This window comes from Cynocephalus volans, chromosome 4 (assembly GCF_027409185.1).
Source record: "Cynocephalus volans isolate mCynVol1 chromosome 4, mCynVol1.pri, whole genome shotgun sequence".
Classification (NCBI taxonomy): Eukaryota; Metazoa; Chordata; class Mammalia; order Dermoptera; family Cynocephalidae; genus Cynocephalus; species Cynocephalus volans.
This window is the reverse complement of record NC_084463.1, coordinates 367209-439297: the sequence shown is the minus strand read 5'-3', so window position 1 is coordinate 439297 and position 72089 is coordinate 367209.

Genomic DNA, 72089 nt, shown 5'->3' with positions numbered 1-72089 from the left:
TCATTGAAATTTCCATGAATGTTCAAGGAAATGGGATAGAACATTTTTTCTTTCTTTCTTTTATCCCCCACCACCCCCCACCTTCCACATCATTGTTGACAACATTAATATTCAATCTTCTGCATTCTTACACTTTTACTTTATGCAGATTAACAATCTTTTTATTATTTTATTGAAATTACCATGAATGTTCAAGGAAATGGGATAGAACAGTTTTTCTTTCTTTCTTTTATCCCCCACCGCCCCCAACTTCCAAATCATTGTTGACAACATTAATATTCTATCTTCTGCATTCTTACACCTATTCTTTATGCAGATTAACAATCTTTTTATTATTTTATTGAAATTTCCATGAATGTTCAAGGAAATGGGATACAACAGTTTTTCTTTCTTCTTTTATCGCCCATGCCGCCCAGATTCCAAATCATGGTTGACAACATTAATATTCTATCTTCTGCATTCTTACTCTTTTTCTGTATACAGATGAACTATCTTTTTATTATTTTATTGAAATTTCCATGAATGTTCAAGGAAATGGGATACAACACTTTTATGTCTTTCCATTATTCCCCACCCAGGCCGAGCTTCCAAATCATGGTTGACAACATTAATATTCTATCTTCTGCATTCTTACACCTTTCCTTTATGCAGATTAACAATCTTTTTATTATTTTATTGAAATTGCCATGAATGTTGAAGGAAATGGGATACAACAGTTTTTCATACTTTCTTTTATCCCTCACACCCTAGCTTCCAAATCATGGTTGACAAAATTAATATTCTATCTTCTGCATTCTTACACTTTTTCTTTATGCAAATAACAATCTTTTTATTATTTTATTGAAATTTCCTTGAATGTTCAAGGAAATGGGATACAACACTTTTTCTTTCTTTCTTTTATCCCCCACCTCCCCAGCTTCCAAATCATGGTTGACAACATTAATATTCTAACTTTTGGATTCGTACTCTTTTTCTTTATGCAGATTAACAATCTTTTTATTATTTTATTGAAATTCCCATGAATGTTCAAGGAAATGGGATACAACAGTTTTTCTTTCTTTCTTTTATCCCCCAGCCCCCCAGCTTCCAAATCATGGTTGACAACATTAATATTCAATCTTCTGCATTCTTACACTTTTACTTTATGCAGATTAACAATCTTGTTATTATTTTATTGAAATTTCCATGAATGTTCAAGGAAGTGGGATACATATGCAGATTAACAATCTTTTTATTATTTTATTGAAATTTCCATGAATGTTCAAGAAAATGGGATACAACAGTTTTTCTTTCTTTCTTTTGTCCCCCACCACCCCCCTGCTTCGAAATCATGGTTGAAAACATTAATATTCTATCTTCTGCATTCTTACTATTTTTCTTTATGCAGATTAACAATCTTTTTATTACTTTATTGAAATTTCCATGAATGTTCAAGGAAATGGGATACAACAGTTTTTCATTCTTTCTTTTATCCCCCACCCCACCTGCTTCCAAATCATGGTTGACAACATTAACATTCTATCTTCTGCATTCTTACACTTTTTCTTTATGCAGATTAACAATCTTTTTATTATTTTATTTAAATTTCCATGAATGTTCAAGGAAATGGGATACAACATTTTTTCTTTCTTTCTTTTATCCCAAACCACCCCAGCTTCCAAATCATGGTTGACAACGTAAATATTCTATCTTCTGCATTCTTACTCTTTCTTTATGCAGATTAACAATCTTTTTATTATTTTATTGAAATTTCCATGAATGTTCAAGGAAATGGGATACAACTCTTTTTCTTTCTTTCTATCGTCCCCCAACACCCCCAGCTTCCAAATCATGGTTGACAACATTAATATTCTATCTTCTGCATTCTTACTCTTTTTCTTTATGCAGATTACCATTCTTTGTATTATTTTCTTGAAATTTCCATGAATGTTCAAGGAAATGGGATACAACATTTTTTCTTTCTTTCTTTTATCCCCCACCACGCCCCACCTTCCACATCATTGTTGACAACATTAATATTCAATCTTCTGCATTCTTACACTTTTACTTTATGCAGATTAACAATCTTTTTATTATTTTATTGAAATTACCATGAATGTTCAAGGAAATGGGATACAACAGTTTTTCTTTCTTTCTTTTATCCCCCACCGCCCCCAACTTCCAAATCATTGTTGACAACATTAATATTCTATCTTCTGCATTCTTACACCTTTTCTTTATGCAGATTAACAATCTTTTTATTATTTTATTGAAATTTCCATGAATATTCAAGGAAATGGGATACAACAGTTTTTCTTTCTTCTTTTATCGCCCATTCCGCCCAGATTCCAAATCATGGTTGACAACATTAATATTCTATCTTCTGCATTCTTACTCTTTTTCTTTATGCAGATTAACAATCTTTTTATTATTTTATTGAACTTTCCATGAATGTTCAAGGAAATGGGATACAACAGTTTTTATTTCTTTCTTTTATCCCACAACACCCCCCAGCTTCAAATCATAGTTGACAACATTAATATTCTATCTTCTGCATTCTTACTGTTTTTCTTAATGCAGATTACCAATCTTTTATTATTTCATTGAAATTTCCATGAATGTTCAAGGAAATGGGATACAACATTTTTTCTTTCTTTCTTTTATCCCCCACCACCCCCCACCTTCCACATCATTGTTGACAACATTAATATTCAATCTTCTGCATTCTTACACTTTTACTTTATGCAGATTAACAATCTTTTTATTATTTTATTGAAATTACCATGAATGTTCAAGGAAATGGTATACAACAGTTTTTCTTTCTTTCTTTTATCCCCCACCGCCCCCAACTTCCAAATCATTGTTGACAACATTAATATTCTATCTTCTGCATTCTTACACCTATTCTTTATGCAGATTAACAATCTTTTTATTATTTTATTGAAATTTCCATGAATGTTCAAGGAAATGGGATAGAACAGTTTTTCTTTCTTCTTTTATCGCCCATGCCGCCCAGATTCCAAATCATGGTTGACAACATTAATATTCTATCTTCTGCATTCTTACTCTTTTTCTGTATACAGATGAACTATCTTTTTATTATTTTATTGAAATTTCCATGAATGTTCAAGGAAATGGGATACAACACTTTTATGTCTTTCCATTATCCCCCACCCAGGCCGAGCTTCCAAATCATGGTTGACAACATTAATATTCTATCTTCTGCATTCTTACTCCTTTCCTTTATGCAGATTAACAATCTTTTTATTATTTTATTGAAATTGCCATGAATGTTGAAGGAAATGGGATACAACAGTTTTTCATACTTTCTTTTATCCCTCACACCCCAGCTTCCAAATCATGGTTGACAACATTAATATTCTATCTTCTGCATTCTTACACTTTTTCTTTATGCAAATAACAATCTTTTTATTATTTTATTGAAATTTCCTTGAATGTTCAAGGAAATGGGATACAACACTTTTTCTTTCTTTCTTTTATCCCCCACCTCCCCAGCTTCCAAATCATGGTTGACAACATTAACATTCTAACTTTTGGATTCGTACTCTTTTTCTTTATGCAGATTAACATTCTTTTTATTATTTTATTGAAATTCCCATGAATGTTCAAGGAAATGGGATACAACAGTTTTTCTTTCTTTCTTTTATCCCCCAGCCCCCTAGCTTCCAAATCATGGTTGACAACATTAATATTCAATCTTCTGCATTCTTACACTTTTACTTCATGCAGATTAACAATCTTTTTATTATTTTATTGAAATTTCCATGAATGTTCAAGGAAGTGGGATACAACTGTTTTTCTTTCTTTCTTTTATCCCCCACTTCCCCCGAGCTTCTAAATCATGGTTGACAACATTAATATTCTATCTTCTGCATTCTTACACTTTTTCTTTATGCAGATTAACAATCTTTTTATTATTTTATTGAAATTTCCATGAATGTTCAAGGAAATGGGATACAACAGTTTTTCTTTCTTTCTTTTGTCCCCCACCACCCCCCTGCTTCGAAATCATGGTTGAAAACATTAATATTCTATCTTCTGCATTCTTACTATTTTTCTTTATGCAGATTAACAATCTTTTTATTACTTTATTGAAATTTCCATGAATGTTCAAGGAAATGGGATACAACAGTTTTTCATTCTTTCTTTTATCCCCCACCCCACCTGCTTCCAAATCATGGTTGACAACATTAACATTCTATCTTCTGCATTCTTACACTTTTTCTTTATGCAGATTAACAATCTTTTTATTATTTTATTGAAATTTCCATGAATGTTCAAGGAAATGGGATACAACATTTTTTCTTTCTTTCTTTTATCCCAAACCGCCCCAGCTTCCAAATCATGGTTGACAACATTAATATTCTATCTTCTGCATTCTTACTCTTTCTTTATGCAGATTAACAATCTTTTTATTATTTTATTGAAATTTCCATGAATGTTCAAGGAAATGGGATACAACACTTTTTCTTTCTTTCTATCGTCCCCCAACACCCCCAGCTTCCAAATCATGGTTGACAACATTAATATTCTATCTTCTGCATTCTTACTCTTTTTCTTTATGCAGGTTACCATTCTTTGTATTATTTTCTTGAAATTTCCATGAATGTTCAAGGAAATGGGATACAACATTTTTTCTTTCTTTCTTTTATCCCCCACCACGCCCCACCTTCCACATCATTGTTGACAACATTAATATTCAATCTTCTGCATTCTTACACTTTTACTTTATGCAGATTAACAATCTTTTTATTATTTTATTGAAATTACCATGAATGTTCAAGGAAATGGGATACAACAGTTTTTCTTTCTTTCTTTTATCCCCCACCGCCCCCAACTTCCAAATCATTGTTGACAACATTAATATTCTATCTTCTGCATTCTTACACCTTTTCTTTATGCAGATTAACAATCTTTTTATTATTTTATTGAAATTTCCATGAATGTTCAAGGAAATGGGATACAACAGTTTTTCTTTCTTCTTTTATCGCCCATTCCGCCCAGATTCCAAATCATGGTTGACAACATTAATATTCTATCTTCTGCATTCTTACTCTTTTTCTTTATGCAGATTAACAATCTTTTTATTATTTTATTGAACTTTCCATGAATGTTCAAGGAAATGGGATACAACAGTTTTTATTTCTTTCTTTTATCCCACAATACCCCCCAGCTTCCAAATCATAGTTGACAACATTAATATTCTATCTTCTGCATTCTTACTGTTTTTCTTAATGCAGATTACCAATCTTTTATTATTTCATTGAAATTTCCATGATTGTTCAAGGAAATGGGATACAACATTTTTTCTTTCTTTCTTTTATCCCCCACCACCCCCCACCTTCCACATCATTGTTGACAACATTAATATTCAATCTTCTGCATTCTTACACTTTTACTTTATGCAGATTAACAATCTTTTTATTATTTTATTGAAATTACCATGAATGTTCAAGGAAATGGGATACAACAGTTTTTCTTTCTTTCTTTTATCCCCCACCGCCCCCAACTTCCAAATCATTGTTGACAACATTAATATTCTATCTTCTGCATTCTTACACCTATTCTTTATGCAGATTAACAATCTTTTTATTATTTTATTGAAATTTCCATGAATGTTCAAGGAAATGGGATACAACAGTTTTTCTTTCTTCTTTTATCGCCCATGCCGCCCAGATTCCAAATCATGGTTGACAACATTAATATTCTATCTTCTGCATTCTTACTCTTTTTCTGTATACAGATGAACTATCTTTTTATTATTTTATTGAAATTTCCATGAATGTTCAAGGAAATGGGATACAACACTTTTATGTCTTTCCATTATCCCCCACCCAGGCCGAGCTTCCAAATCATGGTTGACAACATTAATATTCTATCTTCTGCATTCTTACAACTTTCCTTTATGCAGATTAACAATCTTTTTATTATTTTATTGAAATTGCCATGAATGTTGAAGGAAATGGGATACAACAGTTTTTCATACTTTCTTTTATCCCTCACACCCCAGCTTCCAAATCATGGTTGACAACATTAATATTCTATCTTCTGCATTCTTACACTTTTTCTTTATGCAAATAACAATCTTTTTATTACTTTATTGAAATTTCCTTGAATGTTCAAGGAAATGGGATACAACACTTTTTCTTTCTTTGTTTTATCCCCCACCTCCCCAGCTTCCAAATCATGGTTGACAACATTAATATTCTAACTTTTGGATTCGTACTCTTTTTCTTTATGCAGATTAACAATCTTTTTATTATTTTATTGAAATTCCCATGAATGTTCAAGGAAATGGGATACAACAGTTTTTCTTTCTTTCTTTTATCCCCCAGCCCCCCAGCTTCCAAATCATGGTTGACAACATTAATATTCAATCTTCTGCATTCTTACACTTTTACTTTATGCAGATTAACAATCTTTTTATTATTTTATTGAAATTTCCATGAATGTTCAAGGAAGTGGGATACAACTGTTTTTCTTTCTTTCTTTTATCCCCCACTTCCCCCGAGCTTCTAAATCATGGTTGACAACATTAATATTCTATCTTCTGCATTCTTACACTTTTTCTTTATGCAGATTAACAATCTTTTTATTATTTTATTGAAATTTCCATGAATGTTCAAGGAAATGGGATACAACAGTTTTTCTTTCTTTCTTTTGTCCCCCACCACCCCCCTGCTTCGAAATCATGGTTGAAAACATTAATATTCTATCTTCTGCATTCTTACTATTTTTCTTTATGCAGATTAACAATCTTTTTATTACTTTATTGAAATTTCCATGAATGTTCAAGGAAATGGGATACAACAGTTTTTCATTCTTTCTTTTATCCCCCACCCCACCTGCTTCCAAATCATGGTTGACAACATTAACATTCTATCTTCTGCATTCTTACACTTTTTCTTTATGCAGATTAACAATCTTTTTATTATTTTATTGAAATTTCCATGAATGTTCAAGGAAATGGGATACAACATTTTTTCTTTCTTTCTTTTATCCCAAACCGCCCCAGCTTCCAAATCATGGTTGACAACATTAATATTCTATCTTCTGCATTCTTACTCTTTCTTTATGCAGATTAACAATCTTTTTATTATTTTATTGAAATTTCCATGAATGTTCAAGGAAATGGGATACAACACTTTTTCTTTCTTTCTATCGTCCCCCAACACCCCCAGCTTCCAAATCATGGTTGACAACATTAATATTCTATCTTCTGCATTCTTACTCTTTTTCTTTATGCAGATTACCATTCTTTGTATTATTTTCTTGAAATTTCCATGAATGTTCCAGGAAATGGGATACAACATTTTTTCTTTCTTTCTTTTATCCCCCACCGCCCCCAACTTCCAAATCATTGTTGACAACATTAATATTCTATCTTCTGCATTCTTACACTTTTACTTTATGCAGATTAACAATCTTTTTATTATTTTATTGAAATTACCATGAATGTTCAAGGAAATGGGATACAACAGTTTTTCTTTTTTCTTTTATCCCCCACCGCCCCCAACTTCCAAATCATTGTTGACAACATTAATATTCTATCTTCTGCATTCTTACACCTTTTCTTTATGCAGATTAACAATCTTTTTATTATTTTAATGAAATTTCCATGAATGTTCAAGGAAATGGGATACAACAGTTTTTCTTTCTTCTTTTATCGCCCATGCCGCCCAGATTCCAAATCATGGTTGACAACATTAATATTCTATCTTCTGCATTCTTACTCTTTTTCTGTATACAGATGAACTATCTTTTTATTATTTTATTGAAATTTCCATGAATGTTCAAGGAAATGGGATACAACACTTTTATGTCTTTCCTTTATCCCCCACCCAGGCCAAGCTTCCAAATCATGGTTGACAACATTAATATTCTATCTACTGCATTCTTACACCTTTCCTTTATGCAGATTAACAATCTTTTTATTTTTTTATTGAAATTGCCATGAATGTTGAAGGAAATGGGATACAACAGTTTTTCATACTTTCTTTTATCCCTCACACCCCAGCTTCCAAATCATGGTTGACAACATTAATATTCTATCTTCTGCATTCTTACACTTTTTCTTTATGCAAATAACAATCTTTTTATTATTTTATTGAAATTTCCTTGAATGTTCAAGGAAATGGGATACAACACTTTTTCTTTCTTTCTTTTATCCCCCACCTCCCCAGCTTCCAAATCATGGTTGACAACATTAATATTCTAACTTTTGGATTCGTACGCTTTTTCTTTATGCAGATTAACAATCTTTTTATTATTTTATTGAAATTCCCATGAATGTTCAAGGAAATGGGATACAACAGTTTTTCTTTCTTTCTTTTATCCCCCAACCCCCCAGCTTCCAAATCATGGTTGACAACATTAATATTCTATCTTCTGCATTCTTACTCTTTTTCTTTATGCAGATTAACAATCTTTTTATTATTTTATTGAAATTTCCATGAATGTTCAAGGAAATGGGATACAACCGTTTTTCTTTCTTTCTTTTATCCCCCACCACCCCCCTGCTTCCAAATCATGGTTGACACCATTAATATTCTATCTTCTGCATTCTTACTATTATTCTTTATGCAGATTACCAATCTTTTATTATTTTATTGAAATTTCCATGAATGTTCAAGGAACTGGGATACAACAGTTTTTCTTTCTCTCTTTTATCCCCCACCACCCCCAACTTCCAAATCATGGTTGACAACATTAATATTCAATCTTCTGCATTCTTACACTTTTACTTTATGCAGATTAACAATCTTTTTATTATTTTATTGAAATTTCCATGAATGTTCAAGGAAATGGGATACAACTGTTTTTCTTTCTTTCTTTTATCCCCCACTCCCCCCGAGCTTCTAAATCATGGTTGGCAACATTACTATTCTATCTTCTGCATTCTTACACTTTTTCTTTATGCAGATTAACAATCTTTTTATTATTGTATTGAAATTTCCATGAGTGTTCAAGGTAATAGGATACAACATTTTTTCTTTCTTTCTTTTATCCTCCAGTGCCCCCAGCTTCCAAATCATGGTTGACAACGTAAATATTCTATCTTCTGCATTCTTACTCTTTTTCTTTATGCAGATTAACAATCTTTTTATTATTTTATTGAAATTGCCATGAATGTTAAAGGAAATGGGATACAACAGTTTCTCTTTCTTTCCTTTTCCCCCGAACACCCAGCTTCCAAATCATCGTTGACAACATTAATATTCTATCTTCTGCATTCTTACTCTTTTTCTTTATGCAGATTAACAGTCTTTTTATTATTTTATTGAACTTTCTATGAATGTTCAAGGAAATGGGATACAACAGTTTTTATTTCTTTCTTTTATCCCCCAACAACCCCAGCTTCCAAACCCTGGTTGACAACATTAATATTCTATCTTCTGCATTCTTAATCTTTCTTTATGCAGATTAACAATCTTTTTATTATTTTATTGAAATTTCCATGAATGTTCAAGGAAATGGGCTACAACACTTTTTCTTTCTTTCTATCATCCCCCAACACCCCCAGCTTCCAAATCATGGTTGACAACATTAATATACTATCTCCTGCATTCTTACTATTATTCTATATGCAGATTACCAATCTTTTTATTATTTTATTGAAATTTCCATGAATGTTCAAGGAAGTGGGATACAACAGTTTTTCTTTCATTCTTTTATCCCCCACCACCCCCAGCTTCCAAATCGTGGTTGACAACATTAACATTCTATCTCCTGCATTCTTACACTTTTTCTTTATGCAGATTAACAATCTTTTTATTATTTTATTGAAATTTCCATGAATGTTCAAGGAAATGGGATACAACTGTTTTTCTTTCTTTCTTTTATCCCCCACTCCCCCCGAGCTTCTAAATCATGGTTGACAACATTAATATTCTATCTTCTGCATTCTTACACTTTTTCTTTATGCAAATAACAATCTTTTTATTATTTTATTGAAATTTCCTTGAATGTTCAAGGAAATGGGATACAACACTTTTTCTTTCTTTCTTTTATCCCCCACCTCCCCAGCTTCCAAATCATGGTTGACAACATTAATATTCTAACTTTTGTATTCGTACTCTTTTTCTTTATGCAGATTAACAATCTTTTTATTATTTTATTGAAATTCCCATGAATGTTCAAGGAAATGGGATACAACAGTTTTTCTTTCTTTCTTTTATCCCCCAGCCCCCCAGCTTCCAAATCATGGTTGACAACATTAATATTCTATCTTCTGCATTCTTACTCTTTTTCTTTATGCAGATTAACAATCTTTTTATTATTTTATTGAAATTTCCATGAATGTTCAAGGAAATGGGATACAACAGTTTTTCTTTCTTTCTTTTATCCCCCACCACCCCCCTGCTTCCAAATCATGGTTGACAACATTAATATTCTATCTTCTGCATTCTTACTATTTTTCTTTATGCAGATTAACAATCTTTTTATTACTTTACTGAAATTTCCATGAATGTTCAAGGAAATGGCATACAACAGTGTTTCTTTCTTTTATCCCCCATCCCCGCAAGCTTCCAAATCATGGTTGACAACATTAATATTCTATCTTCTGCATTCTTACTCTTGTTCTTTATGCAGATTAACAATCATTTTATTATTTTATTGAAATTTCCATGAATGTTCAAGGAAATGGACTACAAAAGTTTTTCTTCATTTCTTTTATCCCTCACAACCCACAGCTACCAAATCATGCTTGACAACATTAATATTCTATCTTCTGCATTCTTACTATTATTCTTTATGCAGATTACCAATCTTTTATTATTTTATTGAAATTTCCATGAATGCTCAAGGAACTGGGATACAACAGTTTTTCTTTCTCTCTTTTATCCCCCACCACCCCCAACTTCCAAATCATGGTTGACAACATTAATATTCAATCTTCTGCATTCTTACACTTTTACTTTATGCAGATTAACAATCTTTTTATTATTTTATTGAAATTTCCATGAATGTTCAAGGAAATGGGATACAACTGTTTTTCTTTCTTTCTTTTATCCCCCACTTCCCCCGAGCTTCTAAATCATGGTTGACAACATTAATATTCTATCTTCTGCATTCTTACTCTTTTTCTTTATGCAGATTAACAATCTTTTTATTATTTTATTGAACTTTCCATGAATGTTCAAGGAAATGGGATACAACACTTTTATGTCTTTCCTTTATCCCCCACCCAGGCCGAGCTTCCAAATCATGGTTGACAACATTAATATTCTATCTACTGCATTCTTACACCTTTCCTTTATGCAGATTAACAATCTTTTTATTTTTTTATTGAAATTGCCATGAATGTTGAAGGAAATGGGATACAACAGTTTTTCATACTTTCTTTTATCCCTCACACCCCAGCTTCCAAATCATGGTTGACAACATTAATATTCTATCTTCTGCATTCTTACACTTTTTCTTTATGCAAATAACAATCTTTTTATTATTTTATTGAAATTTCCTTGAATGTTCAAGGAAATGGGATACAACACTTTTTCTTTCTTTCTTTTATCCCCCACCTCCCCAGCTTCCAAATCATGGTTGACAACATTAATATTCTAACTTTTGGATTCGTACGCTTTTTCTTTATGCAGATTAACAATCTTTTTATTATTTTATTGAAATTCCCATGAATGTTCAAGGAAATGGGATACAACAGTTTTTCTTTCTTTCTTTTATCCCCCAACCCCCCAGCTTCCAAATCATGGTTGACAACATTAATATTCTATCTTCTGCAGTCTTACTCTTTTTCTTTATGCAGATTAACAATCTTTTTATTATTTTATTGAAATTTCCATGAATGTTCAAGGAAATGGGATACAACCGTTTTTCTTTCTTTCTTTTATCCCCCACCACCCCCCTGCTTCCAAATCATGGTTGACACCATTAATATTCTATCTTCTGCATTCTTACTATTATTCTTTATGCAGATTACCAATCTTTTATTATTTTATTGAAATTTCCATGAATGTTCAAGGAACTGGGATACAACAGTTTTTCTTTCTCTCTTTTATCCCCCACCACCCCCAACTTCCAAATCATGGTTGACAACATTAATATTCAATCTTCTGCATTCTTACACTTTTACTTTATGCAGATTAACAATCTTTTTATTATTTTATTGAAATTTCCATGAATGTTCAAGGAAATGGGATACAACTGTTTTTCTTTCTTTCTTTTATCCCCCACTACCCCCGAGCTTCTAAATCATGGTTGACAACATTAATATTCTATCTTCTGCATTCTTACACTTTTTCTTTATGCAGATTAACAATCTTTTTATTATTGTATTGAAATTTCCATGAATGTTCCAGGTAATAGGATACAACATTTTTTCTTTCTTTCTTTTATCCTCCAGTGCCCCCAGCTTCCAAATCATGGTTGACAACGTAAATATTCTATCTTCTGCATTCTTACTCTTTTTCTTTATGCAGATTAACAATCTTTTTATTATTTTATTGAAATTGCCATGAATGTTAAAGGAAATGGGATACAACAGTTTCTCTTTCTTTCCTTTTCCCCCGAACACCCAGCTTCCAAATCATCGTTGACAACATTAATATTCTATCTTCTGCATTCTTACTCTTTTTCTTTATGCAGATTAACAGTCTTTTTATTATTTTATTGAACTTTCTATGAATGTTCAAGGAAATGGGATACAACAGTTTTTATTTCTTTCTTTTATCCCCCAACAACCCCAGCTTCCAAACCCTGGTTGACAACATTAATATTCTATCTTCTGCATTCTTAATCTTTCTTTATGCAGATTAACAATCTTTTTATTATTTTATTGAAATTTCCATGAATGTTCAAGGAAATGGGCTACAACACTTTTTCTTTCTTTCTATCATCCCCCAACACCCCCAGCTTCCAAATCATGTTTGACAACATTAATATACTATCTCCTGCATTCTTACTATTTTTCTATATGCAGATTACCAATCTTTTTATTATTTTATTGAAATTTCCATGAATGTTCAAGGAAGTGGGATACAACAGTTTTTCTTTCATTCTTTTATCCCCCACCACCCCCAGCTTCCAAATCGTGGTTGACAACATTAACATTCTATCTCCTGCATTCTTACTCTTTTTCTTTATGCAGATTAACAATCTTTTTATTATTTTATTGAAATTTCCATGAATGTTCAAGGAAATGGGATACAACTGTTTTTCTTTCTTTCTTTTATCCCCCACTCCCCCCGAGCTTCTAAATCATGGTTGACAACATTAATATTCTATCTTCTGCATTCTTACACTTTTTCTTTATGCAAATAACAATCTTTTTATTATTTTATTGAAATTTCCTTGAATGTTCAAGGAAATGGGATACAACACTTTTTCTTTCTTTCTTTTATCCCCCACCTCCCCAGCTTCCAAATCATGGTTGACAACATTAATATTCTAACTTTTGGATTCGTACTCTTTTTCTTTATGCAGATTAACAATCTTTTTATTATTTTATTGAAATTCCCATGAATGTTCAAGGAAATGGGATACAACAGTTTTTCTTTCTTTCTTTTATCCCCCAGACCCCAGCTTCCAAATCATGGTTGACAACATTAATATTCTATCTTCTGCATTCTTACACTTTTTCTTTATGCAGATTAACAATCTTTTTATTATTTTATTGAAATTTCCATGAATGTTCAAGGAAATGGGATACAACAGTTTTTCTTTCTTTCTTTTATCCCCCACCACCCCCCTGCTTCCAAATCATGTTTGACAACATTAATATTCTATCTTCTGCATTCTTACTATTTTTCTTTATGCAGATTAACAATCTTTTTATTACTTTACGGAAATTTCCATGAATGTTCAAGGAAATGGCATACAACATTGTTTCTTTCTTTTATCCCCCATCCCCGCAAGCTTCCAAATCATGGTTGACAACATTAATATTCTATCTTCTGCATTCTTACACTTGTTCTTTATGCAGATTAACAATCATTTTATTATTTTATTGAAATTTCCATGAATGTTCAAGGAAATGGACTACAACAGTTTTTCTTCATTTCTTTTATCCCTCACAACCCACAGCTACCAAATCATGCTTGACAACATTAATATTCTATCTTCTGCATTCTTACTATTATTCTTTATGCAGATTACCAATCTTTTATTATTTTATTGAAATTTCCATGAATGCTCAAGGAACTGGGATACAACAGTTTTTCTTTCTCTCTTTTATCCCCCACCACCCCCAACTTCCAAATCATGGTTGACACCATTAATATTCAATCTTCTGCATTCTTACACTTTTACTTTATGCAGATTAACAATCTTTTTATTATTTTATTGAAATTTCCATGAATGTTCAAGGAAATGGGATACAACTGTTTTTCTTTCTTTCTTTTATCCCCCACTTCCCCCGAGCTTCTAAATCATGGTTGACAACATTAATATTCTATCTTCTGCATTCTTACTCTTTTTCTTTATGCAGATTAACAATCTTTTTATTATTTTATTGAACTTTCCATGAATGTTCAAGGAAATGGGATACAACAGTTTTTCTTTCTTTCTTTTATCCCCCAAAACCCCCCAGCTTCCAAATCATGGTTGACAACATTTACATTCTATCTCCTGCATTCTTACTATTTTTCTTTATGCAGATTACCAATCTTTTTATTATTTTATTGAAATTTCCTTGAATGTTCAAGGAAGTGGAATACAACAGTTTTTCTTTCTTTCTTTTTTCCCCCGCAACCCACAGCTACCAAATCATGCTTGAGAACATTAATATTCTATCTTCTGCATTCTTACTGTTTTTCTTCATGCAGATTAACAATCTTTTATTATTTTATTGAACATTCTATGAATCTTCAAGGAAATGGGATACAACAGTTTTTCTTTCTTTCTTTTATCCTCCATCGCCCCCAGCTTCCAAATCATGGTTGACAACATTAATATTCTATCTTTTGCATTCTTAATCTTTCTTTATGCAGATTAACAATCTTTTTATTATTTTATTCAAATTTCCATGAATGTTCAAGGAAATGGGCTACAACACTTTTTCTTTCTTTCTATCGTCCCCCAACCCCCCCAGCTTCCAAATCATGGTTGACAACATTAATATTCTATCTCCTGCATTCTTACTATTTTTCTTTATGCAGATTACCAATCTTTTTATTATTTTATTGAAATTTCCATGAATGTTCAAGGAAGTGGGATACAACAGTTTTTCTTTCTTTCTTTTATCCCCCACCGGCCCCAGCTTCCAAATCATGGTTCACAACATTAATATTCTATCTTCTGCATTCTTCCTCTTTTTCTTTATGCAGATTAACAATCTTTTTATTATTTTATTGAAATTTCCATGAATGTTCGAGGAAATGTGATACAAGAGTTTTTCTCTCTTTCTTTTATCCCCCACCCGTCCAGCTTCCAACTCATGGGTGACAACATTAATATTCTATATTCTGCATTCTTACACTTTTTCTTTATGCTGATTAACAATCTTTTTATTATTTTATTGAAATTTCCATGAATGTTCAAGGAAATGGGATACAACAATTGTTCTTTCTTTCTTTTATCCCTCACCACCCCCCACCTTCCACATCATTGTTGACAACATTAATATTCAATCTTCTGCATTCTTACACTTTTACTTTATGCAGATTGACAATCTTTTTATTATTTTATTGAAATTACCATGAATGTTCAAGGGAATGGGATACAACAGTTTTTCTTTCTTTCTTTTATCCCCCACCGCCCCCAACTTCCAAATCATTGTTGACAACATTAATATTCTATCTTCTGCATTCTTACACCTTTTCTTTATGCAGATTAACAATCTTTTTATTATTTTATTGAAATTTCCATGAATGTTCAAGGAAATGGGATACAACAGTTTTTCTTTCTTCTTTTATCGCCCATGCCGCCTAGATTCCAAATCATGGTTGACAACATTAATATTCTATCTTCTGCATTCTTACTCTTTCTTTATGCAGATTAACAATCTTTTTATTATTTTATTGAACTTTCCATGAATGTTCAAGGAAATGGGATACAACAGTTTTTATTTCTTTCTTTTATCCCACAACACCCCCCAGCTTCCAAATCATAGTTAGTTGACAACATTAATATTCTATCTTCTGCATTCTTACTGTTTTTCTTAATGCAGATTACCAATCTTTTATTATTTCATTGAAATTTCCATGAATGTTCAAGGAAATGGGATAGAACATTTTTTCTTTCTTTCTTTTATCCCCCACCACCCCCCACCTTCCACATCATTGTTGACAACATTAATATTCAATCTTCTGCATTCTTACACTTTTACTTTATGCAGATTAACAATCTTTTTATTATTTTATTGAAATTACCATGAATGTTAAAGGAAATGGGATACAACAGTTTTTCTTTCTTTCTTTTATCCCACACCGCCCCCGAGCTTCTAAATCATGGTTGACAACATTAATATTCTATCTTCTGCATTCTTACACTTTTACTTTATGCAGATTAACAATCTTTTTATTATTTTATTGAAATTTCCATGAATGTTCAAGGAAATGGGATACAACTGTTTTTCTTTCTTTCTTTTATCCCCCACTCCCCCCGAGCTTCTAAATCATGGTTGACAACATTAATATTCTATCTTCTGCATTCTTACACTTTTTCTTTATGCAGATTAACAATCTTTTTATTATTGTATTGAAATTTCCATGAATGTTCAAGGTAATAGGATACAACATTTTTTCTTTCTTTCTTTTTTCCTCCAGTGCCCCCAGCTTCCAAATCATGGTTGACAACGTAAATATTCTATCTTCTGCATTCTTACTCTTTTTCTTTATGCAGATTAACCATCTTTTTATTATTTTATTGAAATTGCCATGAATGTTAAAGGAAATGGGATACAACAGTTTCTCTTTCTTTCCTTTTCCACCGAACACCCAGCTTCCAAATCATCGTTGACAACATTAATATTCTATCTTCTGCATTCTTACTCTTTTTCTTTATGCAGATTAACAGTCTTTTTATTATTTTATTGAACTTTCTATGAATGTTCAAGGAAATGGGATACAACAGTTTTTATTTCTTTCTTTTATCCCCCAACAACCCCAGCTTCCAATCCCTGGTTGACAACATTAATATTCTATCTTCTGCATTCTTAATCTTTCTTTATGAAGATTAACAATCTTTTTATTATTTTATTGAAATTTCCATGAATGTTCAAGGAAATGGGATACAACAGTTTTTCTTTCTCTCTTTTATCCTCCAGCGCCCCCAGCTTACAAATCATGGTTGACAACATTAATATTCTATCTTCTGCATTCTTACTCTTTTTCTTTATGCAGATTAACAATCTTATAATATTTTATTGAAATTGCCATGAATGTTAAAGGAAATGGGATACAACAGTTTTTCTTTCTTTCTTTTTCCCCCTACCCCCCCAGCTTCCAAATCATCGTTGACAACATTAATATTCTATCATCTGCATTCTTACTCTTTTTCTTTATGCAGATTAACAATCTTTTTATTATTTTATTGAACTTTCCATGAATGTTCAAGGAAATGGGATACAACAGTTTTTCTTTCTTTCTTTTATCCCCCAAAACCCCCCAGCTTCCAAATCATGGTTGACAACATTAATATTCTATCTTCTGCATTCTTAATCTTTCTTTATGCAGATTAACAATCTTTTAATTATTTTATTGAAATTTCCATGAATGTTCAAGGAAATGGGATACAACATTTTTTCTTTCTTTCTTTTATCTACCACCACCCCCCACCTTCCACATCATTGTTGACAACATTAATATTCAATCTTCTGCATTCTTACACTTTTACTTTATGCAGATTAACAATCTTTTTATTATTTTATTGAAATTTCCATGAATGTTCAAGGAAGTGGGATACAACTGTTTTTCTTTCTTTCTTTTATCCCCCACTTCCCCCGAGCTTCTAAATCATGGTTGACAACATTAATATTCTATCTTCTGCATTCTTACACTTTTTCTTTATGCAGATTAACAATCTTTTTATTATTTTATTGAAATTTCCATGAATGTTCAAGGAAATGGGATACAACACTTTTTCTTTCTTTCTTTTATCCCCCACCTCCCCAGCTTCCAAATCATGGTTGACAACATTAATATTCTAACTTTTGGATTCGTACACTTTTTCTTTATGCAGATTAACAATCTTTTTATTATTTTATTGAAATTCCCATGAATGTTCAAGGAAATGGGATACAACAGTTTTTCTTTCTTTCTTTTATCCCCCAGCCCCCCAGCTTCCAAATCATGGTTGACAACATTAATATTCAATCTTCTGCATTCTTACACTTTTACTTTATGCAGATTAACAATCTTTTTATTATTTTATTGAAATTTCCATGAATGTTCAAGGAAGTGGGATACAACTGTTTTTCTTTCTTTCTTTTATCCCCCACTTCCCCCGAGCTTCTAAATCATGGTTGACAACATTAATATTCTATCTTCTGCATTCTTACACTTTTTCTTTATGCAGATTAACAATCTTTTTATTATTTTATTGAAATTTCTATGAATGTTCAAGGAAATGGGATACAACAGATTTTCTTTCTTTCTTTTGTCCCCCACCACCCCCCTGCTTCGAAATCATGGTTGAAAACATTAATATTCTATCTTCTGCATTCTTACTATTTTTCTTTATGCAGATTAACAATCTTTTTATTACTTTATTGAAATTTCCATGAATGTTCAAGGAAATGGGATACAACAGTTTTTCATTCTTTCTATTATCCCCCACCCCACCTGCTTCCAAATCATGGTTGACAACATTAACATTCTATCTTCTGCATTCTTACACTTTTTCTTTATGCAGATTAACAATCTTTTTATTATTTTATTGAAATTTCCATGAATGTTCAAGGAAATGGGATACAACATTTTTTCTTTCTTTCTTTTATCCCAAACCGCCCCAGCTTCCAAATCATGGTTGACAACATTAATATTCTATCTTCTGCATTCTTACTCTTTCTTTATGCAGATTAACAATCTTTTTATTATTTTATTGAAATTTCCAAGAATGTTCAAGGAAATGGGATACAACACTTTTTCTTTCTTTCTATCGTCCCCCAACACCCCCAGCTTCCAAATCATGGTTGACAACATTAATATTCTATCTTCTGCATTCTTACACTTTTACTTTATGCAGATTAACAATCTTTTTATTATTTTATTGAAATTACCATGAATGTTCAAGGAAATGGGATACAACAGTTTTTCTTTCTTTCTTTTATCCCCCACCGCCCCCAACTTCTAAATCATTGTTGACAACATTAATATTCTATCTTCTGCATTCTTACACCTTTTCTTTATGCAGATTAACAATCTTTTTATTATTTTATTGAAATTTCCATGAATGTTCAAGGAAATGGGATACAACAGTTTTTCTTTCTTCTTTTATCGCCCATGCCGCCCAGATTCCAAATCATGGTTGACAACATTAATATTCTATCTTCTGCATTCTTACTGTTTTTCTTAATGCAGATTACCAATCTTTTTATTATTTTATTGAAATTACCATGAATGTTCAAGGAAATGGGATACAACATTTTTTCTTTCTTTCTTTTATCTCCCACCACCCCCCACCTTCCACATCATTGTTGACAACATTAATATTCAATCTTCTGCATTCTTACACTTTTACTTTATGTAGATTAACAATCTTTTTATTATTTTATTGAAATTTCCAAGAATGTTCAAGGAAATGGGCTACAACACTTTTTCTTTCTTTCTATCATCCCCCAACACCCCCAGCTTCCAAATCATGTTTGACAACATTAATATACTATCTCCTGCATTCTTACTATTTTTCTATATGCAGATTACCAATCTTTTTATTATTTTATTGAAATTTCCATGAATGTTCAAGGAAGTGGGATACAACAGTTTTTCTTTCATTCTTTTATCCCCCACCACCCCCAGCTTCCAAATCGTGGTTGACAACATTAACATTCTATCTCCTGCATTCTTACTCTTTTTCTTTATGCAGATTAACAATCTTTTTATTATTTTATTGAAATTTCCATGAATGTTCAAGGAAATGGGATACAACTGTTTTTCTTTCTTTCTTTTATCCCCCACTCCCCCCGAGCTTCTAAATCATGGTTGACAACATTAATATTCTATCTTCTGCATTCTTACACTTTTTCTTTATGCAAATAACAATCTTTTTATTATTTTATTGAAATTTCCTTGAATGTTCAAGGAAATGGGATACAACACTTTTTCTTTCTTTCTTTTATCCCCCACCTCCCCAGCTTCCAAATCATGGTTGACAACATTAATATTCTAACTTTTGGATTCGTACTCTTTTTCTTTATGCAGATTAACAATCTTTTTATTATTTTATTGAAATTCCCATGAATGTTCAAGGAAATGGGATACAACAGTTTTTCTTTCTTTCTTTTATCCCCCAGACCCCAGCTTCCAAATCATGGTTGACAACATTAATATTCTATCTTCTGCATTCTTACTCTTTTTCTTTATGCAGATTAACAATCTTTCTATTATTTTATTGAAATTTCCATGAATGTTCAAGGAAATGGGATACAACAGTTTTTCTTTCTTTCTTTTATCCCCCACCACCCCCCTGCTTCCAAATCATGGTTGACAACATTAATATTCTATCTTCTGCATTCTTACTATTTTTCTTTATGCAGATTAACAATCTTTTTATTACTTTACGGAAATTTCCATGAATGTTCAAGGAAATGGCATACAACAGTGTTTCTTTCTTTTATCCCCCATCCCCGCAAGCTTCCAAATCTTGGTTGACAACATTAATATTCTATCTTCTGCATTCTTACTCTTGTTCTTTATGCAGATTAACAATCATTTTATTATTTTATTGAAATTTCCATGAATGTTCAAGGAAATGGACTACAACAGTTTTTCTTCATTTCTTTTATCCCTCACAACCCACAGCTACCAAATCATGCTTGACAACATTAATATTCTATCTTCTGCATTCTTACTATTATTCTTTATGCAGATTACCAATCTTTTATTATTTTATTGAAATTTCCATGAATGCTCAAGGAACTGGGATACAACAGTTTTTCTTTCTCTCTTTTATCCCCCACCACCCCCAACTTCCAAATCATGGTTGACACCATTAATATTCAATCTTCTGCATTCTTACACTTTTACTTTATGCAGATTAACAATCTTTTTATTATTTTATTGAAATTTCCATGAATGTTCAAGGAAATGGGATACAACAATTGTTCTTTCTTTCTTTTATCCCCCACCACCCCCCACCTTCCACATCATTGTTGACAACATTAATATTCTATCTTTTGCATTCTTAATCTTTCTTTATGCAGATTAACAATCTTTTTATTATTTTATTCAAATTTCCATGAATGTTCAAGGAAATGGGCTACAACACTTTTTCTTTCTTTTTATCGTCCCCCAACCCCCCCAGCTTCCAAATCATGGTTGACAACATTAATATTCTATCTCCTGCATTCTTACTATTTTTCTTTATGCAGATTACCAATCTTTTTATTATTTTATTGAAATTTCCATGAATGTTCAAGGAAGTGGGATACAACAGTTTTTCTTTCTTTCTTTTATCCCCCACCGGCCCCAGCTTCCAAATCATTGTTCACAACATTAATATTCTATCTTCTGCATTCTTCCTCTTTTTCTTTATGCAGATTAACAATCTTTTTATTAGTTTATTGAAATTTCCATGAATGTTCGAGGAAATGTGATACAACAGTTTTTCTCTCTTTCTTTTATCCCCCACCCGTCCAGCTTCCAACTCATGGGTGACAACATTAATATTCTATATTCTGCATTCTTACACTTTTTCTTTATGCTGATTAACAATCTTTTTATTATTTTATTGAAATTTCCATGAATGTTCAAGGAAATGGGATACAACAATTGTTCTTTCTTTCTTTTATCCCCCACCACCCCCCACCTTCCACATCATTGTTGACAACATTAATATTCAATCTTCTGCATTCTTACACTTTTACTTTATGCAGATTGACAATCTTTTTATTATTTTATTGAAATTACCATGAATGTTCAAGGGAATGGGATACAACAGTTTTTCTTTCTTTCTTTTATCCCCCACCGCCCCCAACTTCCAAATCATTGTTGACAACATTAATATTCTATCTTCTGCATTCTTACACCTTTTCTTTATGCAGATTAACAATCTTTTTATTATTTTATTGAAATTTCCATGAATGTTCAAGGAAATGGGATACAACAGTTTTTCTTTCTTCTTTTATCGCCCATGCCGCCTAGATTCCAAATCATGGTTGACAACATTAATATTCTATCTTCTGCATTCTTACTCTTTCTTTATGCAGATTAACAATCTTTTTATTATTTTATTGAAATTTCCATGAATGTTCAAGGAAATGGGATACAACAGATTTTCTTTCTTTCTTTTGTCCCCCACCACCCCCCTGCTTCGAAATCATGGTTGAAAACATTAATATTCTATCTTCTGCATTCTTACTATTTTTCTTTATGCAGATTAACAATCTTTTTATTACTTTATTGAAATTTCCATGAATGTTCAAGGAAATGGGATACAACAGTTTTTCATTCTTTCTATTATCCCCCACCCCACCTGCTTCCAAATCATGGTTGACAACATTAACATTCTATCTTCTGCATTCTTACACTTTTTCTTTATGCAGATTAACAATCTTTTTATTATTTTATTGAAATTTCCATGAATGTTCAAGGAAATGGGATACAACATTTTTTCTTTCTTTCTTTTATCCCAAACCGCCCCAGCTTCCAAATCATGGTTGACAACATTAATATTCTATCTTCTGCATTCTTACTCTTTCTTTATGCAGATTAACAATCTTTTTATTATTTTATTGAAATTTCCAAGAATGTTCAAGGAAATGGGATACAACACTTTTTCTTTCTTTCTATCGTCCCCCAACACCCCCAGCTTCCAAATCATGGTTGACAACATTAATATTCTATCTTCTGCATTCTTACTCTTTTTCTTTATGCAGATTACCATTCTTTGTATTATTTTCTTGAAATTTCCATGAATGTTCAAGGAAATGGGATACAACATTTTTTCTTTCTTTCTTTTATCCCCCACCACGCCCCACCTTCCACATCATTGTTGACAACATTAATATTCAATCTTCTGCATTCTTACACTTTTACTTTATGCAGATTAACAATCTTTTTATTATTTTATTGAAATTACCATGAATGTTCAAGGAAATGGGATACAACAGTTTTTCTTTCTTTCTTTTATCCCCCACCGCCCCCAACTTCTAAATCATTGTTGACAACATTAATATTCTATCTTCTGCATTCTTACACCTTTTCTTTATGCAGATTAACAATCTTTTTATTATTTTATTGAAATTTCCATGAATGTTCAAGGAAATGGGATACAACAGTTTTTCTTTCTTCTTTTATCGCCCATGCCGCCCAGATTCCAAATCATGGTTGACAACATTAATATTCTATCTTCTGCATTCTTACTGTTTTTCTTAATGCAGATTACCAATCTTTTTATTATTTTATTGAAATTACCATGAATGTTCAAGGAAATGGGATACAACATTTTTTCTTTCTTTCTTTTATCTCCCACCACCCCCCACCTTCCACATCATTGTTGACAACATTAATATTCAATCTTCTGCATTCTTACACTTTTACTTTATGTAGATTAACAATCTTTTTATTATTTTATTGAAATTTCCAAGAATGTTCAAGGAAATGGGCTACAACACTTTTTCTTTCTTTCTATCATCCCCCAACACCCCCAGCTTCCAAATCATGTTTGACAACATTAATATACTATCTCCTGCATTCTTACTATTTTTCTATATGCAGATTACCAATCTTTTTATTATTTTATTGAAATTTCCATGAATGTTCAAGGAAGTGGGATACAACAGTTTTTCTTTCATTCTTTTATCCCCCACCACCCCCAGCTTCCAAATCGTGGTTGACAACATTAACATTCTATCTCCTGCATTCTTACTCTTTTTCTTTATGCAGATTAACAATCTTTTTATTATTTTATTGAAATTTCCATGAATGTTCAAGGAAATGGGATACAACTGTTTTTCTTTCTTTCTTTTATCCCCCACTCCCCCCGAGCTTCTAAATCATGGTTGACAACATTAATATTCTATCTTCTGCATTCTTACACTTTTTCTTTATGCAAATAACAATCTTTTTATTATTTTATTGAAATTTCCTTGAATGTTCAAGGAAATGGGATACAACACTTTTTCTTTCTTTCTTTTATCCCCCACCTCCCCAGCTTCCAAATCATGGTTGACAACATTAATATTCTAACTTTTGGATTCGTACTCTTTTTCTTTATGCAGATTAACAATCTTTTTATTATTTTATTGAAATTCCCATGAATGTTCAAGGAAATGGGATACAACAGTTTTTCTTTCTTTCTTTTATCCCCCAGACCCCAGCTTCCAAATCATGGTTGACAACATTAATATTCTATCTTCTGCATTCTTACTCTTTTTCTTTATGCAGATTAACAATCTTTCTATTATTTTATTGAAATTTCCATGAATGTTCAAGGAAATGGGATACAACAGTTTTTCTTTCTTTCTTTTATCCCCCACCACCCCCCTGCTTCCAAATCATGGTTGACAACATTAATATTCTATCTTCTGCATTCTTACTATTTTTCTTTATGCAGATTAACAATCTTTTTATTACTTTACGGAAATTTCCATGAATGTTCAAGGAAATGGCATACAACAGTGTTTCTTTCTTTTATCCCCCATCCCCGCAAGCTTCCAAATCTTGGTTGACAACATTAATATTCTATCTTCTGCATTCTTACTCTTGTTCTTTATGCAGATTAACAATCATTTTATTATTTTATTGAAATTTCCATGAATGTTCAAGGAAATGGACTACAACAGTTTTTCTTCATTTCTTTTATCCCTCACAACCCACAGCTACCAAATCATGCTTGACAACATTAATATTCTATCTTCTGCATTCTTACTATTATTCTTTATGCAGATTACCAATCTTTTATTATTTTATTGAAATTTCCATGAATGCTCAAGGAACTGGGATACAACAGTTTTTCTTTCTCTCTTTTATCCCCCACCACCCCCAACTTCCAAATCATGGTTGACACCATTAATATTCAATCTTCTGCATTCTTACACTTTTACTTTATGCAGATTAACAATCTTTTTATTATTTTATTGAAATTTCCATGAATGTTCAAGGAAATGGGATACAACAATTGTTCTTTCTTTCTTTTATCCCCCACCACCCCCCACCTTCCACATCATTGTTGACAACATTAATATTCTATCTTTTGCATTCTTAATCTTTCTTTATGCAGATTAACAATCTTTTTATTATTTTATTCAAATTTCCATGAATGTTCAAGGAAATGGGCTACAACACTTTTTCTTTCTTTTTATCGTCCCCCAACCCCCCCAGCTTCCAAATCATGGTTGACAACATTAATATTCTATCTCCTGCATTCTTACTATTTTTCTTTATGCAGATTACCAATCTTTTTATTATTTTATTGAAATTTCCATGAATGTTCAAGGAAGTGGGATACAACAGTTTTTCTTTCTTTCTTTTATCCCCCACCGGCCCCAGCTTCCAAATCATTGTTCACAACATTAATATTCTATCTTCTGCATTCTTCCTCTTTTTCTTTATGCAGATTAACAATCTTTTTATTAGTTTATTGAAATTTCCATGAATGTTCGAGGAAATGTGATACAACAGTTTTTCTCTCTTTCTTTTATCCCCCACCCGTCCAGCTTCCAACTCATGGGTGACAACATTAATATTCTATATTCTGCATTCTTACACTTTTTCTTTATGCTGATTAACAATCTTTTTATTATTTTATTGAAATTTCCATGAATGTTCAAGGAAATGGGATACAACAATTGTTCTTTCTTTCTTTTATCCCCCACCACCCCCCACCTTCCACATCATTGTTGACAACATTAATATTCAATCTTCTGCATTCTTACACTTTTACTTTATGCAGATTGACAATCTTTTTATTATTTTATTGAAATTACCATGAATGTTCAAGGGAATGGGATACAACAGTTTTTCTTTCTTTCTTTTATCCCCCACCGCCCCCAACTTCCAAATCATTGTTGACAACATTAATATTCTATCTTCTGCATTCTTACACCTTTTCTTTATGCAGATTAACAATCTTTTTATTATTTTATTGAAATTTCCATGAATGTTCAAGGAAATGGGATACAACAGTTTTTCTTTCTTCTTTTATCGCCCATGCCGCCTAGATTCCAAATCATGGTTGACAACATTAATATTCTATCTTCTGCATTCTTACTCTTTCTTTATGCAGATTAACAATCTTTTTATTATTTTATTGAACTTTCCATGAATGTTCAAGGAAATGGGATACAACACTTTTTATTTCTTTCTTTTATCCCACAACACCCCCCAGCTTCCAAATCATAGTTAGTTGACAACATTAATATTCTATCTTCTGCATTCTTACTGTTTTTCTTAATGCAGATTACCAATCTTTTATTATTTCATTGAAATTTCCATGAATGTTCAAGGAAATGGGATAGAACATTTTTTCTTTCTTTCTTTTATCCCCCACCACCCCCCACCTTCCACATCATTGTTGACAACATTAATATTCTATCTTCTGCATTCTTACACCTATTCTTTATGCAGATTAACAATCTTTTTATTATTTTATTGAAATTTCCATGAATGTTCAAGGAAATGGGATACAACAGTTTTTCTTTCTTCTTTTATCGCCCATGCCGCCCAGATTCCAAATCATGGTTGACAACATTAATATTCTATCTTCTGCATTCTTACTCTTTTTCTGTATACAGATGAACTATCTTTTTATTATTTTATTGAAATTTCCATGAATGTTCAAGGAAATGGGATACAACACTTTTATGTCTTTCCATTATCCCCCACCCAGGCCGAGCTTCCAAATCATGGTTGACAACATTAATATTCTATCTTCTGCATTCTTACACCTTTCCTTTATGCAGATTAACAATCTTTTTATTATTTTATAGAAATTGCCATGAATGTTGAAGGAAATGGGATACAACAGTTTTTCATACTTTCCTTTATCCCTCACACCCCAGCTTCCAAATCATGGTTGACAACATTAATATTCTATCTTCTGCATTCTTACACTTTTTCTTTATGCAAATAACAATCTTTTTATTATTTTATTGAAATTTCCTTGAATGTTCAAGGAAATGGGATACAACACTTTTTCTTTCTTTCTTTTATCCCCCACCTCCCCAGCTTCCAAATCATGGTTGACAACATTAATATTCTAACTTTTGGATTCGTACACTTTTTCTTTATGCAGATTAACAATCTTTTTATTATTTTATTGAAATTCCCATGAATGTTCAAGGAAATGGGATACAACACTTTTTCTTTCTTTCTTTTATCCCCCAGCCCCCCAGCTTCCAAATCATGGTTGACAACATTAATATTCAATCTTCTGCATTCTTACACTTTTACTTTATGCAGATTAACAATCTTTTTATTATTTTATTGAAATTTCCATGAATGTTCAAGGAAGTGGGATACAACTGTTTTTCTTTCTTTCTTTTATCCCCCACTTCCCCCGAGCTTCTAAATCATGGTTGACAACATTAATATTCTATCTTCTGCATTCTTACACTTTTTCTTTATGCAGATTAACAATCTTTTTATTATTTTATTGAAATTTCCATGAATGTTCAAGGAAATGGGATACAACAGATTTTCTTTCTTTCTTTTGTCCCCCACCACCCCCCTGCTTCGAAATCATGGTTGAAAACATTAATATTCTATCTTCTGCATTCTTACTATTTTTCTTTAGGCAGATTAACAATCTTTTTATTACTTTATTGAAATTTCCATGAATGTTCAAGGAAATGGGATACAACAGTTTTTCATTCTTTCTATTATCCCCCACCCCACCTGCTTCTAAATCATGGTTGACAACATTAACATTCTATCTTCTGCATTCTTACACTTTTTCTTTATGCAGATTAACAATCTTTTTATTATTTTATTGAAATTTCCATGAATGTTCAAGGAAATGGGATACAACATTTTTTCTTTCTTTCTTTTATCCCAAACCGCCCCAGCTTCCAAATCATGGTTGACAACATTAATATTCTATCTTCTGCATTCTTACTGTTTTTCTTAATGCAGATTACCAATCTTTTATTATTTCATTGAAATTTCCATGAATGTTCAAGGAAATGGGATACAACATTTTTTCTTTCTTTCTTTTATCTCCCACCACCCCCCACCTTCCACATCATTGTTGACAACATTAATATTCAATCTTCTGCATTCTTACACTTTTACTTTATGTAGATTAACAATCTTTTTATTATTTTATTGAAATTACCATGAATGTTCAAGGAAATGGGATACAACACTTTTATGTCTTTCCTTTATCCCCCACCCAGGCCGAGCTTCCAAATCATGGTTGACAACATTAATATTCTATCTTCTGCATTCTTACACCTTTCCTTTATGCAGATTAACAATCTTTTTATTATTTTATTGAAATTGCCAAGAATGTTGAAGGAAATGGGATACAACAGTTTTTCATACTTTCTTTTATCCCTCACACCCCAGCTTCCAAATCATGGTTGACAACATTAATATTCTATCTTCAGCATTCTTACACTTTTTCTTTATGCAAATAACAATCTTTTTATTATTTTATTGAAATTTCCTTGAATGTTCAAGGAAATGGGATACAACACTTTTTCTTTCTTTCTTTTATCCCCCAACCCCCCAGCTTCCAAATCATGGTTGACAACATTAATATTCTAACTTTTGGATTCGTACTCTTTTTCTTTATGCAGATTAACAATCTTTTTATTATTTTATTGAAATTCCCATGAATGTTCAAGGAAATGGGATACAACTGTTTTTCTTTCTTTCTTTTATCCCCCAACCCCCCAGCTTCCAAATCATGGTTGACAACATTAATATTCTATCTTCTGCATTCTTACTCTTTTTCTTTATGCAGATTAACAATCTTTTTATTATTTTATTGAAATTTCCATGAATGTTCAAGGAAATGGGATACTACAGTTTTTCTTTCTTTCTTTTATCCCCCACCACCCCCCTGCTTCCAAATCATGGTTGACAACATTAATATTCTATCTTCTGCATTCTTACTATTTTTCTTTATGCAGATTAACAATCTTTTTATTACTTTACTGAAATTTCCATGAAAGTTGAAGGAAATGGGATACAACAGTGTTTCTTTCTTTTATCCCCCATCCCCGCAAGCTTCCAAATCATGGTTGACAACATTAATATTCTATCTTCTGCATTCTTACTCTTGTTCTTTATGCAGATTAACAATCATTTTATTATTTTATTGAAATTTCCATGAATGTTCAAGGAAATGGGATACAACAGTTTTTCTTCATTTCTTTTATCCCTCACAACCCACAGCTACCAAATCATGCTTGACAACATTAATATTCTATCTTCTGCATTCTTACTATTATTCTTTATGCAGATTACCAATCTTTTATTATTTTATTGAAATTTCCATGAATGTTCAAGGAACTGGGATACAACAGTTTTTCTTTCTCTCTTTTATCCCCCACCACCCCCAACTTCCAAATCATGGTTGTCAACATTAATATTCAATCTTCTGCATTCTTACACTTTTACTTTATGCAGATTAACAATCTTTTTATTATTTTATTGAAATTTCCATGAAGGTTCACGGAAATGGGATACAACTGTTTTTCTTTCTTTCTTTTATCCCCCACTCCCCCCGAGCTTCTAAATCATGGTTGACAACATTAATATTCTATCTTCTGCATTCTTACACTTTTTCTTTATGCAGATTAACAATCTTTTTATTATTGTATTGAAATTTCCATGAATGTTCAAGGTAATAGGATACAACATTTTTTCTTTCTTTCTTTTATCCTCCAGTGCCCCCAGCTTCCAAATCATGGTTGACAACGTAAATATTCTATCTTCTGAATTCTTACTCTTTTTCTTTATGCAGATTAACAATCTTTTTATTATTTTATTGAAATTGCCATGAATGTTAAAGGAAATGGGATACAACAGTTTCTCTTTCTTTCCTTTTCCCCCGAACACCCAGCTTCCAAATCATCGTTGACAACATTAATATTCTATCTTCTGCATTCTTACTCTTTTTCTTTATGCAGATTAACAGTCTTTTTATTATTTTATTGAACTTTCTATGAATGTTCAAGGAAATGGGATACAACAGTTTTTATTTCTTTCTTTTATCCCCCAACAACCCCAGCTTCCAAACCCTGGTTGACAACATTAATATTCTATCTTCTGCATTCTTAATCTTTCTTTATGAAGATTAACAATCTTTTTATTATTTTATTGAAATTTCCATGAATGTTCAAGGAAATGGGCTACAAAACTTTTTCTTTCTTACTATCATCCCCCAACACCCCCAGCTTCCATATCATGGTTGACAACATTAATATTCTATCTCCTGCATTCTTACTATTTTTCTTTATGCAGATTACCAATCTTTTTATTATTTTATTGAAATTTCCATGAATGTTCAAGGAAATGGGATACAACAGTTTCTCTTTCTTTCTTTTACCCCCCACCCCCCATCTTCCAAATCATCGTTGACAACATTAATATTCTATCTTCTGCATTCTTACACTTTTCCTTTATGCAGATTAACAATCTTTTTATTATTTTATTGAAATTTCCATGAATGTTCAAGGAAATGGGATACAACAGTTTTTCTTTCTCTCTTTTATCCTCCAGCGCCCCCAGCTTACAAATCATGGTTGACAACATTAATATTCTATCTTCTGCATTCTTACTCTTTTTCTTTATGCAGATTAACAATCTTATAATATTTTATTGAAATTGCCATGAATGTTAAAGGAAATGGGATACAACAGTTTTTCTTTCTTTCTTTTTCCCCCTACCCCCCCAGCTTCCAAATCATGGTTGACAACATTAATATTCTATCTTCTGCATTCTTACACTTTTTCTTTATGCAAATAACAATCTTTTTATTATTTTATTGAAATTTCCTTGAATGTTCAAGGAAATGGGATACAACACTTTTTCTTTCTTTCTTTTATCCCCCACCTCCCCAGCTTCCAAATCATGGTTGACAACATTAATATTCTAACTTTTGGATTCGTACACTTTTTCTTTATGCAGATTAACAATCTTTTTATTATTTTATTGAAATTCCCATGAATGTTCAAGGAAATGGGATACAACAGTTTTTCTTTCTTTCTTTTATCCCCCAGCCCCCCAGCTTCCAAATCATGGTTGACAACATTAATATTCAATCTTCTGCATTCTTACACTTTTACTTTATGCAGATTAACAATCTTTTTATTATTTTATTGAAATTTCCATGAATGTTCAAGGAAGTGGGATACAACTGTTTTTCTTTCTTTCTTTTATCCCCCACTTCCCCCGAGCTTCTAAATCATGGTTGACAACATTAATATTCTATCTTCTGCATTCTTACACTTTTTATTTATGCAGATTAACAATCTTTTTATTATTTTATTGAAATTTCCATGAATGTTCAAGGAAATGGGATACAACAGATTTTCTTTCTTTCTTTTGTCCCCCACCACCCCCCTGCTTCGAAATCATGGTTGAAAACATTAATATTCTATCTTCTGCATTCTTACTATTTTTCTTTATGCAGATTAACAATCTTTTTATTACTTTATTGAAATTTCCATGAATGTTCAAGGAAATGGGATACAACAGTTTTTCATTCTTTCTATTATCCCCCACCCCACCTGCTTCCAAATCATGGTTGACAACATTAACATTCTATCTTCTGCATTCTTACTCTTTTTCTTTATGCAGATTAACAATCTTTTTATTATTTTATTGAAATTTCCATGAATGTTCAAGGAAATGGGATACAACATTTTTTCTTTCTTTCTTTTATCCCAAACCGCCCCAGCTTCCAAATCATGGTTGACAACATTAATATTCTATCTTCTGCATTCTTACTCTTTCTTTATGCAGATTAACAATCTTTTTATTATTTTATTGAAATTTCCAAGAATGTTCAAGGAAATGGGATACAACACTTTTTCTTTCTTTCTATCGTCCCCCAACCCCCCCTGCTTCCAAATCATGGTTGACAACATTAATATTCTATCTTCTGCATTCTTACTCTTTTTCTTTATGCAGATTACCATTCTTTGTATTATTTTCTTGAAATTTCCATGAATGTTCAAGGAAATGGGATACAACATTTTTTCTTTCTTTCTTTTATCCCCCACCACGCCCCACCTTCCACATCAATGTTGACAACATTAATATTCAATCTTCTGCATTCTTACACTTTTACTTTATGCAGATTAACAATCTTTTTATTATTTTATTGAAATTACCATGAATGTTCAAGGAAATGGGATACAACAGTTTTTCTTTCTTTCTTTTATCCCCCACCGCCCCCAACTTCTAAATCATTGTTGACAACATTAATATTCTATCTTTTGCATTCTTACACCTTTTCTTTATGCAGATTAACAATCTTTTTATTATTTTATTGAAATTTCCATGAATGTTCAAGGAAATGGGATACAACAGTTTTTCTTTCTTCTTTTATCGCCCATGCCGCCCAGATTCCATATCATGGTTGACAACATTAATATTCTATATTCTGCATTCTTACTGTTTTTCTTAATGCAGATTACCAATCTTTTATTATTTCATTGAAATTTCCTTGAATGTTCAAGGAAATGAGATACAACATTTTTTCTTTCTTTCTTTTATCTCCCACTACCCCCCACCTTCCACATCATTGTTGACAACATTAATATTCAATCTTCTGCATTCTTACACTTTTACTTTATGTAGATTAACAATCTTTTTATTATTTTATTGAAATTACCATGAATGTTCAAGGAAATGGGATACAACACTTTTATGTCTTTCCTTTATCCCCCACCCAGGCCGAGCTTCCAAATCATGGTTGACAACATTAATATTCTATCTTCTGCATTCTTACACCTTTCCTTTATGCAGATTAAGAATCTTTTTATTATTTTATTGAAATTGCCATGAATGTTGAAGGAAATGGGATACAACAGTTTTTCATACTTTCTTTTATCCCTCACACCCCAGCTTCCAAATCATGGTTGACAACATTAATATTCTATCTTCAGCATTCTTACACTTTTTCTTTATGCAAATAACAATCTTTTTATTATTTTATTGATATTTCCTTGAATGTTCAAGGAAATGGGATACAACACTTTTTCTTTCTTTCTTTTATCCCCCACCTCCCCAGCTTCCAAATCATGGTTGACAACATTAATATTCTAACTTTTGGATTCGTACTCTTTTTCTTTATGCAGATTAACAATCTTTTTATTATTTTATTGAAATTCCCATGAATGTTCAAGGAAATGGGATACAACTGTTTTTCTTTCTTTCTTTTATCCCCCAACCCCCCAGCTTCCAAATCATGGTTGACAACATTAATATTCTATCTTCTGCATTCTTACTCTTTTTCTTTATGCAGATTAACAATCTTTTTATTATTTTATTGAAATTTCCATGAATGTTCAAGGAAATGGGATACTACAGTTTTCCTTTCTTTCTTTTATCCCCCACCACCCCCCTGCTTCCAAATCATGGTTGACAACATTAATATTCTATCTTCTGCATTCTTACTATTTTTCTTTATGCAGATTAACAATCTTTTTATTACTTTACTGAAATTTCCATGAAAGTTGAAGGAAATGGGATACAACAGTGTTTCTTTCTTTTATCCCCCATCCCCGCAAGCTTCCAAATCATGGTTGACAACATTAATATTCTATCTTCTGCATTCTTACTCTTGTTCTTTATGCAGATTAACAATCATTTTATTATTTTATTGAAATTTCCATGAATGTTCAAGGAAATGGGATACAACAGTTTTTCTTCATTTCTTTTATCCCTCACAACCCACAGCTACCAAATCATGCTTGACAACATTAATATTCTATCTTCTGCATTCTTACTATTATTCTTTATGCAGATTACCAATCTTTTATTATTTTATTGAAATTTCCATGAATGTTCAAGGAACTGGGATACAACAGTTTTTCTTTCTCTCTTTTATCCCCCACCACCCCCAACTTCCAAATCATGGTTGACAACATTAATATTCAATCTTCTGCATTCTTACACTTTTACTTTATGCAGATTAACAATCTTTTTATTATTTTATTGAAATTTCCATGAATGTTCACGGAAATGGGATACAACTGTTTTTCTTTCTTTCTTTTATCCCCCACTCCCCCCGAGCTTCTAAATCATGGTTGACAACATTAATATTCTATCTTCTGCATTCTTACACTTTTTCTTTATGCAGATTAACAATCTTTTTATTATTGTATTGAAATTTCCATGAATGTTCAAGGTAATAGGATACAACATTTTTTCTTTCTTTCTTTTATCCTCCAGTGCCCCCAGCTTCCAAATCATGGTTGACAACGTAAATATTCTATCTTCTGCATTCTTACTCTTTTTCTTTATGCAGATTAACAATCTTTTTATTATTTTATTGAAATTGCCATGAATGTTAAAGGAAATGGTATACAACAGTTTCTCTTTCTTTCCTTTTCCCCCGAACACCCAGCTTCCAAATCATCGTTGACAACATTAATATTCTATCTTCTGCATTCTTACTCTTTTTCTTTATGCAGATTAACAGTCTTTTTATTATTTTATTGAACTTTCTATGAATGTTCAAGGAAATGGGATACAACAGTTTTTATTTCTTTCTTTTATCCCCAAACAACCCCAGCTTCCAAACCCTGGTTGACAACATTAATATTCTATCTTCTGCATTCTTAATCTTTCTTTATGAAGATTAACAATCTTTTTATTATTTTATTGAAATTTCCATGAATGTTCAAGGAAATGGGCTACAAAACTTTTTCTTTCTTACTATCATCCCCCAACACCCCCAGCTTCCATATCATGGTTGACAACATTAATATTCTATCTCCTGCATTCTTACTATTTTTCTTTATGCAGATTACCAATCTTTTTATTATTTTATTGAAATTTCCATGAATGTTCAAGGAAGTGGGATACAACAGTTTTTCTTTCTTTCTTTTATCCCCCACCACGCCAGCTTCCAAATCGTGGTTGACAACATTAACATTCTATCTCCTGCATTCTTACTCTTTTTCTTTATGCAGATTAACAATCATTTATTATTTTATTGAAATTTCCATGAATGTTCAAGGAAATGGGATACAACAGTTTCTCTTTCTTTCTTTTACCCCCCACCCCCCCATCTTCCAAATCATCGTTGACAACATTAATATTCTATCTTCTGCATTCTTACACTTTTCCTTTATGCAGATTAACAATCTTTTTATTATTTTATTGAAATTTCCATGAATGTTCAAGGAAATGGGATACAACAGTTTTTCTTTCTCTCTTTTATCCTCCAGCGCCCCCAGCTTACAAATCATGGTTGACAACATTAATATTCTATCTTCTGCATTCTTACTCTTTTTCTTTATGCAGATTAACAATCTTATAATATTTTATTGAAATTGCCATGAATGTTAAAGGAAATGGGATACAACAGTTTTTCTTTCTTTCTTTTTCCCCCTACCCCCCCAGCTTCCAAATCATCGTTGACAACATTAATATTCTATCTTCTGCATTCTTACTCTTTTTCTTTATGCAGATTAACAATCTTTTTATTATTTTATTGAACTTTCCATGAATGTTCAAGGAAATGGGATACAACAGTTTTTCTTTCTTTCTTTTATCCCCCAAAACCCCCCAGCTTCCAAATCATGGTTGACGACATTAATATTCTATCTTCTGCATTCTTAATCTTTCTTTATGCAGATTAACAATCTTTTAATTATTTTATTGAAATTTCCATGAATGTTCAAGGAAATGGACTACAACACTTTTTCTTTATTTCTATCATCCCCCAACCCCCCCAGCTTCCAAATCATGGTTGACAACATTGATATTCTATCTTCTGCATTCTTACTGTTTTTCTTAATGCAGATTACCAATCTTTTATTATTTCATTGAAATTTCCATGAATGTTCAAGGAAATGGGATACAACATTTTTTTTTTTTTTTTTTTTTTTTTCGTGACCGGCACTCAGCCAGTGAGTGCACCGGTCAGTCCTATATAGGATCCGAACCCGCGGCGGGAGCGTCGCCGCACTGCCAGCGCAGCACTCTACCAAGTGCGCCACGGGCTCGGCCCTGGGATACAACATTTTTTCTTTCTTTCTTTTATCTCCCACCACCCCCCACCTTCCACATCATTCTTGACAACATTAATATTCAATCTTCTGCATTCTTACACTTTTACTTTATGTAGATTAACAATCTTTTTATTATTTTATTGAAATTACCATGAATGTTCAAGGAAATGGGATACAACAGTTTTTCTTTCTTTCTTTTATCCCCCACCGCCCCCAACTTCCAAATAATTGTTGACAACATTAATATTCTATCTTCTGCATTCTTAATCTTTCTTTATGCAGATTAACAATCTTTTAATTATTTTATTGAAATTTCCATGAATGTTCAAGGAAATGGACTACAACACTTTTTCTTTATTTCTATCATCCCCCAACCCCCCAGCTTCCAAATCATGGTTGACAACATTAATATTCTATCTTCTGCATTCTTACTGTTTTTCTTAATGCAGATTACCAATCTTTTATTATTTCATTGAAATTTCCATGAATGTTCAAGGAAATGGGATACAACATTTTTTCTTTCTTTCTTTTATCTCCCACCACCCCCCACCTTCCACATCATTGTTGACAACATTAATATTCAATCTTCTGCATTCTTACACTTTTACTTTATGTAGATTAACAATCTTTTTATTATTTTATTGAAATTACCATGAATGTTCAAGGAAATGGGATACAACACTTTTATGTCTTTCCTTTATCCCCCACCCAGGCCGAGCTTCCAAATCATGGTTGACAACATTAATATTCTATCTTCTGCATTCTTACACCTTTCCTTTATGCAGATTAACAATCTTTTTATTATTTTATTGAAATTGCCATGAATGTTGAAGGAAATGGGATACAACAGTTTTTCATACTTTCTTTTATCCCTCACACCCCAGCTTCCAAATCATGGTTGACAACATTAATATTCTATCTTCTGCATTCTTACACTTTTTCTTTATGCAAATAACAATCTTTTTATTATTTTATTGAAATTTCCTTGAATGTTCAAGGAAATGGGATACAACACTTTTTCTTTCTTTCTTTTATCCCCCACCTCCCCAGCTTCCAAATCATGGTTGACAACATTAATATTCTAACTTTTGGATTCGTACTCTTTTTCTTTATGCAGATTAACAATCTTTTTATTATTTTATTGAAATTCCCATGAATGTTCAAGGAAATGGGATACAACAGTTTTTCTTTCTTTCTTTTATCCCCCAACCCCCCAGCTTCCAAATCATGGTTGACAACATTAATATTCTATCTTCTGCATTCTTACTCTTTTTCTTTATGCAGATTAACAATCTTTTTATTATTTTATTGAAATTTCCATGAATGTTCAAGGAAATGGGATACTACAGTTTTTCTTTCTTTGTTTTATCCCCCACCACCCCCCTGCTTCCAAATCATGGTTGACAACATTAATATTCTATCTTCTGCATTCTTACTATTTTTCTTTATGCAGATTAACAATCTTTTTATTATTTTATTGAACTTTCCATGAATGTTCAAGGAAATGGGATACAACAGTTTTTCTTTCTTTCATTTATCCCCCAACAACCCCAGCTTCCAAACCCTGGTTGACAACATTAATATTCTATCTTCTGCATTCTTAATCTTTCTTTATGAAGATTAACAATCTTTTTATTATTTTATTGAAATTTCCATGAATGTTCAAGGAAATGGGCTACAAAACTTTTTCTTTCTTTCTATCATCCCCCAACACCCCCAGCTTCCATATCATGTTTGACAACATTAATATTCTATCTTCTGCATTCTTACTCTTTTCCTTTATGCAGATTTACAATCTTTTTATTATTTTATTGAAATTTCCATGAATGTTCAAGGAAATGGGATACAACAGTTTTTCTTTCTCTCTTTTATCCTCCAGCGCCCCCAGCTTACAAATCATGGTTGACAACATTAATATTCTATCTTCTGCATTCTTACTCTTTTTCTTTATGCAGATTAACAATCTTATAATATTTTATTGAAATTGCCATGAATGTTAAAGGAAATTTGATACAACAGTTTTTCTTTCTTTCTTTTTCCCCCTACCCCCCCAGCTTCCAAATCATCGTTGACAACATTAATATTCTATCTTCTGCATTCTTACTCTTTTTCTTTATGCAGATTAACAATCTTTTTATTATTTTATTGAACTTTCCATGAATGTTCAAGGAAATGGGATACAACAGTTTTTCTTTCTTTCATTTATCCCCCAAAAACCCCCAGCTTCCAAATCATGGTTGACAACATTAATATTCTATCTTCTGCATTCTTAATCTTTCTTTATGCAGATTAACAATCTTTTAATTATTTTATTGAAATTTCCATGAATGTTCAAGGAAATGGACTACAACACTTTTTCTTTATTTCTATCATCCCCCAACCCCCCCAGCTTCCAAATCATGGTTGACAACGTTTATATTCTATCTCCTGCATTCTTACCCTTTTTCTTTATGCAGATTACCAATCTTTTTATTATCTTATTGAAATTTCCTTGAATGTTCAAGGAAGTGGGATACAACAGTTTTTCTTTCTTTCTTTTTCCCCCCGCAACCCAGAGCTACCAAATCATGCTTGAGAACATTAATATTCTATCTTCTGCATTCTTACTGTTTTTCTTTATGCAGATTAACAATCTTTTATTATTTTATTGAACATTCCATGAATGTTCAAGGAAATGGGATACAACAGTTTTTCTTTCTTTCTTTTATCCTCCAGCGCCCCCAGCTTCCAAATCATGGTTGACAACATTAATATTCTATCTTCTGCATTCTTAATCTTTCTTTATGCAGATTAACAATCTTTTTATTATTTTATTCAAATTTCCATGAATGTTCAAGGAAATGGGCTACAACACTTTTTCTTTCTTTCTATCGTCCCCCAACCCCCCCAGCTTCCAAATCATGGTTGACAACATTAATATTCTATCTCCTGCATTCCTACTATTTTTCTTTATGCAGATTCCCAATCTTTTTATTATTTTATTGAAATTTCCATGAATGTTCAAGGAAGTGGGATACAACAGTTTTTCTTTCTTTCTTTTATCCCCCACCGGCCCCAGCTTCCAAATCATGGTTCACAACATTAATATTCTATCTTCTGCATTCTTCCTCTTTTTCTTTATGCAGATTAGCAATCTTTTTATTATTTTATTGAAATTTCCATGAATGTTCGAGGAAATGTGATACAAGAGTTTTTCTCTCTTTCTTTTATCCCCCACCCCTCCAGCTTCCAACTCATGGGTCACAACATTAATATACTATATTCTGCATTCTTACACTTTTTCTTTATGCTGATTAACAATCTTTTTATTATTTTATTGAAATTTCCATGAATGTTCAAGGAAATGGGATACAACAATTGTTCTTTCTTTCTTTTATCCCCCACACCCCCCAGCTTCCAAATCATGGTTGACAATATTAATATTCTATCTTCTGCATTCTAACACTTTTTCTTTATGCAGATTAACAATCTTTTTATCATTTTATTGAAATTGCCATGAATGTTCAAGGAAATGTGATACAAGAGTTTTTCTCTCTTTCTTTTATCCCCAACACCCCCAGCTTCCAAATCGAGGATGACAACATTAATATACAATCTTCTGCATTCTTACACTTTTTCTTTATGCAAATTAACAATCTTTTTATTATTTTATTGAAATTGCCATGAATGTTCAAGGAAATGTGATACAAGATTTTTTCTCTCTTTCTTTTATCCCCAACCCCCCCAGCTTCCAAATCATGGTTGACAACATTAATATTCTATCTTCTGCATTCTTACTCTTTTTCTTTATGCAGATTAACAATCTTCTTATTCTTCTATTGAAATTTCCGTGAATGTTCAAGGAAGTGGGATACAACAGTGTTTCTTTCTTTCTTTTATCCCCCACACCCCCCAGCTTCCAAATCATGGTTGACAACATTAATATTCTATCTTCTGCATTCTTAATCTTTCTTTCTGCAGATTAACAATCTTTTTATTATTTTATTGAAATTTCCATGAATGTTCAAGGAAATGGGCTACAACACTTTTTCTTTCTTTCTATCATCCCCCAACCCCCCAGCTTCCAAATAATGCTTGACAACATTAACATTCTATCTCCTGCATTCTTACGATATTTCTTTATGCAGATTACCAATCTTTTTATTATTTTATGGAAATTTCCATGAATTTTCTAGGAGGTGGGATACAACAGTTTTTCTTTCTTTCTTTTATCCCCCATCGCCCCCAGCTTCCAAATCATGGTTGACAACATTAATATTCTATCTTCTGTATTCTCACTCTTTTTCTTTATGCATTTTAACAACCTTTTTATTATTTTATTGAAATTGCCGTGAATATTCAATGTAATGGGATACAACAATTTTTCTTTCTTCTCTTAAGACCCACGCCCCCCATGTTCCAAATCCTGTTTGACAACATTAATAATCGATCTTCTGCATTCTTACTCTTTTTCTTTATGCAGATTAACAATCTTTTTATTATTTTATTGAAATTGCCATGAATGTTAAAGGAAATTGGATACAACAGTTTCTCTTACTTTCTTTTACCCCCCACCCCCCCAGCTTCCAAATCATCGTTGACAACATTAATATTCTATCTAATGCATTCTTACTCTTTTTCTTTATGCAGATTAACAATCTTTTTATTATTTTGTTGAACTTTCCATGAATGTTCAAGGAAATGGGATACAACAGTTTTTATTTCTTTCTTTTATCCCACAACACCCCCCCAGCTTCCAAATCATCGTTGACAACATTAATATTCTATCTAATGCATTCTTACTCTTTTTCTTTATGCAGATTAACAATCTTTTTATTATTTTATAGAAATTTCCATGAATGTTCAAGGAAATGGGCTACAACACTTTTTCTTTCTTCCTATCATCCCCCTACCCCCCCAGCTTCCAAATCATGGTTGAAAACATTAATATTCTATCTCCTGCATTCTTACTATTTTTGTTTATGCCGACTACCAATTTTTTTATTATTTTATTGAAATTTCCATGAATGTTCAAGGAAGTGGAATACAATAGTTTTTCTTTCTTTCTTTTATCCCCCACCGCCCCCAGCTTCCAAAGCATTGTTGACAACATTAATATTCTATCTTCTGCCTTCTTACTCTTTTTCTTTATGCAGATTAACAATCTTTTTATTATTTTATTGAAATTTCCATGACTGTTCAAGGAATTGGGATACAACAATTTTTCTTTCATTCTTTATCCCCCACCCCCCCAGCTTCCAAATCATGGTTGACCACATTAATATTCTATCTTCTGCATTCTTACTCTTTTTCTTTATGCAGATTAACAATCTTTTATTATTTTATTGAAATTTCCATGAATGTTCAAGGAAATGGGATACAAGAGTTTTTCTCTCTATCTTTTACCCCCACACCCCAACTTCCAAATCCTGGTTGACAACATTAATATCCTACCTTCTGCATTCTTACTATTTTTCTTTATGCAGATTAACAATCTTTTTATTCTTCTATTGAAATTTCCATGAATGTTCAAGGAAATGGGATACAACAGTTTTTCTTTCTTTCTTTTCTCCCCCACACACGCCAGCTTCCAAATCATGGTTGACAACATTAATATTCTATCTTCTGCATTCTTACTCTTTTTCTTTATGCAGATTAACAATCTATTTTTTATTTTATTGAAGTTTCCATGAATGTTCAAGGAAATGGGATACAACAGTTATTCTTTTTTCTTTTATCCCCCACCGACCCCAGCTTCCAAATCATGGTTGACAACATTAATATTCTATCTTCTGTATTCTTACTCTTTTTCTTTATGCAGATTAACAATCTTTTTATTATTTTATTGAAATTTCCATGAATGTTCAAGGAAATGAGATACAACTGTTTTTCTTTCTTTCTTTTATCTACCTCCCCCGCCAGCTTCCAAATCATACTTGACAACATTAATATTCTATCTTCTGCATTCTTACTCTTTTTCTTTATGCAGATTAACAATCTTTTTATTATTTTATTGAACTTCCCATGAATGTTCAAGGAAATGGGATACAACAGTTTTTATTTCTTTCTTTTATCCCCCAACACCCCCCAGCTTCCAAATCATGGTTGACAACATTAATATTCTATCTTCTGCATTTTTAATCTTTCTTTATGCAGATTAACAATCTTTTTATTATTTTATTGAAATTTCCATGAATGTTCAAGGAAATGGGCTACAACACTTTTTCTTTCTTTCTATCATCCCCCAACACCCCCAGCTTCCAAATCATGGTTGACAACATTAATATACTATCTCCTGCATTCTTACTATTTTTCTATATGCAGATTACCAATCTTTTTATTATTTTATTGAAATTTCCATGAATGTTCAAGGAAGTGGGATACAAAAGTTTTTCTTTCATTCTTTTATCCCCCACCACCCCCAGCTTCCAAATCGTGGTTGACAACATTAACATTCTATCTCCTGCATTCTTACTCTTTTTCTTTATGCAGATTAACAATCGTTTATTATTTTATTGAAATTTCCAGGAATGTTCAAAGAAATGGGATACAACAGTTTCTCTTTCGTTCTTTTACCCCCCACGCCCCCAGCTTCCAAATCATAGTTGACAACATTAATATTATATCTTCTGCATTCTTACTCTTTTTCTTTTTTATTTTATTTTATTTTATTTTATTTTATTTTTTTTTTAAATTTTATTTTGTCGATATACATTGTAGCTGATTAATGCTCCCCATCACCAAAACCTCCCTCCCTTCTCCCTCCCCCCTCCCCCCCAACAATGTCCTTTCTGTTTGCTTGTTGTATCAACTTCAAATAATTGTTGTTGTTATATCTTCTTCCCCCCCCCCCCGGTTTGTGTGTGTGTGTGTGTATGTGTGTGTGTGTGAATTTATATATTAATTTTTAGCTCCCTCCAATAAGTGAGAACATGTGGTATTTCTCTTTCTGTGCCTGACTTGTTTCACTTAATATAATTCTCTCAAGGTCCATCCATGTTGTTGCAAATGGCAGTATTTCATTCGTTTTTATAGCTGAGTAGTATTCCATTGTGTAGATGTACCACATTTTCCGTATCCACTCGTCTGATGATGGGCATTTGGGCTGGTTCCAACTCTTGGCTATTGTAAAGAGTGCTGCGATGAACATTGGGGAACAGGTATACCTTCGACTTGATGATTTCCATTCCTCTGGGTATATTCCCAACAGTGGGATGGCTGGGTCGTATGGTAGATCTATTTGCAATTGTTTAAGGAACCTCCATACCATTTTCCATAGAGGCTGCACCATTTTGCAGTCCCACCAACAATGTATGAGAGTTCCTTTTTCTCCGCAGCCTCGCCAGCATTTATCGTTCATAGTCTTTTGGATTTTAGCCATCCTAACTGGGGTTAGATGGTATCTCAATGTGGTTTTTATTTGCATTTCCCGGATGCTGAGTGATGTTGAGCATCTTTTCATATGTCTGTTGGCCATTTGGATATCTTCCTTAGAGAAATGCCTACTTAGCTCTTTTGCCCATTTTTTAATTGGGTTGCTTGTTTTCTTCTTGTAAAGTTGTTTGAGTTCCTTATATATTCTGGATATTAATCCTTTGTCAGATGTATATTTTGCAAATATTTTCTCCCACTCTGTTGGTTGTCTTTTAACTCTTTTAATTGTTTCTTTTGCTGTGCAGAAGCTTTTTAGTTTGATATAATCCCATTTGTTTATTTTTCCTTTGGTTGCCCGTGCTTTTGGGGTCGTATTCATGAAGTCTGTGCCCAGTCCTATTTCCTGAAGTGTTTCCCCTATGTTTTCTTTAAGAAGTTTTATTGTCTCAGGGTGTATATTTAAATCTTTAATCCATTTTGAGTTGATTTTAGTATACGGTGAGAGGTATGGATCTAGTTTCATTCTCCTGCATATCGATATCCAGTTTTCCCAGCACCACTTGCTGAAGAGGCAGTCCCTTCCCCAGTGAATAGGCTTGGTGCCTTTGTCAAAGATCAGATGGCAGTAAGTGTGTGGGTTGATTTCTGGATTCTCTATTCTATTCCATTGGTCAGTGTGTCTGTTTTTATGCCAGTACCATACTGTTTTGGTTATTATAGCTTTGTAGTATAGCTTAAAGTCAGGTAGTGTTATGCCTCCAGCTTTATTTTTTTTGCTGAGCATTGCTTTGGCTATTCGTGGTCTTTTATTGTTCCATATAAATATCTGAATAGTTTTTTCCATTTCTGAGAAAAATGTCTTTGTAATTTTGATGGGGATTGCATTGAATTTGTATATCACTTTGGGTAGTATGGACATTTTCACTATGTTGATTCTTCCAATCCAAGAGCATGGAATATCTTTCCATCTTCTTGTATCCTCTCTAATTTCTCTCAGCAGTGGTTTGTAGTTCTCATTATAGAGATTTTTCACCTCCTTGGTTAACTCAATTCCTAAGTATTTTATTTTTTTGGTGGCTATTGTAAATGGGCAGGCTTTCTTGATTTCTCCTTCTGCATGTTCACTATTGGAGAAAAGAAATGCTACTGATTTTTGTGTGTTGATTTTGTATCCTGCTACTGTGCTGAAATCATTTATCAATTCCAACAGTTTTTTTGTAGAGGTTTTAGGCTGTTCGATATATAGGATCATGTCATCTGCAAACAGGGACAGTTTGACTTCATCTTTTCCAATCTGGATGCCCTTTATTTCCTTCTCTTCTCTGATTGCTCTGGCTAGTACTTCCAACACTATGTTGAATAGGAGTGGTGAGAGTGGGCATCCTTGTCTAGTGCCTGTTCTTAAAGGAAAAGCTTTCAGCTTTTCCCCATTCAGGATGATATTGGCAGTGGGTTTGGCATATATGGCTTTAATTATGTTGAGATACTTTCCCTCTATACCTAACTTATAGAGGGTCTTTGTCATGAATGAGTGCTGAACTTTATCAAATGCTTTTTCAGCATCTATAGAGATGATCATATGGTCCTTGTGTTTGAGTTTATTAATATGGTGTATCACATTTATTGATTTGCGTATGTTGAACCAACCTTGCATCCCTGGGATGAATCCCACTTGATCGTGATGAATAATTTTTCGTATGTGTTGCTGTATTCTGTTTGCTAGTATTTTAGTGAGGATTTTTGCATCTATATTCATCAAGGATATCAGCCTGTAGTTTTCTTTTTTGGTTATATCTTTACCTGGTTTGGTATCAGGATGATGTTTGCTTCATAGAATGAGTTTGGGAGATTTGCGTCCGTTTCAATCTTTTGGAATAGTTTGTAAAGAATCGGTGTCAATTCCTCTTTGAATGTTTGGTAAAATTCTGCTATGAATCCATCTGGTCCTGGGCTTTTCTTTGTTGGGAGCCTTCTGATAACAGCTTCAATCTCCTTTATTGTTATTGGTCTGTTCAAATTTTCTACGTCTTCACGGTTCAGTTTTGGGAGCTTGTGTGTGTCCAGAAATTTATCCATTTCCTCCAGATTTTCAAATTTGTTGGCGTATAGTTGTTAATAGTAGTCTCGAATGATTCCTTGTATTTCAGATGAATCAGTTGTAATATCGCCTTTTTCATTTCTAATTTTTGTTATTTGAGTCTTCTCTCTTCTTTTTTTTGTTAGCCATGCTAATGGTTTGTCAATTTTATTTATCTTTTCAAAAAACCAACTTTTCGATTCGTTGATCTTTTGAATTGTTTTTTGGTTTTCAATTTCATTCAGTTCTGCTCTGATCTTAATGATTTCTTTCCGTCTGCTAACTTTAGGTTTGGATTGTTCTTGTTTTTCTAGTTCTTTAAGGTGAAGTGTTAGGTTGTTCACTTGCCATCTTTCCGTTCTTCTGAAGTGAGCGTTTAATGCAATAAATTTTCCCCTCAATACTGCTTTTGCAGTATCCCACAGGTTTTGGTATGATGTATCATTGTTTTCATTAGTTTCAAGAAATTTTTTGATTTCCTGCTTGATTTCTTCTTGGACCCATATGTCATTAAGTAGAATGCTGTTTAATTTCCATGTGTTTGTATAGTTTCCAGAGGTTCGTTTGTTATTAATTTCTAGTTTTAATCCATTGTGGTCTGAGAAGATACATGGGATAATTCCTATTTTTTTGAATTTATTGAGACTTGATTTGTGACCTAATATGTGATCTATCCTGGAGAATGATCCATGTGCTGATGAGAAGAATGAATATTCTGAGGTTGTTGGGTGGAATGTTCTGTAGATATCTGCCAATTCCAATTGGTCTAGAGTCTTGTTTAGATCTTGTGTTTCTCTACTGATTCTTTGCCTAGATGATCTGTCTAATATTGACAGTGGAGTGTTCAGGTCCCCTGCTATTATGGTATTAGTGTCTATTTCCTTCTTTAGGTCTAATAGAGTTTGTTTTATAAATCTGGCTGCTCCAACATTGGGTGCGTACATATTTATGATTGTTATGTCTTCTTGATGGATCAGTCCTTTTATCATTAAATAGTGTCCCTCATTGTCTCTTTTTATGGTTTTTAGTTTAAAGTCTATTTCGTCAGATATAAGAATAGCCACTCCAGCTCGTTTTTCTTTTCTGTTTGCATGGTAAATCTTTTTCCATCCTTTCACTCTTAGTCTGTGTGAATCTTTATGGGTGAGGTGGGTCTCTTGTAGGCAGCATATAGTTGGGTCCTGCTTTTTGATCCAGTCATCCAGTCTGTGTCTTTTAATTGGGGAATTTAAGCCTTTTACATTAAGAGTTGTTATTGAAAGGTGTTGATTTATTCCTAGCATTCTGTTGGTTGTTTGGTTGTCTTAGGTGTCTTTTGTTCCTTGCTTTCTGATTTACTGTTTGGTTTCTTTGTTTGTTGGTTCCTTAGGTTGTAGATAGTGTTTTTGTTAGCTTGTTTTCTCTTCATGAATGCCATTTTTATTGTACTAGCGGGTTTAGATTTTTCTTAGGTTTTTATGGCAGTGGTAGTTATTTTTCAGGAACCAAACCCAGTACTCCCTTGAGGATTTCTTGTAAGGGTGGTCTTGTGGTAGTGAACTCCCGCAGTTTTTGTTTGTCTGAGAAATATACTATTTGCCCCTCATTTCGGAAGGATAGCCTTGCAGGGTAGAGTATTCTTGGCTGGCAATCTTTGTCTTTTAGTATTTTGAAAATATCATCCCATTCCTTTCTAGCTTTTAGGGTTTGTGATGAAAAGTCTGATGTTAACCTGATTGGGGCTCCCTTATAGGTGATTTGACGCTTCTCTCTTGCAGCTTTTAAGATTCTCTCTTTGTCTCTGAGTTTTGCCAATTTGACTATGACATGTCTTGGAGAAGGCCTTTTTGGGTTGAATACGTTTGGAGATCGTTGAGCTTCCTGGATCTGAAGATCTGTGATTTTTCCTATACCTGGGAAGTTTTCTGCCACTATTTTGTTGAATATGTTTTCAATGGATTCTCCATTTTCCTCCCCTTCTGGAATACCCATGACTCGGATATTTGAGCGCTTGAGGTTGTCTGATATCTCTCTCAGATTTTCTTCCATGTCCTTGATTCTTTTTTCTTTCTTTTTGTCTGCTTGTGTTATTTCAAACAGCCCATCTTCAAGTTCAGAGGTTCTCTCTTCAACTTCGACAAGCCTGCTGGTTAAACTCTCCGTTGTGTTTTTTATTTCGCTGAATAACTTCTTCAGTTCAGCAAGTTCTGCTACATTTTTTTTCAGGACATTGATTTCCTTGTATATTTCCTCTTTCAGATCCTGTATACATTTCCTCATTTCATCATGATGTCTAGCTGAGTTTTCTTGTATCTCATTCAGTTTCCTTAGAATTATCACTCGAAATTCCTTGTCAGTTATTTCAAGGGCTTCTTGTTCTACAGGATCTAGAGTATGAGATTTATTAACTTTTGGTGGTGTACTTTCTTGATTTTTTGTATTTCTGGTGTCTTTTTTTCGGTGTTTATTCATTGTGGCAGGGGGTTTCACAGTCCACCGGTTTGAGACTAATGACTAACCAGGATGTTGCTGTGGGTGCCAATTTGGTATGGCTCCCGCCGTGACTGCTCAGTTGGCCTCTAGTGTCTTGTGTGTGTGGTTGCCTCGGGTCTTGGGCTTCTCCGGGGATCCACCTTTCTGGTCAGCTTGTACTCTGCTGGGCTGGTGGATCACGTACCACAGGGTGTGTGATCTCTGTTGAGCTTTCACTTTCTGTATAGGACTTCTCCCCGTTCGGTGTGCTCTGGCCCAGGCTGTTAGATCGTGCAGTGGCGACCCCACCGGGTGTGTGGTTTCTGTCGAGTCTCCGCCTCCCTGGCCGCACGTCTCCCCCCTCTGTGCACACTGTGCTGGGCTGGGGTGTGTCTTCTGCACCCCTCGTCTATCAGCTGGGCCTTCAAGACCCTGCTCAGCACCGCCTCGCCCAGGAAGTCTACCAGGTTTCTGCTAGGCACAGACGACCGGTCTCTCTGGGTGCCTTTGTAGCACTGTGTAGATCTTTCTCGGGTCTTGTTCACCTTTGTATCCCCCCGGTATAAACCGAGTCTAGTGCCCGCCTGCAGCCTGCTCTCCGGCAGGTTCAAGCGGACCTGGGAACTCTCCTACCACACTATTCCCAACCAGAAATTCGTTAGGCTTTTTTCCAAACTGGTGGTCGCAGAGATGGTATCTGCCTCCCAGTAACAGGAAGTTTACCGGGCCGGAGTCCAGGGTGTGGTGGAATGACAGTCGGCCCGCCCGTACTTCCTAGCCCTCCCAACACTGGTCGGGACGCCCCACACCCCCAGCCCCGCCAGAGAACCGCGGAGGGAGTGGGAGATGAGGCGGGTCCGCAGGGTCCGGAAAGCCCCGCGCCAGGCCAAGCAAATGGGCTCAGTGATGGCCGAGCAGGGCGGAGCTGCCCGCACCTGGGAAAATGGAGGCAGCACCGGGGCAGTGAGTGGCCTGGTGGTGCAGGCTGGAGCCGCGTGGGCATCCACCCCCCGAACAGAGCTGTGCCAGGGATCACTCACAGTGCTGTGCCAGGTCGGGCGCTCGCTATGTCTCTGGTTTGTTGCCTTCCGTGTTCTCGGCGCTGCCGCCTCGGGGTGTTCAGTCGCGGCGCCGCTCGGGCGCTCCCAGGAATCTTCTTTAATGCCGGCCTGAAACCTCGAATCCTGAATAGGGCAGCTGGCCGCCTTCAGTGCGGCCCCAGCCTCCGGGATCCTGGCTGCATCCACAGCAGCCCTGGCGCCGTGTTCCCTGTTTCAAGACTCGCTTTTGCAGCTAAGAATCAGTTCTTTTCCTGCTCCACACTTCAAAGCTGTTGCCTGTAAATGAGGCAGCCTCTCCTGCCGGGGGCAAAGTGGCGTTGAGCCCCCACGACCGGCCAGCAGCAGCAGTCCTCCCTTAAGAGAAGGCCAGAGGAAGGTCCACAAGCTTCCTAGCTGCCTGAGGCCCAGTGGCCACCTTTTCCACCTCAGCTACTCCGCGCCAGCCGCCGCAGCCGCCGCCATCTTGAAACTCCTACAACACTTTTTCTTTCTTTTTTTGTACCCCACAACCCCCAGCTTCCAAATCATGCTTGACAACATTAATATCTATCTTCTGCATTCTTACTCTCTTTATTTATGCAGATTAACAATCTTTTATTATTTTATTGAAATTTCCATGAATGTTCAAGGAAATTGGATACAACAGTTTTTCTTTCTTTCTTTTATCCCCCACTCCCCCCCAGCTTCCAAATCATGGTTGACAACATTAATATTCTATCTTCTGCATTCTTACTCTTTTTCTTTATGCAGATTAACAAACTTTTTATTATTTTATTGAAATTTCTATGAATGTTCATGGAAATGGGATACGACACTTTTTCTTTCTTTCTTTTATCCCCCACACCCCCCACCTTACAAATCATGGTTGACAACATTAATATTCTACCTTCTGCATTCTTACTCTTTTTCTTTATGCAGATTAACAATCTTTTATTATTTTATTGAAATTTCCATGAATGTTCAAGGAAATGGGATACAACACTTTTTCTTTCTTTCTTTTATCCCCCACCACCCCCCACCTTCCAAATCATTGTTGACAACATTAATATTCTATCTTCTGCATTCTTACACTTTTACTTTGTGCAGATTAACAATCTTTTTATTATTTTTTTGAAATTTCCATGAATTTTCAAGAAAATTGGATACAACAGTTTTTCTTTCGTTCTTTTATCCCCCACTCCCCCCCAGCTTCTAAATCATGGTTGACAACATTAATATTCTATCTTCTGCATTCTTACTCTTTTTCTTTTTGCAGATTAACAATCTTTTTATTATTTTATTGAACTTTCCAGGAATGTTCAAGGAAGTGGGATACAACAGTTTTTCTTTCTTTCTTTTATACCCCACCGCCCCCAGCTTCCAAATCATGGTTGACAACATTAATATTGAATCTTCTGCATTCTCACTCTGTTTCTTAATGCAGATTAACAATCTTTTTATTATTTTATTGAACTTTCCATGAATGTTCAAGGAAGTGGGATACAACAGTTTTTATTTCTTTCTTTTATCCCCCACCGACCCCAGCTTCCAAATCATGGTTGACAACATTGATATTCTATCTTCTGCATTCTCTCTCTTTTTCTTTATGGAGATTAACAACCTTTTTATTATTTTATTGAAATTTCCATGAATGTTCAAGGAAATGGGATACAACAGTTTTTCTTTCTTTCTTTTATCCTCCAGCGCCCCCAGCTTACAAATCATGGTTGACAACATTAATATTCTATCTTCTGCATTCTCTCTCTTTTTCTTTATGCAGATTAACAATCTTTTTATTATTTTATTGAAATTGCCATGAATGTTCAAGGAAGTGGAATACAATAGTTTTTCTGTCTTTCTTTTATCCCCCACCGCCCCCAGCTTCCAAATCATGGTTGACAACATTAATATTCAATCTTCTGCATTCTTACTATTTTTCTTTATGCAGATTAACAATCTTTTTATTATTTTATTGAAATTTACATGAATGTTCAAGGAAATGGGATACAACAGTTTTTCTTTCTTTCTTTCATCCCGCAACCCCCCCAGCTTCCAAATAATGCTTGACAACATTAATATTCTATCTTATGCATTCTTACTCTTTTTCTTTATGCAGATTAACAATCTTTTTATTATTTTATTGAAATTGCCATGAATGTTAAAGGAAATGGGATACAACGGTTTCTCTTTCTTTCTTATTCCCCCCACCCTTCCAGCTTCAAAATCATCGTTGACAACATTAATATTCTATCTTCTGCATGCTTAGACTTTTTCTTTATGCAGATTAACAATCTTTTTCTTATTTTATTGAACTTTCCATGAATGTTTAAGGAAATGGGATACAACAGTTTTTCTTTCTTTCTTTTATCCCCCAACACCCCCCAGCTTCCAAATCATGGTTGACAACATTAATATACTATCTTCTGCATTCTTACTATTTTTCTTTATGCAGATTAACAATCTTTTTATTATTTTATTGCAATTTACATGAATGTTCAAGGAAATGGGATACAACAGTTTTTCTTTCTTTCTTTCATCCCCCAACCCCCCCAGCTTCCAAATAATGCTTGACAACATTAATATTCTATCTTATGCATTCTTACTCTTTTTCTTTATGCAGATTAACAATCTTTTTATTATTTTATTGAAATTTCCATGAATGTTCAAGGAAATGTGATACAAGAGTTTTCCTCTCTTTCTTTTATCCTCCAGCGCCCCCAGCTTCCAAATCATGGTTGACAACATTAATATACTATCTTCTGCATTCTTACTCTTTTTCTTTATGCAGATTAACAATCTTTTTATTATTTTAATGAAATTTCCATGAATGTTCAAGGAAATGGGATACAACAGTTTTTCTTTCTTTCTTTTATCCACCACCCCCGCCACCTTCCAAATCATGGTTGACAACATTAATATTCTATCTTATGCATTCTTACTCTTTTTCTTTATGCAGATTAACAATCTTTTTATTATTTTATCTAAATTGCCATGAATGTTCAAGGGAATGAGATACAACAGTTTTTCTTTCTTTCTTTTATCCACCACCCCCGCCTGCTTCCACATCATGTTTGACAACATTAACATTCTATCTTCTGCATTCTTACACTTTTTCTTTATGCAGATTAACAATCTTTTTATTATTTTATTGAACTTTCCATGAATGTTCAAGGAAATGGGATACAACAGTTTTTCTTTCTTTCTTTTATCCCCCACCACCTCCCAGCTTACAAATCATGGTTGACAACATTAATATTCTATCTTCTGCATTCTTAATATTTCTTTATGCAGACTAACAATCTTTTTATTATTTTATTGAAATTTCCATGAATGTTCAAGGAAATGGGCTACAAGACTTTTTCTTTCTTTCTTTCATCCCCCAACCCCCCCAGGTTCCAAATAATGCTTGACAACATTAATATTCTATTTCCTGCATGCTTACTATTTTTCTTTTTTTTTTTTTTTTTTTTTTTTTTAAATTTTATTTTGTCGATATACATTGTAGCTGATTAATGCTCCCCATCACCAAAACCTCCCTCCCTTCTCCCTCCCCCCATCCCCCCCAACCATGTCCTTTCTGTTTGTTTGTTGTATCAACTTCAAATAATTGTGGTTGTTATATCTTCTTCCCCCCCCCCCGGTTTGTGTGTGTATGTGTGTATGTGTGTGTGTGAATTTATATATTAATTTTTAGCTCCCACCAATAAGTGAGAACATGTGGTATTTCTCTTTCTGTGCCTGACTTGTTTCGCTTAATATAATTCTCTCAAGGTCCATCCATGTTGTTGCAAATGGCAGTATTTCATTCGTTTTTATAGCTGAGTAGTATTCCATTGTGTAGATGTACCACATTTTCCGTATCCACTCATCTGATGATGGGCATTTGGGCTGGTTCCAACTCTTGGCTATTGTAAAGAGTGCTGCGATGAACATTGGGGAACAGGTATACCTTCGACTTGATGATTTCCATACCTCTGGGTATATTCCCAACAGTGGGATGGCTGGGTCGTATGGTAGATCTATTTGCAATTGTTTAAGGAACCTCCATACCATTTTCCATAGAGGCTGCACCATTTTGCAGTCCCACCAACAATGTATGAGAGTTCCTTTTTCTCCGCAGCCTCGCCAGCATTTATCGTTCATAGTCTTTTGGATTTTAGCCATCCTAACTGGGGTTAGATGGTATCTCAATGTGGTTTTGATTTGCATTTCCCGGATGCTGAGTGATGTTGAGCATTTTTTCATATGTCTGTTGGCCATTTGTATATCTTCCTTAGAGAAATGCCTACTTAGCTCTTTTGCCCATTTTTTAATTGGGTTGCTTGTTTTCTTCTTGTAAAGTTGTTTGAGTTCCTTATATATTCTGGATATTAATCCTTTGTCAGATGTATATTTTGCAAATATTTTCTCCCACTCTGTTGGTTGTCTTTTAACTCTTTTAATTGTTTCTTTTGCTGTGCAGAAGCTTTTTAGTTTGATATAATCCCATTTGTTTATTTTTCCTTTGGTTGCCCGTGCTTTTGGGGTCGTATTCATGAAGTCTGTGCCCAGTCCTATTTCCTGAAGTGTTTCCCCTATGTTTTCTTTAAGAAGTTTTATTGTCTCAGGGTGTATATTTAAATCCTTAATCCATTTTGAGTTGATTTTAGTATACGGTGAGAGGTATGGATCTAGTTTCATTCTCCTGCATATCGATATCCAGTTATCCCAGCACCACTTGCTGAAGAGGCAGTCCCTTCCCCAGTGAATAGGCTTGGTGCCTTTGTCAAAGATCAGATGGCAGTAAGTGTGAGGGTTGATTTCTGGATTCTCTATTCTATTCCATTGGTCAGTGTGTCTGTTTTTATGCCAGTACCATACTGTTTTGGTTATTATAGCTTTGTAGTATAGCTTAAAGTCAGGTAGTGTTATGCCTCCAGCTTTATTTTTTTTGCTGAGCATTGCTTTGGCTATTCGTGGTCTTTTATTGTTCCATATAAATGTCTGAATAGTTTTTTCCATTTCTGAGAAAAATGTCTTTGGAATTTTGATGGGGATTGCATTGAATTTGTATATCACTTTGGGTAGTATGGACATTTTCACTATGTTGATTCTTCCAATCCAAGAGCATGGAATATCTTTCCATCTTCTTGTATCCTCTCTAATTTCTCTCAGCAGTGGTTTGTAGTTCTCATTATAGAGATTTTTCACCTCCTTGGTTAACTCAATTCCTAAGTATTTTATTTTTTTGGTGGCTATTGTAAATGGGCAGGCTTTCTTGATTTCTCCTTCTGCATGTTCACTATTGGAGAAAAGAAATGCTACTGATTTTTGTGTGTTGATTTTGTATCCTGCTACTGTGCTGAAATCATTTATCAATTCCAACAGTTTTTTTGTAGAGGTTTTAGGCTGTTCAATATATAGGATCATGTCATCTGCAAACAGGGACAGTTTGACTTCATCTTTTCCAATCTGGATGCCCTTTATTTCCTTCTCTTCTCTGATTGTTCTGGCTAGTACTTCCAACACTATGTTGAATAGGAGTGGTGAGAGTGGGCATCCTTGTCTAGTGCCTGTTCTTAAAGGAAAAGCTTTCAGCTTTTCTCCATTCAGGATGATATTGGCAGTGGGTTTGGCATATATGGCTTTAATTATGTTGAGATACTTTCCCTCTATACCTAACTTATAGAGGGTCTTTGTCATGAATGAGTGCTGAACTTTATCAAATGCTTTTTCAGCATCTATAGAGATGATCATATGGTCCTTGTGTTTGAGTTTATTAATATGGTGTATCACATTTATTGATTTGCGTATGTTGAACCAACCTTGCATCCCTGGGATGAATCCCACTTGATCGTGATGAATAATTTTTCGTATGTGTTGCTGTATTCTGTTTGCTAGTATTTTAGTGAGGATTTTTGCATCTATATTCATCAAGGATATCGGCCTGTAGTTTTCTTTTTTGGTTATATCTTTACCTGGTTTGGTATCAGGATGATGTTTGCTTCATAGAATGAGTTTGGGAGATTTGCGTCCGTTTCAATCTTTTGGAATAGTTTGTAAAGAATCGGTGTCAATTCCTCTTTGAATGTTTGGTAAAATTCTGCTGTGAATCCATCTGGTCCTGGGCTTTTCTTTGTTGGGAGCCTTCTGATAACAGCTTCTATCTCCTTTATTGTTATTGGTCTGTTCAGATTTTCTACGTCTTCACGGTTCATTTTTGGGAGCTTGTGTGTGTCCAGAAATTTATCCATTTCCTCCAGATTTTCAAATTTGTTGGCGTATAGTTGTTTATAGTAGTCTCGAATGATTCCTTGTATTTCAGATGAATCAGTTGTAATATCGCCTTTTTCATTTCTAATTTTTGTTATTTGAGTCTTCTCTCTTCTTTTTTTTGTTAGCCATGCTAATGGTTTGTCAATTTTATTTATCTTTTCAAAAAACCAACTTTTTGATTCGTTGATCTTTTGAATTGTTTTTTGGTTTTCAATTTCATTCAGTTCTGCTCTGATCTTAATGATTTCTTTCCGTCTGCTAACTTTAGGATTGGATTGTTCTTGTTTTTCTAGTTCTTTAAGGTGAAGTGTTAGGTTGTTCACTTGCCATCTTTCCATTCTTCTGAAGTGAGCATTTAATGCAATAAATTTTCCCCTCAATACTGCTTTTGCAGTATCCCACAGGTTTTGGTATGATGTATCATTGTTTTCATTAGTTTCAATAAACTTTTTGATTTCCTGCTTGATTTCTTCTTGGACCCATATGTCATTAAGTAGAATGCTGTTTAATTTCCATGTGTTTGTATAGTTTCCAGAGTTTTGTTTGTTATTAATTTCTAGTTTTAATCCATTGTGGTCTGAGAAGATACATGGGATAATTCCAATTTTTTTGAATTTATTGAGACTTGATTTGTGACCTAATATGTGATCTATCTTGGAGAATGATCCATGTGCTGATGAGAAGAATGAATATTCTGAGGTTATTGGGTGGAATGTTCTGTAGATATCTGCCAATTCCAATTGGTCTAGAGTCTTGTTTAGATCTTGTGTTTCTCTACTGATTCTTTGCCTAGATGATCTGTCTAATATTGACAGTGGAGTGTTCAGGTCCCCTGCTATTATGGTATTAGTGTCTATTTCCTTCTTTAGGTCTAATAGAGTTTGTTTTATAAATCTGGCTGCTCCAACATTGGGTGCGTACATATTTATGATTGTTATGTCTTCTTGATGGATCAGTCCTTTTATCATTAAGTAGTGTCCCTCATTGTCTCTTTTTATGGTTTTTAGTTTAAAGTCTATTTTGTCAGATATAAGAATAGCCACTCCAGCTCGTTTTTCTTTTCTGTTTGCATGGTAAATCTTTTTCCATCCTTTCACTCTTAGTCTGTGTGAATCTTTATGGGTGAGGTGGGTCTCTTGTAGGCAGCATATAGTTGGGTCCTGCTTTTTGATCCAGTCAGCCAGTCTGTGTCTTTTAATTGGGGAATTTAAGCCTTTAACATTAAGAGTTGTTATTGAAAGGTGTTGATTTATTCTTAGCATTTTATTGGTTGTTTGGTTGTCTTAGGTGTCTTTTGTTCCTTGCTTTCTGATTTACTGTTTGGTTTCTTTGTTTGTTGGTTCCTTAGGTTGTAGATAGTGTTTTTGTTAGCTTGTTTTCTCTTCATGAATGCCATTTTTATTGTACTAGCGGGTTTAGATTTTTCTTAGGTTTTTATGGCAGTGGTAGTTATTTTTCAGGAACCAAACCCAGTACTCCCTTGAGGATTTCTTGTAAGGGTGGTCTTGTGGTAGTGAACTCCCGCAGTTTTTGTCTGTCTGAGAAATATACTATTTGCCCCTCATTTCGGAAGGATAGCCTTGCAGGGTAGAGTATTCTTGGCTGGCAATCTTTGTCTTTTAGTATTTTGAAAATATCATCCCATTCCTTTCTAGCTTTTAGGGTTTGTGATGAAAAGTCTGATGTTAACCTGATTGGGGCTCCCTTATAGGTGATTTGACGCTTCTCTCTTGCAGCTTTTAAGATTCTGTCTTTGTCTCTGAGTTTTGCCAATTTGACTATGACATGTCTTGGAGAAGGCCTTTTTGGGTTGAATACGTTTGGAGATCGTTGAGCTTCCTGGATCTGAAGATCTGTGATTTTTCCTATACCTGGGAAGTTTTCTGCCACTATTTTGTTGAATATGTTTTCAATGGAATCTCCATTTTCCTCCCCTTCTGGAATACCCATGACTCGGATATTTGAGCGCTTGAGGTTGTCTGATATCTCTCTCAGATTTTCTTCCATGTCCTTGATTCTTTTTTCTTTCTTTTTGTCTGCTTGTGTTATTTCAAACAGCCCATCTTCAAGTTCAGAGGTTCTCTCTTCAACTTCGACAAGCTTGCTGGTTAAACTCTCCGTTGTGTTTTTTATTTCGCTGAATAACTTCTTCAGTTCAGCAAGTTCTGCTACATTTTTTTTCAGGACATTGATTTCCTTGTATATTTCCTCTTTCAGATCCTGTATACTTTTCCTCATTTCATCATGATGTCTAGCTGAGTTTTCTTGTATCTCATTCAGTTTCCTTAGAATTATCACTCGAAATTCCTTGTCAGTTATTTCAAGGGCTTCTTGTTCTATAGGATCTAGAGTATGAGATTTATTAACTTTTGGTGGTGTACTTTCTTGATTTTTTGTATTTCTGGTGTCTTTTTTTTGGTGTTTATTCATTGTGGCAGGGGGTTTCACAGTCCACCGGTTTAAGACTAATGACTAACTAGGATGTTGCTGTGGTTGCCAATTTGGTATGGCTCCCACCGTGACTGCTCAGTTGGCCTCTAGTGTCTTGTGTTTGTGGTTGCCTCGGGTCTTGGGCTTCTCCGGGGATCCACCTTTCTGGTCAGCTTGTACTCTGCTGGGCTGGTGGATCACGTACCACAGGGTGTGTGATCTCTGTTGAGCTTTCACTTTCTGTACAGGACTTCTCCCCGTTCCGTGTGCTCTGGCCCAGGCTGTTAGATCGTGCAGTGGCGACCCCACCAGGTGTGTGGTTTCTGTCAAGTCTCCGCCTCCCTGGCCGCACGTCTCCCCCCTCTGTGCACACTGTGCTGGGTTGGGGCGTGTCTTCTGCACCCCTCGCCTATCAGCTGGGCCTTCAAGACCCTGCTCAGCACCGCCTCGCCCAGGAAGTCTACCAGGTTTCTGCTAGGCACAGACGACCGGTCTCTCTGGGTGCCTTTGTAGCACTGTGTAGATCTTTCTCGGGTCTTGTTCACCTTTGTATCCCCCCGGTATAAACCGAGTCTAGTGCCCGCCTGCAGCCTGCTCTCCGGCAGGTTCAAGCGGACCTGGGAACTCTCCTACCACACTATTCCCAACCAGAAATTCGTTAGGCTTTTTTCCAAACTGGTGGTCGAAGAGATGGTATCTGCCTCCCAGTAACAGGAAGTTTACCGGGGCCGGAGTCCAGGGTGTGGTGGAGTGACAGTCGGCCCGCCCGTACTTCCTAGCCCTCCCAACACTGGTCGGGACGCCCCACACCCCCAGCCCTGCCAGAGAACCGTGGAGGTTGTGGGAGAGGAGGTCGGCCCGCAGGGTCCGGAAAGCCCCGCGCCAGGCCAAGCAAATGGGCTCAGTGATGGCCGAGCAGGGCGGAGCTGCCCGCACCTGGGAAAATGGAGGCAGCACCGGGGTAGTGAGTGGCCTGGTGGTGCAGGCGGGGAGCCGCGTGTGCATCCACCCCCCGAACAGAGCTGTGCCAGGGATCACTCACAGTGCTGTGCCAGGTCGGGCGCTCACTCTGTCTCTGGTTTGTTGCCTTCCGTGTTCTCGGCGCTGCCGCCTCGGGCTGTTCAGTCGCGGCGCCGCTCGGGCGCTCCCAGGAGTCTTCTTTAATGCCGGCCTGAAACCTCGAATCCTGGATAGGGCAGCTGGCCGCCTTCAGTGCGGCCCCATCCTCCGGGATCCTGGCTGCATCCACAGCAGCCCTGGCGCCGTGTTCCCTGTTTCAAGACTCACTTTTGCAGCTAAGAATCAGTTCTTTTCCTGCTCCACACTTCAAAGCTGTTGCCTGCAAATGAGGCAGCCTCTCCTGCCGGGGGCAAAGTGGCGTTGAGCCCCCACGACCGGCCAGCAGCAGCAGTCCTCCCTTAAGAGATGGCCAGAGGAAGGTCCACAAGTTTCCCGGCTGCCTGAGGCCCAGTGGCCACCTTTTCCACCTCAGCTACTCCGCGCCAGCCGCCGCAGCCGCCGCCATCTTGAAACTCCTTACTATTTTTCTTTATGCAGATTAACAATCTTTTTATTATTTTATTGAAATTTCCATGAATGTTCAAGGAAGTGGGATACAACAGTTTTTCTTTCTTTCTAATATCCCCCACTTCACCCATCTTCCAAATCATGGTTGACAACATTAATATTCAATCTTCTGCATTCTTACAGTTTTTCTTTATGCAGATTAACAATCTTTTTATTATTTTACTGAACTTTCCATGAATGTTGAAGGAAATGGGATACAACAGTCTTTCTTTCTTTCTTTTATCCCTCAACACCCCCCAGCTTCCAAATCATGGTTGACAACATTAATATACAATCTTCTGCATTCTTACACTTTTACTTTATGCAGGTTAACAGTCTTTTTATTATTTTATTGAAATTTCCATGAATGTTCAAGGAAATGGGATACAACAGTTTTTCTTTCTTTCTTTTATCTCCCACAACCCCCCAGGTTCCAAATCATCGTTGACAACATTGATATTCTATCTTCTGCATTCTTACTCTTTTTCTTTATGCAGATTAACAATCTTTTTATTATTTTATTGAAATTTCCATGAATGTTCAAGTAAATGGGATACAACAGTTTTTCTTTCTTTCGTTTATCCACCACCCCCGCCTGCTTCCAAATCATGCTTGACAACATTAATATTCTATCTTCTGCATTCTTAATCTTTCTTTATGCAGATTAACAATCTTTTTATTATTTTATTGTAACTTCCATGAATGTTCAAGGAAATGGGCTACAACACTTTTTCTTTCTTTATTTTATCCACCACCCCCGCCACATTCCAAATAATGCTTGACAACATTAATATTCTATGTCCTGCATTCTTACTCTTTTTCTTTATGCAGATTAACAATCTTTTTATTTTTTTAACTGAAATTTTCATGAATGTTCAAGGAAATGTGATAAAACAGTTTTTCTTTCTTTCTTTTATCCCCCATTCCCCCCCCCCAGGTTCCAAATCATGGTTGACAACATTAATATTCTATCTTCTGCATTCTCACTATTTTTCTTTATGCAGATTAACAACCTTTTTATTATTTTATTGAAATTTCCATGAATGTTCAATGTAATGGGATACAACAATTTTTCTTTCTTCTCTTATCACCCACGCCCCCCAGGTTCCAAATCATGGTTGAAAACATTAACATTCTATCTCCTGCATTCTTACTCTTTTTCTTTATGCAGATTAACAATCTTTTATTATTTTATTGAAATTTCCATGAATGTTCAAGGAAATGGGATACAACAGTTTTTCTTTCTTTCTTTTATCCACCACCCCCGCCTGCTTCCAAATCATGCTTGACAACATTAATATTCTATCTTCTGCATTCTTACAGTTTTTCTTTACGCAGATTAACAATCTTTTTATTATTTTATTGAACTTTCCATGAATGTTCGAGGAAATGGGATACAACAGTTTTTCTTTCTTTCTTTTATCCCCCAACACCCCCCAGCTTCCAAATCATGGTTGACAACATTAATATTCTATCTTCTGCATTCTTAATCTTTCTTTATGCTGATTAACAATCTTTTTATTATTTTATTGTAACTTCCATGAATGTTCAAGGAAATGGGCTACAACACTTTTTCTTTCTTTATTTTATCCACCACCCCCGCCACCTTCCAAATAATGCTTGACAACATTGATATTCTATGTCCTGCATTCTTACTCTTTTTCTTTATGCAGATTAACAATCTTTTTATTATTTTATTGAACTTTCCATGAATGTTCAAGTAAGTGGGATACAACAGTTTTTCTTTCTTTCTTTTATCCCCCACCGCCCCCAGCTTCCAAATCATGGTTGACAACATTAATATTCTATCTTCTGCATTCTCACTATTTTTCTTTATGCAGATTAACAACCTTTTTATTATTTTATAGAAATTTCCATGAATGTTCAATGTAATGGGATACAACAATTTTTCTTTCTTCTCTTATCACCCACGCCCCCCAGGTTCCAAATCATGTTTGACAACATTAACATTCTATCTTCTGCATTCGTACTCTTTTTCTTTATGCAGATTAACAATCTTTTTATTATTTTATTGAAATAGCCATGAATGTTAAAGGAAACGGGATACAACAGTTTCTCTTTCTTTCTTTTTCCCCCCACCCCCGAGCTTCCCAATCATCGTTGACAACATTAATATTCTATCTTCTGCATTCTTACTCTTTTTCTTTATGCAGATTAACAATCTTTTTATTATTTTATTGAACTTTCCATGAATGTTCAAGGAAATGGGATACAACAGTTTTTCTTTCTTTCTTTTATCCCCCACTACCGCCAGCTACAAAATCATGGCTCACAACATTCATATTCTATCTTCTGCATTCTTACACTTTTTCTTTGTGCCGACTAACAATCTTTTTATTATTTTATTGAAATTTGTATGAATGTTCAAGGAAATGTGATACAACATTTTTTCTTTCTTTCTTTTATCCCCCACGACCCCAGTTTCCAAATCGAGGTTGACAACATTAATATACTATCTTCTGCATTCTTACACTTTTTCTTTATGCAGATTAACAATCTTTTTATTATATTATTGAAATTTCCATGAAAGTTCAAGGAAATGGGATACAAAAGTTTTTCTTTCTTTCTTTCATCCTCCAACCCCCCTAGCTTCCAAATCATGGTTGAAAACATTAATATTCTATCTTCTGCATTCTTACTCTTTTTCTTTATGCAGATTAACACTCTTTTTATTGTTTTATTCAAATTTCCATGAATGTTCAAGGAAATGGGATACAACAGTTTTTCTTTCTTTCTTTTATCCCCCACCGCCCCTAGCTTCCAAATCATGGTTGACAACATTAATATTCTATCTTCTGCATTCTTACTGTTTTTCTTTATGCAGATTAACAATCTTTTATTATTTTATTGAAATTTCCTTGAATGTTCAAGGAAATGGCATACAACAGTTTTTCTTTCTTTCTTTTATCCCCCACAACACCCCACCTTCCAAATCATGGTTGACAACATTAATATACAATCTTCTGCATTCTTACACTTTTACTTTATGCAGGTTAACAGTCTTTTTATTATTTTATTGAAATTTCCATGAATGTTCAAGGAAATGGGATACAACAGTTTTTCTTTCTTTCTTTTATCTCCCACAACCCCCCAGGTTCCAAATCATCGTTGACAACATTAATATTCTATCTTCTGCATTCTTACTCTTTTTCTTTATGCAGATTAACAATCTTTTTATTATTTTATTGAAATTTCCATGAATGTTCAAGTAAATGGGATACAACAGTTTTTCTTTCTTTCGTTTATCCACCACCCCCGCCTGCTTCCAAATCATGCTTGACAACATTAATATTCTATCTTCTGCATTCTTAATCTTTCTTTATGCAGATTAACAATCTTTTTATTATTTTATTGTAACTTCCATGAATGTTCAAGGAAATGGGCTACAACACTTTTTCTTTCTTTATTTTATCCACCACCCCCGCCACATTCCAAATAATGCTTGACAACATTAATATTCTATGTCCTGCATTCTTACTCTTTTTCTTTATGCAGATTAACAATCTTTTTATTTTTTTAACTGAAATTTTCATGAATGTTCAAGGAAATGTGATAAAACAGTTTTTCTTTCTTTCTTTTATCCCCCATTCCCCCCCCCCCAGGTTCCAAATCATGGTTGACAACATTAATATTCTATCTTCTGCATTCTTAATCTTTCTTTATGCAGATTAACAACCTTTTTATTATTTTATTGAAATTTCCATGAATGTTCAATGTAATGGGATACAACAATTTTTCTTTCTTCTCTTATCACCCACGCCCCCCAGGTTCCAAATCATGGTTGAAAACATTAACATTCTATCTCCTGCATTCTTACTCTTTTTCTTTATGCAGATTAACAATCTTTTATTATTTTATTGAAATTTCCATGAATGTTCAAGGAAATGGGATACAACAGTTTTTCTTTCTTTCTTTTATCCACCACCCCCGCCTGCTTCCAAATCATGCTTGACAACATTAATATTCTATCTTCTGCATTCTTACAGTTTTTCTTTACGCAGATTAACAATCTTTTTATTATTTTATTGAACTTTCCATGAATGTTCGAGGAAATGGGATACAACAGTTTTTCTTTCTTTCTTTTATCCCCCAACACCCCCCAGCTTCCAAATCATGGTTGACAACATTAATATTCTATCTTCTGCATTCTTAATCTTTCTTTATGCTGATTAACAATCTTTTTATTATTTTATTGTAACTTCCATGAATGTTCAAGGAAATGGGCTACAACACTTTTTCTTTCTTTATTTTATCCACCACCCCCGCCACCTTCCAAATAATGCTTGACAACATTGATATTCTATGTCCTGCATTCTTACTCTTTTTCTTTATGCAGATTAACAATCTTTTTATTATTTTATTGAACTTTCCATGAATGTTCAAGTAAGTGGGATACAACAGTTTTTCTTTCTTTCTTTTATCCCCCACCGCCCCCAGCTTCCAAATCATGGTTGACAACATTAATATTCTATCTTCTGCATTCTCACTATTTTTCTTTATGCAGATTAACAACCTTTTTATTATTTTATAGAAATTTCCATGAATGTTCAATGTAATGGGATACAACAATTTTTCTTTCTTCTCTTATCACCCACGCCCCCCAGGTTCCAAATCATGTTTGACAACATTAACATTCTATCTTCTGCATTCGTACTCTTTTTCTTTATGCAGATTAACAATCTTTTTATTATTTTATTGAAATAGCCATGAATGTTAAAGGAAACGGGATACAACAGTTTCTCTTTCTTTCTTTTTCCCCCCACCCCCGAGCTTCCCAATCATCGTTGACAACATTAATATTCTATCTTCTGCATTCTTACTCTTTTTCTTTATGCAGATTAACAATCTTTTTATTATTTTATTGAACTTTCCATGAATGTTCAAGGAAATGGGATACAACAGTTTTTCTTTCTTTCTTTTATCCCCCACTACCGCCAGCTACAAAATCATGGCTCACAACATTCATATTCTATCTTCTGCATTCTTACACTTTTTCTTTGTGCCGACTAACAATCTTTTTATTATTTTATTGAAATTTGTATGAATGTTCAAGGAAATGTGATACAACATTTTTTCTTTCTTTCTTTTATCCCCCACGACCCCAGTTTCCAAATCGAGGTTGACAACATTAATATACTATCTTCTGCATTCTTACACTTTTTCTTTATGCAGATTAACAATCTTTTTATTATATTATTGAAATTTCCATGAAAGTTCAAGGAAATGGGATACAAAAGTTTTTCTTTCTTTCTTTCATCCTCCAACCCCCCTAGCTTCCAAATCATGGTTGAAAACATTAATATTCTATCTTCTGCATTCTTACTCTTTTTCTTTATGCAGATTAACACTCTTTTTATTGTTTTATTCAAATTTCCATGAATGTTCAAGGAAATGGGATACAACAGTTTTTCTTTCTTTCTTTTATCCCCCACCGCCCCTAGCTTCCAAATCATGGTTGACAACATTAATATTCTATCTTCTGCATTCTTACTGTTTTTCTTTATGCAGATTAACAATCTTTTATTATTTTATTGAAATTTCCTTGAATGTTCAAGGAAATGGCATACAACAGTTTTTCTTTCTTTCTTTTATCCCCCACAACACCCCACCTTCCAAATCATGGTTGACAACATTAATATACAATCTTCTGCATTCTTACACTTTTACTTTATGCAGGTTAACAGTCTTTTTATTATTTTATTGAAATTTCCATGAATGTTCAAGGAAATGGGATACAACAGTTTTTCTTTCTTTCTTTTATCTCCCACAACCCCCCAGGTTCCAAATCATCGTTGACAACATTAATATTCTATCTTCTGCATTCTTACTCTTTTTCTTTATGCAGATTAACAAACTTTTTATTATTTTATTGAAATTTCCTTGAATGTTCAAGGAAATGGGATACAACAGTTTTTCTTTCTTTCTTTTATCCATCACCCCCACCAGCTTCCAAATCATGGTTGACAACATTAATATTCTATCTTCTGCATTCTTACTGTTTTTCTTTATGCAGATTAACAATGTTATTATTATTTTATTGAAATTGCTATGAATCTTCAAGGAAATGGGATACAACAGTTTTTCTTTCTTTCTTTTATCCCCCACAACCCCCAGCTTCCAAATCATGTTTGACAACATTAATATTCTATCTTCTGCATTCTTACTCTTTTTCTTTATGCAGATTAACAATCTTTTTATTATTTTATTGAACTTTCCATGAATGTTCAAGGAAATGGGATACAACAGTTTTTCTTTCTTTCTTTAATCCCCCAACACACCCCAGCTTCCAAATCATGGTTGACAACATTAATATTCTATATTCTGCATTCTTAATCTTTCTTTATGCAGATTAACAATCTTTTTATTATTTTATTGAAATTTCCATGAATGTTCAAGGAAATAGGATACAACACTTTTTCTTTCTTTCTTTCATCCCCAACCCCCCCAGCTTCCAAATCATGATTGACAACATTAATATTCTATCTTCTGCATTCTTACAGTTTTTCTTTATGCAGATTAACAATCTTTTTATTATTTTATTGAAATTTGTATGAATGTTCAAGGAAATGTGATACAAAAGTTTTTCTTTCTTTCTTTCATCCTCCAACCCCCCCAGCTTCCAAATCATGGTTGACAACATTAATATTCTATCTTCTGCTTTCTTACAGTTTTTCTTTATGCAGATTAACAATCTTTTATTATTTTATTGAACTTTCCATGAATGTTCAAGGAAATGGGATACAACAGTTTTTCTTTCTTTCTTTTATCCCCCAACACCCCCCAGCTTCCAAATCATGGTTGACAACATTAATATTCTATCTTCTGCATTCTTAATCTTTCTTTATGCAGATTAACAATCTTTTTATTATTTTATTGTAACTTCCATGAATGTTCAAGGAAATGGGCTACAATAGGTTTTCTTTCTTTATTTTATCCACCACCCCCGCCCACTTCCAAATAATGCTTGACAACATTAATATTCTATGTCCTGCATTCTTACTCTTTTTCTTTATGCAGATTAACAATCTTTTTATTATTTTATTGAAATTGCCATGAATGTTAAAGGAAATGGGATACAACAGTTTCTCTATCTTTCTTTTTCCCCCCACCCCCGAGCTTCCCAATCATCATTGACAACATTAATATTCTATCTTCTGCATTCTTACTCTTTTTCTTTATGCAGATTAACAATCTTTTTATGATTTTATTGAACTTTCCATGAATGTTCAAGGAAATGGGATACAACAGTTTTTCTTTCTTTCTTTTATCCCCCACCACCGCCAGCTACAAAATCATGGTTCACAACATTCATATTCTATCTTCTGCATTCTTACACTGTCTCTTTCTGCAGACTAACAATCTTTTTATTATTTTATTGAAATTTGTATGAATGTTCAAGGAAATGTGATACAACATTTTTTCTTTCTTTCTTTTATCCCCCACCACCCCAGCTTCCAAATCGAGGTTGACAACATTAATATACTATCTTCTGCATTCTTACACTTTTTCTTTATGCAGATTAACAATCTTTTTATTGTATTATTGAAATTTCCATGAAAGTTCAAGGAAATGGGATACAAAAGTTTTTCTTTCTTTCTTTCATCCTCCAACCCCCCTAGCTTCCAAATCATGGTTGAAAACATTAATATTCTATCTTCTGCATTCTTACTCTTTTTCTTTATGCAGATTAACAGTCTTTTTATTATTTTATTCAAATTTCCATGAATGTTCAAGGAAATGGGACACAACAGTTTTTCTTTCTTTCTTTTATCCCCCACCGCCCCCAGCTTCGAAATCATGGTTGACAACATTAATATTCTATCTTCTGCATTCTTACTCTTTTTGTTCATGCAGATTAACAATCTTTTATTATTTTATTGAAATATCCATGAAGATTCAAGGAAATGGGATACAACAGTTTTTCTTTCTTTCTTTTATCCCCCACCCCCCCCAGCTTCCAAATCATGGTTGACAATTTAATATTCTATCTTCGGCCATCTTACTCTTTTTCTTTATGCAGATTAACAATCTTTACATTATTTTATTGAAATTTCATGAATGTTCAAGGAAATGGGATACAACAGTTTTTCTTTCTTTCTTTTATCCCCCACCCCCCCAGCCTCTAAATCATGGTTGACAACATTAATATTCTATCTTCTGCATTCTTACAGTTTTTCTTTATGCAGATTAACAATCTCTTCATTATTTTATTGAAATTTCATGAATGTTTAAGGAAATGGGAAACAACAGTTTTTCTCTCTTTCTTTTATCCCCCACCCCCCCCAGCCTCTAAATCATGGTTGACAACATTAATATTCTATCTTCTGCATTCTTACAGTTTTTCGTTATGCAGATTAACAATCTTTTTATTATTTTATTGAAATTTGTATGAATGTTCAAGGAAATGTGATACAAAAGTTTTTCTTTCTTTCTTTCATCCTCCAACCCCCCCAGCTTCCAAATCATGGTTGACAACATTAATATTCTATCTTCTACATTCTTACAGTTTTTCTTTATGCAGATTAACAATCTTTTTATTATTTTATCGAAATTTCCATGAATATTCAAGGAAATGGGATACAAAAGTTTTTCTTTCTTTCTTTCATCCTCCAACACCCCCAGCTTCCCAATCATCGTTGACAACATTAATATTCTATCTTCTGCATTCTTACTCTTTTTCTTTGTGCAGATTAACAATCTTTTTATTATTTTATTGAACTTTCCATGAATGTTCAAGGAAATGGGATACAACAGTTTTTCTTACTTTCTTTTATCCCCCACCACCCCAGCTTCCAAATCGAGGTTGACAACATTAATATACTATCTTCTGCATTCTTACACTTTTTCTTTATGTAGATTAACAATCTTTTTATTATTTTATTGAAATTTGTATGAATGTTCAAGGAAATGTGATACCACATTTTTTCTTTCTTTCTTTTATCCCCCACCACCCCAGCTTCCAAATCGAGGTTGACAACATTAATATACTATCTTCTGCATTCTTACACGTTTTCTTTATGCAGATTAACAATCTTTTTATTATTTTATTGAAATTTCCATGAAAGTTCAAGGAAATGGGATACAAAAGTTTTTATTTCTTTCTTTCATCCTCCAACCCCCCTAGCTTCCAAATCATGGTTGAAAACATTAATATTCTATCTTCTGCATTCTTACTCTTTTTCTTTATGCAGATTAACAATCTTTTTATTATTTTATTGAAATTTCCACGAATGTTCAAGGAAATGGGATACAACAGTTTTTCTTTCTTTCTTTTATCCACCACCCCCGCCAGTTTCCAAATCATGGTTGACAACATTAATATTCTATCTTCTGCATTCTTACACTTTTTCTTTATGCAGATTAACAAACTTTTTATTATTTTATTGAAATTTCCATGAAAGTTCAAGGAAATGGGATACAAAAGTTTTTCTTTCTTTCTTTCATCCTCCAACCCCCCTAGCTTCCAAATCATGCTTGACAACATTAATATTCTATCTTCTGCATTCTTACAGTTTTTCTTTATGCAGATTAACAATCTTTTTATTATTTTACTGAACTTTCCATGAATGTTCAAGGAAATGGGATACAACAGTTTTTCTTTCTTTCTTTTATCCCCCAACACCCCCCAGCTTCCAAATCATGGTTGACAACGTTAATATTCTATCATCTGCATTCTTAATCTTTCTTTATGCAGATTAACAATCTTTTTATTATTTTATTGTAACTTCCATGAATGTTCAAGGAAATGGGCTACAACCCTTTTTCTTTCTTTATATTATCCACCACCCCCGCCACCTTCTAAATAATGCTTGACAACATTAATATTCTATCTCCTGCATTCTTACTCTTTTTCTTTATGCAGCTTAACAATCTTTTTATTATTTTATTGAACTTTCCATGAATGTTCAAGTAAGTGGGATACAACAGTTTTTCTTTCTTTCTTTTATCCCCCACCGCCCCCAGCTTCCAAATCATGGTTGACAACATTAATATTCTATCTTCTGCATTCGTACTCTTTTTCTTTATGCAGATTAACAACCTTTTTATTATTTTATTGAAATTTCCATGAATGTTCAATGTAATGGGATACAACAATTTTTCTTTCTTCTCTTATCACCCACGCCCCCCAGGTTTCAAATCATGTTTGACAACATTAATATTCTATCTTCTGCATTCGTACTCTTTTTCTTTATGCAGATTAACAATCTTTTTATTATTTTATTGAAATTGCCATGAATGTTAAAGGAAATGGGATACAACAGTTTCTCTTTCTTTCTTTTTCCCTCCACCCCCCGAGCTTCCCAATCATCGTTGACAACATTAATATTCTATCTTCTGCATTCTTACTCTTTTTCTTTATGCAGATTAACAATCTTTTTAGTATTTTATTGAACTTTCCATGAATGTTCAAGGAAATGGGATACAACAGTTTTTATTTCTTTCTTTTATCCCCCGACAGCCCCCAGCTTCCAAATCATGGTTGACAACATTAATATTCTATCTTCTGCATTCTTACTCTTTTTATTTTTGCAGATTAACTATCTTTTTATTATTTTATTGAAATTTCATGAATGTTCAAGGAAATGGGATACCAAAGTTTCTCTTTCTTTCTTTTATCCCCCACCCCCCCACGCTTCCAAATCATGGTTGCCAAGATTCATATTCTATCTTCTGCATTCTTACTCTTTTTCTTTATGCAGATTAACTATCTTTTTATTATTTTATTGAAATTTCCATGAATGTTCAAGGAAATGGGATACAACTGTTTCTCTTTCTTTCTTTTTCCCCCCACCCACCCAGCTTCCAAATCATCGGTGACAACATTAATATTCTATCTTCTGCATTCTTAATCTTTCTTTATACAGATTAACAACCTTTTTATTATTTTATTGAAATTTCCATGAATGTTCAATGTAATGGGATACAACAATTTTTCTTTCTTCTCTTATCACCCACGCCGCCCAGGTTCCAAATCCTGTTTGACAACATTAATATTCTATCTTCTGCATTCTTACTCTTTTTCTTGATGCGGATTAACAATCTTTTTATTATTTTATTGAAATTTCCATGAATGTTCAAGGAAATGTGATACCAGAGTTTTTCTCTCTTTCTTTTATCCCCCAACACCCCAGCTTCCAAATCATGGTTGACAACATTAATATTCTATCTTCTGCATTCTTACTCTTTTTCTTTATGCAGATTAACAATCTTTTTATTCTCCTATTGAAATTTCCATGAATGTTCAAGGAAATGGGATACAACAGTTTTTCTTTCTTTCTTTTGTCCCCCACCACGGCCAGCTTCAAAATCATCGTTGAGAACATTCATATTCTATCTTCTGCATTCTTACACTTTTTCTTTGTGCAGACTAACAATCTTTTCATTATTTTATTGAAATTTGTATGAATGTTCAAGGAAATGTGATACAACATTTTTTCTTTCTTTCCTTTATCCCCCACCCCCCCAGCTTCCAAATCGAGGTTGACAACATTAATATACTATCTTCTGCATTCTTACACTTTTTCTTTATGCAGATTAACAATCTTTTTATTATTTTATTGAAATTTCCATGAAAGTTCAAAGAAATGGGATACAAAAGTTTTTCTTTCTTTCTTTCATCCTCCAACCACCCCAGCTTCCAAATCATGGTTGAAAACATTAATATTCGATCTTCTGCATTCTTACTCTTTTTCTTTATGCAGATTAACAACCTTTTTATTATTTTATAGAAATTTCCATGAATGTTCAATGTAATGGGATACAACAATTTTTCTTTCTTCTCTTATCACCCACGCCCCCCAGGTTCCAAATCATGTTTGACAACATTAACATTCTATCTTCTGCATTCGTACTCTTTTTCTTTATGCAGATTAACAATCTTTTTATTATTTTATTGAAATAGCCATGAATGTTAAAGGAAACGGGATACAACAGTTTCTCTTTCTTTCTTTTTCCCCCCACCCCCGAGCTTCCCAATCATCGTTGACAACATTAATATTCTATCTTCTGCATTCTTACTCTTTTTCTTTATGCAGATTAACAATCTTTTTATTATTTTATTGAACTTTCCATGAATGTTCAAGGAAATGGGATACAACAGTTTTTCTTTCTTTCTTTTATCCCCCACTACCGCCAGCTACAAAATCATGGCTCACAACATTCATATTCTATCTTCTGCATTCTTACACTTTTTCTTTGTGCCGACTAACAATCTTTTTATTATTTTATTGAAATTTGTATGAATGTTCAAGGAAATGTGATACAACATTTTTTCTTTCTTTCTTTTATCCCCCACGACCCCAGTTTCCAAATCGAGGTTGACAACATTAATATACTATCTTCTGCATTCTTACACTTTTTCTTTATGCAGATTAACAATCTTTTTATTATATTATTGAAATTTCCATGAAAGTTCAAGGAAATGGGATACAAAAGTTTTTCTTTCTTTCTTTCATCCTCCAACCCCCCTAGCTTCCAAATCATGGTTGAAAACATTAATATTCTATCTTCTGCATTCTTACTCTTTTTCTTTATGCAGATTAACACTCTTTTTATTGTTTTATTCAAATTTCCATGAATGTTCAAGGAAATGGGATACAACAGTTTTTCTTTCTTTCTTTTATCCCCCACCGCCCCTAGCTTC